Source organism: Callorhinus ursinus, unplaced genomic scaffold (assembly GCF_003265705.2).
Source record: "Callorhinus ursinus isolate GAN/ISIS: 27379988/994484 unplaced genomic scaffold, GSC_fseal_2.0 scaffold1, whole genome shotgun sequence".
NCBI classification, from domain to species: domain Eukaryota; kingdom Metazoa; phylum Chordata; class Mammalia; order Carnivora; family Otariidae; genus Callorhinus; species Callorhinus ursinus.
The window spans coordinates 18,794,291-18,866,379 of NW_027397063.1; the positions used below are offsets into that span (position 1 = coordinate 18,794,291).

The following is a 72,089-nucleotide window of genomic DNA, read 5'->3' on the forward strand; positions in this document are numbered from 1 at the left end:
TTCTCCGTATTCCAGGCACAAAGCACTGCGCAGAAGCTGCACCAATCCTTGCTGTCCCTGGCAGCAGAATGGTAGAAGGTGGGAGAGACCAGGAATCCTTCCAGGCTGAGCTGACTTTAGAAATGAGGATTGCACACGTTTGTCTCCTGAACCAAAAGGGTGAGAAGGCAGGGTGCCAGTTTGCTACACGGCTGCAATGATCTCATGCTCACTGCTGCGGCCGTCCTGTTTGCCCTGTTCAAATGCCTGTTCATTATAAACCAAAAAAAAAAAAAAAAGTACTTGGATTCTTCAGCAAGCAGAAAGGGTATTAACATTTAAAAAAATCAGCAGTAAGAAAAGCCAAAAAACAAAAAGCACATACAATTTTAGGATTCACTTGTTATGCCTCAATATTCTGTTTATATTTTTCTTTTTTTTTTTTTTCTATTTAGAGATAAGCAGCAGAATTTATCAGGCGTGAAAGGGACAGCCTCCTGGTGGCCTGCCAAAAACCCAGAATAAAGGCGAAGTTGTGCTTCAAAGCTCAGTCGCTTGCTGAGTCTGGCTAAAGTCAAGTATTAAGATCCACCATTTTCTGAGCCATGCTAGAAAAGAAGAAAAAAGTCAGGACGGTTGCTGCTTTCCAAGTCTCCGTTGGCACCATCACAAAATCTCAGTCGTAAGGTCACATGATTCTCTGCCAAATGTAGAGTGCATTCCCATCAACCATTCTGCTGATACTGCGAAGGCAGCTATTGTCTCGTTTAGACCCAAAGTTCAGCCCACTCTTCATTGAATTAGCTGAAAAACGCATCACCTTTGGGGGCTGGGAGTCATGGAAACGTCTACCTGGCAAGCTGCCCACTTTTTCTGCCCATCAACCAGAGATGGAATTGTGCTGCCTAATGCAATGATGACTTGGAATGTGAAGACTCGTCCAAAGTGAATCTGATTCTTGCAACGCCTGTTTCAGTTTGCACAGAAAACTCTGGCTTCTTTTATTTAAGGTGGGGGTGGGGGGGGGCATCTTTCCTACTAACTGTAGCAAAAAAAGGTCTGAACATGCCTACTCTGCAACTTGATTTCACAACACACCCAAACGGTTCTCAAATGAAAAGACCGAAGCCCTGCAAGTTTTCGGAGTTAAACGCATCCCTTCCTCTGTCTCCTTTTCCTAACTAGTAAATGCAACAAGCTCAGGACATTTGTCGTAGTCTCTCACATTAAGGTTTAAAATCTGTGAGATTCTTCTCGCTTTCTATTACTTTCTGATTTTATCTGGCACTGATTTTATACTCCGTGGCCACAAAATCCACCCGCAACAGTAGGGATGCATTATTGCTGCAACCTCCTTCAAAGTGGTCCCCTGAGAGAGGCAGTTGTCTCCTCGACCACACAAAATCTTGCAACTGGGTTCTGTGGTAATCCTCATCAGTACCTAGCACAGCTGCTGTGCAAGTTTGCTGAGAATGACTCATGTAAGAAGTGCTCTTTCTGTTCCTTCGCTAGCTAGTTTGCCTGTTTGGCATGAAAGATACCTTGGAAAGATTTAGGGCATATTATCAACACCTCTTAGGCAATAAATGAAATGCTCCCCCCCTTTCCAGTGAATTTCCATTCTAGCAGGCGACGAAAGTGTTCATGGACGAACATTTCCAGACTTTCTAACAAAAGTATAGTGAATTCAATCTTTCACTATTACTTTAAGCAGACTCGAAAGCCAAGCGGGAAAGCAAGTATTATGATTAGTATTTAAACCAAACACACTTGGGAGTACTAAGAAGAATCATGTTCTATTACCTTCATTTAAAAACGGTGCAATGACGGGAGATAATTATCTAAAGTACAGTTATGCTTGCAAAACATTTAAAATAAATTCAGGGCTTTACAAAATGATGGACTAACATTCCCCCTCCTCCATGTATGGATGCCCACATATCACACATTACAGGACAAAGATTTAAAAAAATCATCAAGGGGCACCTGGGTGGCTCAGTTGGTTAAGGGACTGCCGTCTGCTCAGGTCATGAACCTAGAATCCTGGAATCGAGTCCTGCATCCGGCTCCCTGCACAGCAGGGAGTTTGCTTCTCCCTCTGACCCTCTCCCCTCTCATGTGCTCACTCTCTCTCTCATTCTCTCTCTCTCAAATAAATAAAATCTTTATAAATAAATAAATAAATAAATAAATAAATAAATAAATCGATCATCAAACCATGATTTGCTTAAAAATTCATCATCCCCCCCCAAAAAAAAGATTCCGGGATCTAGGAAACAGACCCTAAAAATAGTCTGTGGTCTTTTTGGTTCCATGTTCTCTGGGTCACTTTCTTTAGAAGTGATAGGAGCAAATGTGCACGTGTGCACGCACATACACGGGAACTATTCTGGGGTGCTCCCCACTTGTAATTCGAAATACAAACAACTCTAAGCCAGAAAGCAAAAACTGACACGTGCTGAAATTAAAATTGCTTTATTCGAGATTGCAGAATTCTGGGCAAATTTTGCTAATGCCCTCAGCACATGCTTTGGGTGCCTGTTGGGACTCAAGCGCAGGTGGCAGACACATGTGTCCCATGCTTCGGCACAGCAAGATAAAAGGACGTAAGCTCTCGTAGAATGAGAAATTTAAGTTTTCAGCTCTCATTCTCTTATTCAGCAGATATTTATTAAGTATTCTTATGGGGGTTGGCCTTGTGACAGGCATAGGGGAACAGCAATGAATCAAGTGAACATGCCCCTATGCAGGAGTCAGTCAATGAGAACTTGCAAGTGGCAAAAGCTTACTTCTAAAGGTAAGTGTTGCCATAAAATGCTAAAGGAGCATTTATTGGTGATAAAGTAATCGAGAAACAAGCTGGTAGAAATTGGAAAGTAGAAGTGAAACGGATATCAAAAAATAAATTACAGATAGACATGGGTTCTTTGTCTCGAATTGTCTCTTTTTAATGGAAAATTTATTAGTAGCTTTTTCCTAATTCTGTTTAAGTTCCCTATAGAAACCAGGGCAAAAATTGTATGCTGCCCTGCCAATTAAAGAATAAAGAAAGAAAAAAGAACAAAAATGAAACAGGAGAAATTCACTTCCGGGAAGATGTAGTAGACAGTTTTTCCTGATCCTCCTGCCAGGTAAACCTAAAAACCCTGGACATCATACATAAAACAAATATCAGGAGACTCTGAGTGATGGAGAGAAGAGGACAGAACAGCCAGGGACCTCAGGACCCAAGGAACAACATTGTGGTGAGTTCCCTGGATTTTATTTTTGACTCATCTATCCAAAACTTGGAGCGGAAGAAGCTAGCAACCCAGAGACACCAACTGGTGCAGACCAGAGAAGCCTCAACAAAAGCCTGTTCTTTGCAGCCAAAGGACCAAGAAAGCAGCAGCCTAGGAGGACAGAAAGCACTGGGGCAATACTACTTTGCTCTAGTCAGACACCACACAAACAGCCACCCCTGTACCTAGGCCCAGTGGGGAGCTCCCGCAGACCCTTGGTAAGCTAGAACAAAGCATCCCCAACTTCCTCTCCCCAAACCCAGAGTGGCATAAGGAAGTCTAAATAGGAAACTGGGACTTTTATCCTTGTCAAGGGATAACGAGGTCCCTACCCTAACCCAATGTAATAATGTCAGTGGAGACTACATTGGGATCCTGGACTTCCACCCAAGCCCAACAATAATGAGGCACCATTCTGCCTCCCTACTAAGGTTGTTTTGGACAGAGGAGGCCTAGTGGAGGGTCAGGACATAAGAAACTGTCCAGCTCTAGAATTCCCTAACCTGTAAGGTGCCAGCAGAGGCCATGATGGGGGCAGTAACAAACCACTCACTTCCCTCCTAGCCAGGAAGGTATCAGTGGAGGCCTACTGGGGAATAGGAACTCTCACCCCACCCAGCAGGAACACAGAGCCCTCCCATTTAGGTGTCAGTGCTATAGCTGGCAATGACAAGGTGTGCCCCTTTCTCTGCTGGAGTAGTGTCAGAGGAAGCCAGCTAAAATAGAAGGTTTAATAATATCCAGAGTCTCATAATACCCAAAATGTCCAGGTTTCTTTCAACTGAAAATCATTTGTCATACAAAGAAGCAGAAACATCTCAAACTGAATGTAAAAAGACACCAATACTTGTGAACACCAAGATAACAGAGATATTAGAATTACCTCACCAAGATTTTAAAGCAGCCATCATGAAAATGCTTCAATGAGAAATTATGAAACATGGGTGAAACAAACAAATGTCTTATCAAAGAAATAGAAGCTTTCTAGAATAACCAGATAAAAATTTTAGAAACGAAAAATATGATAACTATGATAAATAAAAAAATGCAGGAAGCAAAGGAAAGAACCAGTGAATGAGGAGAGAGAACAATAAAAATGATCTAATCTGAACCACAGAGAGAAAATATACTTAAAAAAGTGAACAGAGACTCAGGCAACTGTGGAACTATAATAAAAGATAAAACATTTGTACCACTTGAATCCCAGAAAGAGAAGAGAAAGAGGGCAAGGCATAAAACATGCTAAAAAAATAATGGCCCCAAACTCCCCAAATTTAGTAAAAGGCATGCAGATTCAAAGCGGCTGGGCAAACCACAAGCAAGAAAAAAAGACATCCATCCCAAAACACATCATAGTCAAACTTCTGAAAACCAAAGACAAAGAGAAAATCTTGAAAGCAGCAAGAGAAAAACATAATCTTCCTTTAGAGGAAAAACAATTCTGATAAGTAAATTTCTCATCAGAAACCATGGAGATCAGAAGTAAGGGGTACAACATTTTTAATGGCTGAGAGAAAAGAAATGTCAATCCAGAATCCTATGTCCATGGAAAATATCCTTTAGGAATGAAGTGGAAATCAAGACATTATCAGATGAAGGAAAAATAATATAATTCTTCAATAGTAGACCCACCTTGAAAGAATAATTAAGGAAGTTGTCTAAACAGAAAGGAGATGATAAAAAACGAATTTTGGACCTTTAGAAAGGAATAAAGAATTCAGTAACAAAAATATGAGTAAAAATAATAGACTTTCCTTCACTGAGGTTTTCCAAATTATGTTTGATGGCAGAAACAAAAATTTAACAATGTCTTATGTGGTTCTAAATGTATGTAGAGGAAATACTTAAGACAATTATAAATGGGTATGGATAAAGGTACAAGAAGGGAGGTAAAGTTCCTGTACTTCACTTGGACAAGTAAAATGAAGACACCAGTACACTGTGACGTTATGTATATAAAATCTAATACATAAGACAACCTCTAAAAAACTACACAAAGAAATACACTGAAAAATACTAGGAAGTCAAAATTCTAAAAATTCTAAAAAGTGTTTAAATAACACACAGGCAGGCAGGTGATACGAAAAACAAAGAGAAAAAAAAACCACAAAGAATCAAATGGCAGGCTTAAGCCATAACATATCAATAATTAAATTGAGGGGCACCTGGATGGCTCTGTCGGTTAAGCCTCTGACTCTTGATTTCAGCTCAGGTCATGATCTCAGGGTCATGAAATTGGGCCCCATGTGGGGCTCTGAGCTGGGCATGGAGCCTGCTTAAGATTCTCTCTCTCCCTCTGCCCATCCCCCCACTCTCTCTCTCTCAAAAAAAAAATAAATAAAATAAATTGAATGTAAATTGTCTGAATACACCAATTAAATGGCAGAGATATGCTCAGTGGATTTAAAAAAAAAATGTGGCTTAATTATATACTGTCCAAAAGGAACTCAATTCAAATACAATGATATACACAGATTTAAAGTAAAAGCATGGAAACAACATATATATATATATATATATATATATATATATATATATATATATAATATATATGATATGTATTTGTATACATATATATGTATTACTATACATACACATTCTATCTATGTTTTATGCAAACATTAGTCAAATAAAGCAGGAATAGCAACATTAATATCAAATAAAAGATCTTCAAAGCAAAAAAATTACCAGAGATAGAAATAAACATCATAAAATGATAAAAAGGAATATCCAACAAGAAAACATAACAACCCTGAATGTATGTACATGAGAGAGCTACAAAATGTGTAGAATAAAAACTGGTAAAATAGAAAAAAAAAATAGACAAATCTATGATTATAGTTGTAAACTTCAACATACCTAGAACAACTGATAGAAAATTAGCAAGTATATAGAACTTAATATTATCAACAAACAGGGTCTAACTGATATTTTTAGAACATACACCCAACAATAAAAGAATACACATTCTTTTCAAGTGCCCACAAATATATTCCAAGATAGGCCATATCCTGGTCTATAAAGCAATTATCAACAAATCTGAAATCCTGCAGAATGCGTTTTCTGACCAAAATGGAATCAAACCAGAAACCGATAAGAGAAAGATAATGGGAGAATCTCTAAACATTTGGAAGCTAATTAACACACTTCTAAATAACCATAAGTCAAAGAGGAAATCAAGGAAAAAAATACACTGGAGTGAATGAAAAATGAAAATAGAACATAGCAAAATTGGTGGGACACAGCTACAGCAGTACTCAGAGGGAAATTGATAGTACTAATTGCATACATTAGAAAAGAGAAAAGTCTCAAACCAATAATCCAAACTCTAATCTCAAGAACCAAGAAAAAGAAGAGTAAAATCAACCTAAGGCATAATAATAATAATAATAATAATAATAACACAAATAAATGAAATTGAAAAACAGAAAAGCAGTAGAGAAAATCAATGAAGCCAAGAGTTTGTTCTTGGAAAAAATAGATAAACTTCTTGTCAAGCCTCCAGCATGACTGACAAATAAAAAAGAGAAAAGACACAAACTGCCAATCAGGAATGAAACAGGCATATCACTACAGACACCTAAAGACAATAATGGAAAACTACAAGCACTAAACACAGAACTTAGACAACTTAGATGGAGTTGACCAATTCTTCAATAATACAAATTACCCCACCACCAAATATGAATTAGATTATTTGAATAACCATGTAACTATTAAGGAAATTGAATTTGTAATTTAAAAACTCTCTCAAAAACAAAACTCCAAGCCTAGATGGTTTTGTTGGATAATTCTAACAAATATTTAAAGAAGACTTAACACACACATACTTACACAATTTTTTTTTTAGAAAATACAGGAGAGGACAATTTCCAATTTATTTTATGAGATGAATATTATCCTGATACTAAACACAGACAAACACAGTAGAAAAAGAGAAATACATAGACCAATATCCCTCACAAACATCGATTTAAAATCTTTAATATTGTACTAGCAAATAGAATTCAGCAATATACAAAAAAAATATATATACCATGGCCAGTTGAAGGTTATTCCATGGATGCAAGTCTGGTTCAATATTCTGAAATCAATCAATATAATCTACCATAAATAGGCTAAAGAAGAATTATCACATGATGATATTGATAGATGAAGAAAATTTCAGCACCCATTCATGATTGAAAACTCTGACAACTAGGAATAGAGGGAAACATCCTCAATTTGACAAAGATCTTCTTTAAAAAAGCAAACAAACACTATAGTTAGCATTCTACTTAATGGTGAAAAACTAAATGCTGTCCCCATAAGATCAGCAATAAGGTAAGGGTGTTCACTTTTACCATCTATTTGATTTAATGCTTCAAGTTCTATTCTAGCTGGTGTAATAAGGCGAAAAGAAAAAGGAAATAAAACATAGATATATAAATACAATATTAATTAAAATCACTCAAAATTTAAACACTTAGGTATAGGTCTAAAAAAATGTATAGAACTTGTATGATGAAAACTATGAAATGCTGATGAAAGAAACCTAAGAGATCTGGAAAAACATATCATGTTCATGGATTGCAAGTCTCAACATAGTAAAGATGTCAATTCTTCTCAAATTGATATAAAGGTTTAATGCAATTCCCATCAAAATTAAGGAAAATTTTTGGTAGAGATATGTAAAATTATTCTAAACTTTATGTTGAAATGCAAAGGAAGGAACTAGAACAGCTAAAACAATTTTGGAAAAAATATATTGGGAGGAATTGTCTAATTTCAAGACGTTATTAGATAATAGTATATTATTTAATATGCTAATATTAGGTATAATATTATCTATCTATATAATACTATGTTATTAATAACAAATATAACAATAGATTAGTTTGATTGTAATCAAGACTGAGGTATTGGCAGTGAAATAACCATGTCAATCAATGAAACAGAACAGGGAGGCTAGAAATAGACCCACAGAAATATGTCTAATTGATTTTTGAGAAAGATGCAAAACCAATTCAGTGGAGGAAAGGAGGAAAGGTAGTCTTTTCAACAAATGGTACTGGAGTGATTGATCATCCATAGGCACAAAAAGAGAGAGAGAGAGAACTTTGACTTATATCTGTACAAAATTTATACATCCTACACAAAAATTAACTCAGAGTGGATTACAGACTTAAATGTAAACATAAAAGTATAAAACTTCTAGGTAATAACCTCAAACAAAATCTTTGGGATCTGGGGCTAGGTAAAATATTCCTAGAATTGACACCAAAATCATAATCCATAAAAACTGATAAATTAGTTTTTGTCAAAGTTAAAAACTTTTGCTCCATTAAAAAAAATCCATTAAAAGAATAAAAAGACAAGTTGCAGATTGGAAGAAAATATCTTCAAACCACATACCTGACAAAGGACCAATATCTAGACAATATAAAGAACTCTCACAATTCAACAGTAAAAAAAAAAAAAAAAAATCAATCCAAATGGAAAATGGGCAAAAGATAAGAAGAGACATTTCATCCAAGAGGATACACAGATGGCAAATAAACACATTAAAAGATGTTGAACATCATCAACCATTAGGAAAACGCAGATTAAAACCATGTGATATCACTACACCCCTATTAGAAGAGCTAAAACAAAACAAAGCAAAATAGTGACACCCCCAAACATTGGTGAGGATATTGGATCACTCATGTTATTGATGATGAGAATGTAAAATGGTACAGTGACTCTGGAAAAGAGTCTGTCATTTTCTTTTTTCTTTCTTTTTTTTTTTCTGTCATTTTCTTTTAAAAACTAAACATAAGCTGGGGCTCCTGGGTGGCTCAGTTGGTTGTGTCCAACTCCTGATTTTGGCTCAGGTCATGATCTCAGGGTTGTGAGATGGAGCCCCGTGTCAGGTTCCACGTTTGGTGGGTGTGGAGCCTGCTTAAGATTCTCGCCCTCCCTCTCCCTCTCCTCCTTGGATCCCCCACACCACCCCCCAAAAAAGAAAAAAAAAACTAAACATATGCTTATTATATGACCCAGCAATTTGGCTCTTGGACATTTATCCCAAAGAAATGAATATTTATATTCATGTAAAAACCTGTACATTAATATTTACAGCAACTCTTTTCGTAATAGCTCCAAACTGGAAACAGCCCAGGTGTCCTTCAACTGAGGAGTAGTCAAACAAACTATGGTACATCCATAGGTTGTGATACTACTCAGCAATAAAGAAGAACCAAGTATTGATACACTCGGAAACCTGGATGATTTCAAGAGAATTATGCTGAGTGACCCCATATTGTGCTGGAACCCCAAAGTTTATATTCTATATAACTACATTTCTAAATTCTTGAAATGATAAAATTATAGAAATGAAAAACAGATTAGTGTGTAAGGGTTATTAAGGCAGGATTGGGAGTAGGATGGAAGTGGGGATGACTATAGAAGGGCAACAGGAGGAATCCTCACGGCGATGGAAATATTTTGGATCTTGAGTGTATTCATGTAAGTATCTAAGTTGTGATACTGTACTATAGTTTTCAAGATGTTACCACTGGAGAAAACCTAGTAAATAATACATGGTATTTCTCTGTTTTATGTCTTACAACCGCATGTGAGTTATCTCAAAATAATAAAATAAACACTTTAAATTTTTTTCTTTTAAAGATACACCAAGGCATCTGCTTTTACTGGCTGTGTGTACTCTTCTTGTGTGATTGTCAAGAAAACTCTCCTGGAAAAATCTGAGTGTACTAGCTGATTATTGGTTTATTTAGACTTGAAATCCCAGAGTACCAGTCAATGCGTAATGATTTGATCAGCTAGGAAAAAATAGCTTGGGGAAATGTTCTAAATCAGGGGTCAGCAGACTTTTCTGTAGAGGGTTAGATAAGAAATGTTTTAGGTGCTGTGTGTCATAGGCTCTTTGTTGCAATTGCTGGACTGTGCTATTGGAGTATGAAAGTAGTCACAGACAATGCATGAAATGAAAGAATATGGTAGTGTTTCAATACACTTTATTTCTGGACAACAAAATTGTAATTCATCAATTTTCACATACAAATAAGTTTGCTTGCTTTTCCAAACATATGTAAATATAAAAATCATTCTTAGCAAGTAGACTACAAAAACAGGTCCTGGATTTAGCCCAGGGGCTAAAGTTTGCTGACCTCCTAGCCAAATCACTTTTTTTGGACTCATCTATTGTCTCATGATTCAGTTTCATTTCCTTTTTCTTTTCTTCTTGAATATCTTCTACATTTCAGAAGCTGCTAACTGCTCCAATTTAGGAATTCCCCCATCACTGTATTTCCATCTATGTTTTCCTTGCTCATGGTATCAAGGGATAAAAACACAAGTTTTATTGTTAAAATGTGGAACATCGCACAAAGTAGGAAATTGAATAAACATCACTTTTTGTTTAAATTTCTTCATAATTTTAGTGAGAAATAATGCTGCCTTAAACTGTGCCTCTTTAAAAAGAAAAAGAAGAGGATGGCAGGAGGGGAAGAATGAAAGGGAGTAAGTCAGAGGGGGAGACGAACCATGAGAGACGATGGACTCTGAAGAGTAGACTGAGGGTTTTAGAGGGGAGGAAGGTAGGGGGCTGGGTTGGCCTGGTGATGGGTATTCAAGAGGGCACGTTCTGCATGGAGCACTGGGTGTTATGCACAAACAATGAATCATGGAACACTACATCAAAAACTAATGATGTAATGTAAGGTGATTAACATAACAATAAAAAATTTAAAAAGCAAAAACAACAACAACAAAAAAAAACACCTGTGCCTCTTTAATGATACATGCCCTGAGACTCTTTAAAAGAGGACACTGCATGAGCAAACTACTAGAAAGACTCGAACTTATTTGGACCATAAGTTGGAAAAAAAAAATACATAAAAAGGCAGATAGAAACAGGGTGGTGCTGAAAGATGGATAGGAGAGTTGTTCAGAGAGGAAATCCTAAGAGTTCTCATCGCAAGAAGAAACTTTTTCCCCCCTTTTATCTTTCTTTTCTTTTTATTGAACCCCTATGAGAAGATAGATATTAGCTGAACCAATTGTGGTAACCATTGTACAATATATGCAAATCAAACCATCATGAAAGATGCCTTCAGCTGAAAGAGAGATATATGCCAGTTGTTTCTCAATAAAAGTTGTAGTTGTAGGTGTTACTTGCACAGTGGTGGTTGGGGAGTGGGGTGGTAAGGAGAGATGGCATTAAAAAGCAGAAAAGAAAAGGAGCTCATGACAATAAAAAACAGATTGAAATTATTAAATTAATTAAACAAGGAAGCCATTAAACTGAGGTGGCTTAATGTCTTAGTAGCCTTTATAACCAAGCCCAAACCTAAGCTTGTAATACCTCAAGGCACCCAAGGACGACCACTCATAAGCAGACAACAAGGCTTTTCCAAATAAGGCAACTGCTTAAGCAATAGCCAGTCAAATAATTTCCTGCTTTGCTTCTGTGTCTTCTCTGTAAGTCTTTCCCCTAGTTCCTATTGGTGGAGCACTTTTGAGAGCTTCTAACAACTTTTGGTTTGGTGCTGCCTGATTTGAAACAATTTTTGCCCAAATAAATGATTAAAATTTTTAATATGCCTCAGTGTATCTTTTAACAAAATTAAACTTAAAGTCAGAAGAAGATAAAACCACATCAAGCACAAAGTGAAATTTAAAAGCAAGCCTACATGGGAGGAAGGATACTGTACAATAACTTGTATGTTCTTGAAGTCAAAATACTTCATTGAGGCCATGTGGGTGAAGGGGTAGGCTTCTAATGGAATTATTATATTCATAAAAAAATAGGATTTTTTCCCCACAAATTATCCTTAAAGATACTATAGAATGCAGTTATTAAATCATATAAATGAATAACATTTTGGAGTCCTTAGACAATATTGCCTACAATTTCTTTAGAGAATTAGAATGAATAAACAAAGAATAAAACCTTTTTTAGAATTAACTAACTTCAAATAATTACTAAAGAAAATTAAATTGATTATTATTTTTACCCTTATGATCAACTAAAAACCAAGGCACATTAAGAACTCAGGACCATTCATTATCTTTTTAATCAAATGGGAGCTGATGAAAACATTTCAATTGGAATGAGAGGTTTTAAATAAACATAATTTCTTAAAATACTAACCATAAAGTAAAATGAGGTATTATCATACTGATAAGAGTTAATATATATATATATATATATATATATATATACTTAAAAATCATGTTAAAACCCTTTAATAGGTAGATATGAATAGAGAAATATTAATATCTATTGAGCATTCTCAAATTATAGGTATGGTGCTAAGCAATTTATGTGAATCAGTTGATAACTTTAAGATTAATTTCTATAACTTTTATGAGCATGAAGAAGATCATACATGTATAGTTATCTTTGCTGGTAAAACACTACCCATCACACATTGGAGAAAAAAATGAGGTTTTTAAGTGTGTGGTAACACTGGTGTTTTAAGTGGCTTAGGGTTTTAACTGTTAATTTTGCAGTAACTATGGAATTATACATTTCAATTTTTATTTTTCCAAAATAGAGAACCTGAATAATATGCAATTTTCATATTGCATATTACCTAAGTAATCTTAAAATGCCTTTTTTGCTGCTTTTGTATACCTGGGCCTCAGATCTAGAAATCTGGCCCACAAATTCGAAGTGTACATTATAAATGCTCTACTTTCTTGGGTCTTTTAATAGATTCTAGTAACATATTAAGAGATTGAAAAGGTAAATAACATTGTTTAAATTAATAAATTTGGGTAGTTAAAAATGTGACAGACTGGGGCACCTGGGTGGCTCAGTTGGTTAAACGTCTGCCTTTGGCTCAGGTCATGATCCCAGGGTCCTGGCATAAAATCTCGCATCAGGCTCCTTGCTTAGCAGGGAGTCTGCTTCTCCCTCTCCCTCTGCCCCTCCCCCTGCTTGTGCTCTCTCTCTCTCCTCACACACTCTCTCAAATAAATAAATACAATCTTAAAAAAAAAAGTTACAGACTGGTAAAACTCTTGGTTATGTTATTAATCTTTGTTTAAGAAGAGCATTTATCTTAGGGGCTCCCGGGTGGCTCAGTCAGTTAAGCATCTGACTCTTGATTTCGGCTCAGGTCATGATCTCATAGTCCTGAGATGGAGCCCTGCATCAGGCTCTACACTCAGCTCAGAGTCTGCTTAGGATTCTCTCTCTCCCTCTCCCTCTGCCCCTCCCCTGCTCAAGCTTGCTTTCTCTCTCTCTCTCTCTCTCTCTCTCCCCCCCATAAATAAATAAATAAATAAATAAATAAATAAATAAATAAAATAAAAAAGAAGAGCATTTATCTTAAGTGGCATGATATTTTACTTCCTGGCTTACATACAAGTGAGGCTCACATACTAAGCAGTCTTAAAAGTCTGGCAGCTTCCTTGAGCACTTAGTAGCTATGCCTTATATATCAACTAATTTCAGGTTTCATGGGAAGGAAGAGCTACAAGAACTTCTGTTTAGCAAAATGGAAGTTTTTATTAGAGTTAAGCAACAAAGTCATAAAGCCAAGTTTCTACTTAATAGGAGGCACCACTGGGGCTTCCTTGACTTGACATTAAATGTTTATATAACTTCACCAATTGCATCTCCAGAAGTAAGTGGTAAAGCTTTTGGAAACAAGCAGAGTGTAAGCCAACGGTGTCCAATCAAGATCCAGTCCCAGATCTGAGGCAATATTGGGAGTACTGCTGGGAAGGGCATGACTTCATTATTCCCTTTTGGCCACTGGATTATTTGACAGGACTGTTTCTCTGCAATCAAGTGAATATGCCCAGCATAATGTAAGGATGCTTGGTGAATCAAAAACAGAGTAATTATTAATTAATGCCATCCCAGGAAGGGAGAGGCGCTTTATTCTACAATGTACAAGTGTCTCTGCGCCTCAGTTTTCTATTCACCACATCTCTCCAGACCTTTTTCCAGGGTCTGTTCTCAATTACAGATAGCACATTCTACTTTTGAAGTCACATATGACCTGACTTTACCCTCACACATGTACTGCCAATTACTGATACTTTAAAATAATTTTGATTTCAGATAAAATTACCCTCCACCTCCCCACTAACTTGTGGTTGTGCTGATGTAGTGCTATTCTTCAGGTCTGCATATCTTCTGTACGTGTGATGACAGATTCTCCTTAAAAGGGGTGTGGCTGAACCAAGAGTGGGCAGAATTAGCAAAACATGGATTATTCATATGCTGCCATCTGTAGCCAATTGTGTCAAATTTATTCCAGATCCATAATGGGAATTCTCCAGATTATTCCCATATTGGTGGCCTGAGTACAATCGGTTTTTACATCTCTCCAGGAGAACCAAATGAAAATTCCATGGGATGCTTACATTTGGAATCATGTCAGGGGCTCCAGAAAGAACTTACTGTTCATATTTTGCAAGCAATCTTTTTTCTATTATGATGTTAATATGAGGGACAACATTGTTTTTTTGTTTATCAACAACCTTCATTTTGTGAGTAACGCAAGGATAATTTTATTCATATTACCTTCATGAATTAAGACCTTTTTTATTTCCCAAAACACTATTTGTAACTAAAAAGAAATAGAATGGAAGTGATTTGTACATGAATTGAACCCACCTTAATCAGATCTTTTTTCTATTGTTCCCCAATTCTTTAACTAGAAGAAAGATATTACAGAACTATGGATTTTATATGACATTATGAGAGAATGGAATATTCCACATATTACTTTTCAAAATTGAAACTTTAATCCAGTAACAAAACACAAATATACATATATATATATATATATATATATATATTTCTAGAAAACATTGTATATTTTGACTTACCAAACAGAACATATTGTCATAAATTTTGTTTTATCGGTAGATTTAGTTTTCTAGGTGTCGTTAGTATGAGCTTTGGTTATTGAGTTTTGGTTGAACATAGTGTCCCAGTTCTATAATGGAGCAAGATAGGTTTTCACAAAAAAGGAAGGTGCATCAATGAAATGAAAAGACAAGCCACATACTGGGAGAAAATATTTGCAAAAGACTTATCTGACAGGGTTTTATATACATATATATATATATATATATGTTATCCAAGATATATGAAAAACTCTAAAATTCAACAGTAAGAAAACAAACAACCTAATTAAACAACAGGCCAAAGACCTTAACAGACACCTTACAAAGAAGAGGTACAGATAGTAAAGAGCCACATCATGTTATCAGAGAAATGCAAATTAAAACAACAATGAGACACCACTTACACCCTTATTAGAAGGGCCAAAATTTGAAACACTGATAATACCAAGTGCTGCCAAGGATGTGGAGCAACAGGAACTCTTGTTCATTGCTGGGGGGGAACGCAAAATGGTACAGCCACTTTGGAAGATATTTTTTCTTACAAAACTGAACATACTCTTACCATATGATCCAGCAACCGTGCTCCTTGGTATTCACTCAAAGGAGTTAAAAACATACATCCACACAAAAACCTGTACACATATGTTTACAGCAGCAGGTTGGAGTGAAGGACAGGGTGATCAGGCACAGCACAGTGAGACTACTCTCTATGCTCCAACGGTGGTAGATGTCATTATTTGTCCAAACCCAGAGAAAGTACAACATGAAGAGTGAATCCTAATGTAAACCTCGTGGATTTTGGGGATAATGATGTATCAATGTAGGTTCATCAACTGTAACAAATACACCACTCCGGTGGGGGATGTTGATAATGAGGGAGGCCGTGCATATGTGGGTGGGCAGGTGGTATACGGGAAATCTCCATATTTTCCTCTCCATGTTGCCCTGAACCGAAACCTGCTCTAAAAAAAATCTAAAAAAGAATGTGTTTCCTTAACTTGCCATAGCATCAAGTATTGTGCATAGTATAAATTCAATACAAGTTTTCAAAAATAGACGTGGTTATTTATCTATAAGCTACATGTTTTTATATATTTATGTTTTATACTGTATTACATGTTGTATTATATATATTTTATAATTTGGGTTTCAATAACTTCATTTATTTTTTTTTTCTTTGTCAGGATGTCAATCTTTTCCTGTCAGGGTCTATGCCAACTCCGTATTTACTGAATTTAATCTGCTGTGGCTCAGAAATAAAACATATAATCAGAACATTATAGTCATGTCAAGGTTGCTATCATTCCTTTAATAGCTAATAAATAATGAGTACGGCATATGGGTAAGGTGCTATGCAAGAAATAGGCCCATATCTTCAGAAAGCTTAAAATCTTGTAGAAATGATAAAACATGTCAAAAAGTTCTTATTTTTAAAGATTTATTTATTTATTTTGGAGAGAGAGAGAGCGGAGGAGGGGCAGAGGGAGAGGAAGAGAGAGAATTCTCAAGCAGACTCCCTGCTTCATCCCAGCACCCCGAGATCATGACATGAGTGGAAATCAGAGTCGGATGCTCAACTGACTGAGCCACCCAGGCACCTCACAAAAAGTTCTTTAACATAAGGCCAAATATTTTCCCTCCAGCAAGTTATGACCGTTAAGACGTAGGTACCTTTAAACATGGAATGTGATTGAGAATAGGTGTAAAGAGAAGGTTGGGTGCGAGGGGGTGAAAACAAAAACTAGATGAGCTTTATGTGGACCTAGACATTATAGCTAAGTTAAAATCTGGAAAGGAAGAATAATTCTGTGACATATTTCAAAATTCACTGTATGCTTTAAGCATTACAAAAAAATCATATAATTGATGGGATGTGTGCTGCAAAGGTTGTCTGATAGCATGATGGTATCTAGAAGGCACCAAAAAAAGTAAGTATTTGGTGTAATATCTGTTCTAGTGAATCAATACCAAACTTCAGGCCAAAGATAGAAAAAAAAAAGAGTTCAGATGCAATGCATATACATGAATAAAATCATTATTGCATATTTTGTTTGATTAGATAGTTCAAGTATGACACAAGGTGGACCTGAAACCCTTGACTGTTTTCAAAATAATTTTGACGTTGATTTCTAACGAACAAACTGCATGCATTGCTTGTCCAAATGTGTGTTTTCTTATTATTTGAAAATGGAAAATGATATGAAAGGAGAAGAATATGTGTGTGTGTAGTGTTATTTACTTACAGTTAAATAATTAAAAGTATTCCTTATGATGCTTTCAATTTTAAAGAAAAGGAACATCTTATTTGTTATTTTCATTTTAATGTAAGAAAGAAAAGAAACTAGATCCACAAAACTTAAAAGTAGTATTTACATATACTAAGTACATACTTTAGTTAAAATAATAATTTAAAACTTAAAATAGAATCTGTTTTAGAAAACAGCTCTTAGGATAGTCAGAATTGGGGTCAGAGTTGACTATTTAATTTCACTTGCTTTATTCACTTCACAAACAATGCATCAATGATCACTTCACAAACAGTGCATCAATGATCACTGTGTTTAACTGCACATATTTGATTTGGACAATGGTGGTTCCTGAAAGATAAATTTCCAGGGTGTGGAGAATAGATCTATTTAACTATTCAGTCTGAGTTTCTGAAATGTTAACATGTGCATGTGTATATACAAAAATTTCCTACATATGTTGATCAAACATGGTCAATATGTTTTATTTCAAAAGATTTATTGCTTAGATTATACTACAAAACTGTTTTTCCCCATATACATAATAAGCATCTAAGAACATATTTATACAGTCCTATCACTATATTTAAAAACTTATTCTATACTTGACCCTTCCTACTCCCTTCACTATCATTTGTCCAAATTATAGTGAAATCCCTTTCTTCAATAGAAATAGTGAACTGTTATTTTTCTTTCTATAGTTGCAGGTATTCATGCTTGCTAGTAATAGGGAAATAAGTACCAACTTAAGTCAAGGAAGTGCTTTTTATTTTTATTTTTTAAAGATTTATTTATTTCTTTTGGAGAGAGAGAGAGAGAGAATGAGAGGGAGGGGCAGAGGGAGAGAGGGAGAAAGGGAAACTCAAGCAGACTCCACGCTTATCGCAGAGCCCGATGAGAAGCTCAATCTCACAACACTGCGATCACGACCTGAGCCGAAATCAAGAGTTGGAAGCTCAAACGACTGCACCACCAAGGCACCCCAAGGAAGTGCTTTGTAAAGACTGGGGAGTTGCTACAGAAGGAAGTCTCACCACCATGAGCACACCCACATGTCCCTCTCATTTACTTAGATAGGTTTCAACAGAGGCAGAAAAACTGTGTAGGGGGATGCTATAAAAGAGACTGCCCTGCTGACACAGTCTTGACCAGATATTCGGATGTCATTTTTGCATTGTGACCCTGGGTAAGTCATTTAATCAGTGTATGCTGACTTTCCTCTCCTTTGCAACAGGAATAAAGATAATAATTACCCTATTTGGTTATTGAAAGAATTAAATAAATTAATTAACCTGAAAGAGTTAGAACATGTCTAGTACATAGTAAGCCTTAAATAGTTAGCTACTATATCATTTTTTAAGCCTCCAAACTTTATGCCCAACTAAAAAAAATAACAAAAATCTATCTAGCAGTATTTCCCAGCAACATTTCTTATGAACACCAATGGTACAACCATGATTGTACATTTATTTGATGCTATATTTTACAACTATCATTTGATAGTTATCACATCTTTTAAAAGTTAAGCAGAGCAGGTGTTATTATTCTCATCTACCAATCAGTGAACTGAAGGTCAGAGCGATTAACATATCTGCTTAAAGTGATATAACCAGGATAGAAATCCCAGCAACCCAGGCCATCTGATTCCTATCCAAGTGCTAATTTTCTTTCATTAGGCATGCTGTTTTTTTTAAAAAAGTAAATCTTTTAGCTTGTTGTATTTTTTCCTTTCTGTTTCTCTCTCTGTCTCTCCCCCTCTCTTTCCTCCCCTCCTCCCCGTACCACCTGTGGGGTAATGGGAATAGGCGGAGGCATAGACTATAACATTATTTCTTCTGTATAATTGTGCTAAATATTTTTTAGTATTGTTTCGACTACTATATGTTGGGATGTTTTTGTTTTGTTTTTTTTGGAGGAGGAAGGATAAAATTCGCTGAAAATAAGTAAAAGTAGGGGCAGCTGGGTGGCTTAGTCAGTTAAGTGTCAGATGGTTTCAGCTCAGGTCATGATCTCAGAGTCCTGAGATTGAGCCTCTGCGTGGGGCTCTGCACTCAGGGGCGGGGGAGTCTATTTGAGATTCTTTCCCTCTGCCTCCCACCCCCCCACTTGTCCTCTCTCTCTCTCTCTCTCAAATAAATAAATAAATCTTTTTTTAAAAAAGTAAAAGTAAATGATTTTGGGTTTGGTGAATTCTGATTCTCTGGACTGTTTGCTTTATGCAGAGAAGAACATGAGGAATGTGAGGAACGTTCAGAGTTCTGTTTTGAGATAACTGCTGAAAAAGCATTCAGTTAGGAATTCAAGTTGAATTATACTGTCATCCAGTTTTATCAACATAAACATATCAAAAGATGTCTTTGGTGATTATTTTCATCAACAAAAGGCCTACTTCTGTAAAAAGCATCTTTCTTATAGATTTTCCTATATAATCTTGAATCTTTGCAATTAAATTTTATTGCTTTCAAATATAGTTATTTTTGTTAACAACTTCTCCGAAGATCAAATTATAAGAATAGGACCACATGTATTATTAAAGAGATTGTACTAACTTAAATGTCTGTGAATCTTAGATATTACAAAACTCCGTGTATCATTCTTAAATGGAAACTTGAGGTTGAAACCTAAATCTAACCAATATTTATATATACACTCAGGTTAAACTTTCTTGCAAACCACAAATAACAGGTAGGATTCTTAGAGATTTTCAAACAAAACATCTATTTTATCATAATTAAATAAAATTTTATTTATTTAAAATATGTTTTCTGATATTTCATTTTTTTAAATATTCATTAACATGTAATACAGGTTCACTTAAGGCAAGTCAGAAATCCAGAAACTCCATAAGAAAACAAATACTTATCCTATTAGACTGCATTGCATACATCTAAAGAATAATTACAATTTAGAATAGTGATGGAGAATCATCAATCTGGGTTTATTATCAAATTTTTTCCTTACTAGGGGAATAATGTATTTTCTGTTCTAATCTATATTAAATCAGGATAGTTGAAAAAGTCTTGATTTAGACAGAAAGTGTACGTTCACACCTGATAGTTATCATGAAGACTCATATTTGGGCAAAATGTCACGTGTATTAAAAGTAAAATTATTATGACACGCAAAGGAGTTGGAGTTTGAATCATGAAATTCGGCATCACTACTTTAGTCTGTTGTTTTAATGACTGAAAATTCAGTTATATTCAGTCATACAATGCAGACGAATTAGATAAGAAAAGTGGCTAAGATACATTGATTACTATAAGTTTCCTCGAGATAGGGAAGAGAACAGAAGCAAAAAATGTTCCGAGAAGGATCAAAAGAGTAATATTTAATCACTTGTTTTCACCAGGAGAGCTTTCTGCAGGTTCTAAAATATGTAAACTGTACTGGTGTAATCTTATCATCCTTTGCCTCTCTGAAGAAGAGTACACAAATGTGTTTAACCAGCCCAGATCCTACCTCTTTGTTATTTACTTGGTTTAGGAACCCTCCTGAGGGCTTTTCATTCTATAATGACAAATATTTTTATTCATTTAAATTTGAAGGGGATTTACTTAAAAATATTTGAGAAGCTGAGGAGGGATGAGCTTCTCCCATTAGAATGTAAACTCCATGAGGGCAGAGATACTTGTCTGTTTTGTTGACTGCTCTATCCCCAGTGCTTTGAGGAGTGTAGGCACAAAAGAGATGCTTGAAACATTTGGCAAACCAATGAATATTGAGTTGTTCTCACTTGTATAACCAAGTTAAGTTCCTAAGGTGGTTTTTCTCGTTGGGAAAAAAAAATGCTGTTTTATGTCAAAGTTTAAGTTGAATGTCTTTACTGACCAAAGTAATACTCTGAAAAAATTAACATATGTAGTCAGCTTTACAAAAATCATTAGTGTATATATATGTATAGTCACTCATGCTCGAAATAACAGTTGCAGCAATATGAACATATTCCTAGCATCTTTCGCTATAGATTGCAATAGAGTATAAATGCGAAACAGCTTTTATTATTCTACAACATGAAAAAATGTTCTTTTCCATACTTACGGTATGCTGTGCATTTTTTTTAACAGACAAAATTTGAGAATAAATTCTCTGTCAGTAATAAACTAGGCAGTATATAATTTTACTACAAAAATTTTGGTTATACTGTGATTTTGATGAGTATTTCTGAATCTTAAATTTACCAAACACCAGCTATAATGGTATTCCTTACTAAAAGTATGGGAAACACTGTGATAAAGCCAAACATTCAAGAGCTAAAATGCATCATTGAATTGTGAATCCTCAAGAGCAAACATGGCATACACTGAAAAGATACATTTTCATGGGGGTATTTCATTAGAGTTATATTGTGGTTTTCACTAGTGATAATAAACCAGTAAAATGAATTATTTCAGCAAAATATTTGTCTTGCATTTGACTTTTCCATCATGGTATGTAGATATTTCCTATCTAAGCATTTCTTTATGAGCATGCTTATGGTCACAATGTGGCAGACATCATCCACCCTCAGAAATTTGGGAGACCAGAGGAAGGACCATCACACTACAGAGCTGCACTGTGTCTCTAAAAGTTTAAGAGTATTTATCTACTACAACGTTAACACATTTTAGTTTCTGGCATTTTCTCCCTTGTTCATCTTACACTGGCCATTTATTCAATTGAAAAGATTTTGTGTAGGTGACATTGGGGGTGGCAGGAATTCTTTTTCATTCCTGATGTTCTCTTCATATGGAACAATCCAGCCTCTCTCCTTCTCTTAGTCAGTCTTCGTAGTGACCCAATCTGATTGACAGGTCTGCAAGAAAAACAGTCCATGTATAAATCAATCCCCCTTGCTGCCCTATTTTCTTGGGGGATGACCCTCCTACAAAAAGAGCTATCAGGCAATAAAATGGGGCCTGTCCCACAAGGGAGACCTGGTTTTTCTAGGCTGAAGAGATGGGTAAGTTCTGATTCACCTGCAGAGCTAAGCTACATCCTCTAATCTAGTCTTTATCCACAATAAATGTGATATTTTGACCTTCTGTCTACCTCTTCTTTCCCATCCTTCGTCTTTTTTCATGGTTGGTTCAGAACTCAAGGGAGGCCAGCCTGTAGGGTATGTTTTCATCAGATATTTTAAATTAAGACACTTAGCCGTTGAAGAAAAATCAACATGTGGCATTTTGCCTCACTTGCAATTTGAGTAGATTCAGTTTGCGGTTATGAATTAGTCTATCTTCCATATGCTCTCTTTACATAATTCTTAGTTTTGTTTATTCCTTACTGTGTCACTTAGGCCACAGAAAATTTCCTGTGAATCCTTTTTAACAGTACTGAGTACATAACTGATGCTTCTCTTTATACATGAACATTACTGATCAATCATTAGCAAGCAGATAACAGTGTGTAGTTGTGGACTTTTTCCAGGCATGTTGTTGGAGTTACTTTCTCTTGTCCAATTTCCTTATGGTCAGTGGCATGCAACGATGAGAGAGTTGGCCTGAGTTTGAACTATAGTCTGTAACGCAGGAAGAGAGCAAACCTCACCAGCCCCCATAGGCATCAAATCCAGGCTTTGGCCTCATTAGCTCCATGATTCAACCAACTGAGCTAATCAACCACAGATGCACAATTATTATCAACTGCTGATTCCACTTCTTGAGGACTATGGGCTGACAAACTGTATCAAAATGTATGTAGGATAAACTCAGATGTGTTGTATGAAATATATTTGCAAAAGTAAAAAAAAAAATTCATTGTCTTTTCCTTTTCTTCAGAAATCTTAACAATTGTGGTAACCGTATCCAAATAGAATATTGATCCAGAATAAAAGAAATACCAACGCCTCCCTTCCCTTCATCCCCCCATTCCACACACACTCACACACGCACACAAATGTGCACAAATGTCCAGTGGCACCTAGAAGCTCTCCTGTGGATATCCAGTATTCTATGGCTACACCAACAAAATGGTTTTGGCAGTTCTCTTAGTCCTTACTACCCTTTTCTCTTCTATACAAAGGAGTTCCCTAATCTTTTGCCAAGGTCTTCACCCTCCTTGGCTCACTCATTCACTCCCTGTCTTTTATTTCTCTTCTCTGCTTTCTCTCTTCCTACTATACTGGACTGATGGGAAAAATTCTTTTTATGATGGCCGATATAATCTCTTGAAAAAAAAAAAAGCAGTAAACCCAAATAAATCTAGCAAAATATTTTTCCCAATTAAAAATGATTACCGATTGTGTCCTGAGAATACACAACCTGTGATTAGCAAATAAATTTTTATTATTAATTATATTATTAAACTATCTTAACAAACAAACAAATGAAAAACCCTAACTGCTAGCTTCATGATGATTAAGCTACTTGGAACATCCGTGCTGCATTATAAGTGGTTAATCACAGGCAAAAACCCCATGTACTCCCAGAAGTTCCTTTTTCCTATTTTGTTCTCTGCTGGTAAGACAAGGAAATACTTGTGCCTTTTAGAGCTTAAGAAACACATAAGATTCTTTTTTTCTGGCACTCTCCAAATGAAAACTGAATTATGATACAAGAAGTTCCAACCTGCCTATTTAAGTATACTTTCTCACAGACTTTTTTTATTTATATGATCTTTTCTCGTGGAAATAAATTATTTATCTAAGCAATTTTTAGATAAACTTCATGCTCATGTATTTTAGAGTAAGAATTTTAAGTCCTGGTTTGAATCTACCCCAACTTGACTTGTATTAATTCAGCATAGTTACAATTTTTAAAAATAGATCTACTTTAAGACTTTATCTAAAATAGCTACTTCATTTTTTTTTTTCCTTTGAGTATGGTGCAATCTGGTGCAATCAATTCTTGGTCTTTGCATTTTGATTTAATATCTTAAGTAGCTTTATACTTGTCTACTCAATAGTGTTCATTTCCTGAAGTAGTCATCAAAAATATCAAAACACTTATTAAATATTGTCAGACATTTTTTTTCATCATTTGCTATTTTTGGTATCATAAAGCTTGCGATGCCTTTCTGCTCCATGATTCTGCCACAATTTCCCTTTTGCCATCTTCATGTTACCATCGAAACTATTTACAATTTCTCTTCATCATAAACAAGGAAGTCTTGTCTTTTCTCTAAGTAGGTAATTACCACATTGATGTTTTAATTATCACTGTATCTCACTATATCTGCAAAAAAAAATTAGATAAATTGGCCCCAAACAGTAAACTATATAATTTAAATCTATTTTCCCCCTAAGTGTTTTAGGCATTTTAGGGCCAAGGATAATTAGGCTACCTGTCAGGATCCTACCAAAGCCCTAATTCAGACAAGTACAGCTTTAGAAAGTGAAATGTTATCCTCCCCCTTTAAAAATGAAAGGTCTGCATTTACCCGAGCAAATTCCTGGAGATTTTTCAAACATGGGTCACTAATGTCCAAAATAGAAGTTGCAACCACAGGGTTCAAAGAGCCCTAAAAAATACTCACTTCAGTAAATAAAATTCACACAATATTTTACTTACATCTCTATAACTCTTCCATGATTGACAATGTAGAAATAATATGTAGCAATATACATAGGTCATGAGCTATGAGTTACTACACTTTAACCTATAAATATGTAAATAACATTCTTTGAGGGGGGTACAAATGGCAAAAATAAACAAATAGATTCACCGGGACTTGGTATAAAGGTCTACAAATACCCAAGGGGAAAAGCATATTTAAAACAATCTTTTGAGCCATCAAAACAGCTTATTTGGATCACTTAATTGTCAATTTATTGATATGAAAAAATCAGTTGTTGAAGCAGCAGGGCAAATGGAACTGACCAGGCCATTGCTGATACAATATATACATAGAACATTGATATGTCAAAACCATCTTATATTGACCCCCTTAGTCAGGGTAGAGTCTACATAGCAAAAGCTAGTGTACATGGTTAAGGCTCTTTGGTCCTGTTCTAAAATCAAAGCAACAACAGCAGCAATGACAATGGCAAAACACTGTTTGTAGTGTTTATCCTCTCATTACAAAAATGGACCTTATGCCTCCAATGGGCAGGAAAGAAAATGTCCCATTTTGTGGAAAGAATCCTCATGCTTGTTTTGCAGAACTCCATCTTATAAATGACCTCTAAAATGGCATTCTAACTGACAAGCACTATATAAGTTACTAGTTTAAAATGGGAAATATATTCCTTTATGCCTTGTAAGATTCATATAAGCATCAAATTCATGGCTTCATCAAATATGCTATCAGTTTAATCTGGAGTGTGCATTCTGATAATTTATAGAATTAGTGAAAAGTGAAAAGGCCTTCTTGGCTCAAAAAGAAATTCTGTTGGTTTAACTTTTTACCATCTTTCTGGCAGCTAGCTTATGTTCCACGAAAGATTGGTTCAGCTGCTTAGTAGATGGCATTTATGAAACCATAGGGGGATGGTACCCATTATGTACCTGCTAGCTTTTATTCCATAGAGAGAGAGTCTTCAGTCCCGAGCCATTAAATGGCTCACTAACCCTTGCCAACAATCTCAAAAGTACTGGCTGTTGTTCAAACATACTGGCTGTATAGGGCATATGCCTGGTTCAGCAAATTCTACTGCCACTGTTGGAAAATACTTCAAAGTGCGTGCTCTTAGTGGATTCGTAATACTATGTAGTATTATCTTTGTACAGACAGGACAATGTGGATTTTTAATAATGCCTTTAACTGAGAGAGATAAGGAATGCATTAACAAAACTATATTTTGCTCACAAAACTAAACCAACAACCTTCAGACCAAACATACGAGGGTAGTTATAAGATTAAAATAGAGATATATAGTATATTAAATGCCTCAGGTGTCCTCTTTGTCTCACACTGTTCCTCATTGTCACCACTTGAAGCTAAAAGCTTATCACTCACTCCACACCTGCACTACAGTAACTTCTGACTCCAGGTTGCCTCTTGTCTTTCTTCCCACCCTTCAACTGTCACCCATATATCGCACACTCCTTCCAGACTCAACTGTTTTAAACACTACTCACATCATATTATGACCCTGCTTAAATATCAGTTATGGATTGCCCTGTCAAACCACACCAAACAAAGACTTTTCTCTCTAGACGTAAACACCATACATAAACTGTTTCCATCATCCTCATCTAAATTTATTTACTGTGATTCGCCAACAAATACTTCCAAATACCTCTCAGCGTCTCATTAAAGATCACGTCCACTGGAAACTGCATTTTCTCGTTTGGAAGATTCCCCTCACACAAAACGCATTCCACTGTTAACCTTGTCTCACTAACAAGTTCAGCATGGTCTTCAACATTATGATCCTGGTGTTTCCATGGAGCACTTTTTTTATTATTGCCACCATCATGAGGCCCCATCTCCTTTCAACTCCAACGCCCTTAATAACACTTCCTGGTAAAATGACTTTGTATTATTCAAAATTCTTTTGTGTGTTTTAGACACATTTGCATAATTATAACATATTTGAGAGAAGGTACTATGTTAATCACTTTGGTATCTTTTTCTATGACAAAAACTATACTAAAGTATTGCAAACACTTAAAAATTATTGATCAATTGTAGTGCATTTCCACAAGTAACAAAAAATTAGAGCACTGTATTCTTGCCCACTTCTGAATTCATAAAGCATTTTCTCTTTGCTTTTCTAGTAATGGAAGTGGTTTTTAAGATATAACAAAATTCCTTTTTGCTATGAAAGTTAGAATGTGTAACATAGTACCAACATTAAAAGGTAAAATTCTTGTATATGATAACATGAATTTCCATACATATATGGTAATTTCGGAACCATGAGAAGACATGTAAATAAATTTCTGTGTACTTAATTTCTGGTCAAAAATGGAGAAACTAAACCCCAAATACTACATACTATTTTGCCAGTTCCTGAAAAATCAGTACAACTATACTAATGGTATAAGAGAGCTTGGCAATAAATACCCCTTTAATAATTCTTTATTAAAATATTATTTTTGGATTTCTGAAGGAATTTCATTTTCTTTCCTTTTCCTTCTTCTAAACTAAATAAGCTAGCAATTAAAGTTTTTTAAGCTCTGTGATCAGTAACAGTGACATACCTCAGGGGTGATCGATTTTTGTTAAACTGCACTAATGAGTATTGGATAGATTTAACCATTTTGAAAGCTTTTTGTCCTTTTGTAAGAAATTCAGTTTATTATTTTGTCTTTGCATTCCTTTAAATGCCACTTATAATTATAGAGGTAAGCTCCCATTATAATACTTGTAGAATTTTTTACAGACATAAAGAAGTGACTTTCTAAAGTCAAAAGCTATGGCAATTCTTTTTTAATTTTTTTATTATTATGTTCAGTTAGCCAACATATAGTACATCCATTTGTTTTTGATGTAGTGTTCAATGATTCTTTAGTTGAGTATAATACCCAGTGCTCATCACAACACATGCCCTCCTTAATACCTATCACCTGGTTACCCCATCCCTCCACCCCCTCCCTTCTGTAACCCTCAGTTTGTTTCCTGGAGTCCAGAGTCTTTCATGGTTTGTCTCCCTCTCTTATTTCTTTCCATTCAGTTTTCCCTCCTTTCCCCTTTGGTCCCCCAAAGATACAGATGTAGTGAAAAGAAGGGGCACATGCACCCCAATGTTCATAGCAGTAACGTCCACAATAGCTAAACCGTGGAAGGAGCACAGATGTCCGTCAACAGATGAATGGATAAAGAAGATGTGGTTCATATACACAATGGGATATTACTCAGCCATCAGAAAGGATGAATACCCACCATTTGCATCAACATGGATAGAACTGGAGGGGATTAAGCTATGGCAATTCTATTTTGTAGTTACTACTTTAAAATGCAGGGATCACTGGTCACCTATCCCAACCAACCAAAATAGCAACAAGGGGTCCAGGAAAAGCTGTCCTAGATAAGATTTCTAATTTCTCTGAACCTCATTATTTCCTTGTATTCACACAGCTCTATCCTGTTCCTTCTTGCTTAATGATCTAATCTGCCCAGCCTAACACTTTAGTATATATATATAATCTGTGAAGAGTGGGACATAATGAATATTGTTTTTATATTGATAATATTAATATTGATAATATTTTGATAATACTGATAATAGATGGTTTATTAATATTTCAAATATTAATATGATAGAGAGATGCCTAGTGCTCTGGAAAGAAATGCAGCTTAAGAGATTGTTCAAAACACAGAGATGGGAACTGAAAAATATGATAGTCTGTAGGAAATATAATGGAAAGGTCAAAGTCATGGGATGGTCTGGGGAAACTAGTGTGCATGGTTTTTTTTTGTGGTTTGTTTTTGCTATAAGTAACATATATGTGCAAAGTAAAGAGAAGAACTTTGATAATCAATTTATTTCCATGTATGTGTTCATTTTAGCATTGTAGGACTATTCCCTGAAATATGATATTTTTCTCACTTCAAATTCAAATAAAGCAGTTTCTAAAAAAAATCCCAAAAAGATGTGTTGTCTGCTTCTTTGTAGAATTCATAGTTACCGTTCATCTTTTATACTATTTAACTGCATAAGAAAGGCGCAGAAAACAGAAATAAATCAAGAAAACTCCATAATCTAAAATACACTTTCTTTTTGCTTCTTCAAACTGCTTCAGTGTTAAATTTAAAATTATATTTCTATTTTTCCTGCTCTTAATTTTCTAAAATAGCTGCTATTTCTACGTTAACATTAAAAAAGAGGAGATGTTATACCAATACTTCTTTGTTTCATCTGCCCTGAGAAAAACAATCTCAATTAATGATGCAATACCTCACAGTCCCCTTTCTTAACCTGTATCCAGCTCAGTGGCCTTTTAACGAAAACCCAAGTTCAGTAATATGAAGGTATCCATTTCCATGGAATTGACTACACCCAAATTATCCCTTTAATAACTGAATATAGTGGTCCCTGAAACTCAGATCATTGACAGTAATGAGTCTGTTTTCATCCCCCAAAATATTGCACATAATTATATTCACGAATTTCATTTCATGAGCTCTATTTCATACTCTCTCACATTAAGGAGGGCAACGTTTCGTTTGTCTTGTGAACTCAGTTACCGTTTCCAAGCGTCAAAGCAGAGAGGATGGGGGCATCAGTCAAAGAACACTGTCCTTTGAGATTAGTAAGCCCCTTTGCCCCTGTATCTGCATGAATGCTCTGTTCATCTTGAGAATTTCTTAAAATTTATGTGCTCTAGTTAGTTGGCATCTTCTATCCCTCTATAAGAAAGGCATTTCTATGATTAAAGCATAGGTGTTGGATGCCAAAACTACCAACCCAAAAGTGAAAAATTAAAAAATTGTTGGTGGGTTGTATTTTCATTTGTTTTTGGCTACAGGATTAAAAAAATGGCCAGTTGAACTGAAGTGTTGATGAAGTACATTGCGTGGTCCCAAGTACTGTGGCTTGGTGCCACCTAACCAGATGACTTCCCAGTACACTCAGGCTCTCAGACGTCTCTATACTCCATGACACCAGAGATCATTTCCTACACAGTATCTCTTTTAAAAGTAATTCATAGTGGTATAAGATGAAAGCACTAGAAACACACAATTTAAAGATGGAAACTATTACTTTTGTGAGAAATAGGAAAGGATTCTAATAAAAAACATTTGTCAAAGGTAAGGTTATAGATAAACAACACTCCAGACTGGTACTGAGAATTACAAGAGATTGAATTTATATGGTGAACATTCACTCAAATTTCATCTATTAGAGCTTCATAAGTTAGGAATAGAGTGGAAGTGGGAAGAAGGTACTGAGAAACTTTCACAGTTTTGTCTATGCATGCTTATTTCATGCAAAGTTTTAGACTGCTATGAGGTCTAATCATTAGATTCAAGTGTGAGCTTTTAGAGGAGGGTGAAGGAAAAGCGTGATGGGAAAAACAGATTACACAGAAAAAGAGGAAAATTAAAAGAGAACAGAGATCAAAGGAAATAATAAAAGCAAGAGACAGGCTGATTAAAAAGGGAAATGCTGTTATACAGAAACCAAAAAAGCTAACAACACATAGCAGTTAGGTTTGGCAAATTTCATTTTGCTTCAAATGGGAGCTAAAGCAAAAAATTGAGGTTTGAACTGTTGAAAAGCCAGCTTATGAAGCTTAGGATTTAATTTCAAACTCAGCTTTTCCCCATTTTTCTAGCATGGAGGTTTTCCTTTTAAAAAAGAGTCTTTGATCTTTTGCCTTAACGAGTCTGGTCAATATGTAAAGAATCAAAATTGTGAGTGTTGATGCCTCTATTTTGTTAAATCAAGTATTAAACATTGCACTATTTGTGTGGTCTGAAGACTATTGGAATTGTACTTTGTTTGACTGAGGTGTTTGAAGATTCTGGAAACAAAGTGCCTAACCAGAAGGGCAAAGTAAACTTTTTTTTTTTTGCCAGAAAGACATTTTATTTATTTTGATGAATTAAGCTGGATAATAAATAATTCTCTATATCAGAGTTAATCAGCAATTACATCTGATAAGTCAAAGTCATTAAGAAATGTGGATCCTGGTAACCCAGTGTACAACCTAAGAATCTGTACTATTTTTCACTCTAAATTCAACTAAACCAGTAACTAAACTTTCATTTAGTCCACTATCATAAATTAATAAACACTTAAAGGAATTCAAACTCTATCTAGGCTAGAGAAATAGCAAGTCTACTTCAGAGAGTTATTTTAAAAAAAAAAAAAGGCAACCCTAAACAATTTAAACATTACTGATTGGTTTCCTATATATGGTTTTTATAACTGGACCTACCACTGATTATTAAAAGGACTACCAGTTTACTGATCACTAGCTGTAAATACTAGCTAAATAAGATATAAATATACATATAAATGCAAATGTAAATATAAATATATACCCAAATGAGACAGGTGATATTAACAGACGGAATAAAAAACTCATGATTTATTTTCTAGTTTTTAAAGTTACAGCTTTAAACACAAGCCAATAGAATTGATTATCAAATCAGTTGGTCTATTTTTCTAACAATAATTAACTTGTAAACTGAGTGCATATCTTGATTATTATGTTCTTAATTTTTTCTTTGGGAAGAAACATGTGTTTGGCTGAATGGAAGGCAGATTATCAAAAATGAGTTACACGTATCCCAAGAAAGCTACAAAAATAAATAGAGTTTAATAGCTACCATTTGGTGACAGTTACACAAAGTTACTTTGCATAATTTTTTAATTAAATTTAAATGTACACTCATACTTATATAGAACATAATCACCATGTGCAAATTATTTTAAATTATCTTAACTGCTTCAGATACATATTATTTATATATCTTAAAGCTCTTTTTTAAAGACTCAACAACAAAATAAGATAAACATTACTAAGAAGTTCTGGATAGATAGACCTGGGGTTATTATTTTTGCTTGTTTGTTTTTGTTTTTGTTTTGACCTGAGGTTTACAAAGGGTCTACTGTTTTGTAATTAAATCTTATAGCAATAGGACATGTTCTCGACGTCTATTGAAATGCCTGTATTGGACTTTTCAGGCAAAACTGAATTCTGAGAACAAGAAACAGAGAGCAAGATGCAAGATGAAATAAACAGGGATCTCAGGTAAATGTTAGGGCATATTTATCAAATGTTAAGCCACAGGGAGGATTTTAGTTCGTAGAAATGGGGGAAGGGTTTTATGGGGAAAAGGAATGATATATACCAGTTTGACACAATTATAGGGTATGTGAAGCAGAGTTAAGAAATTTTGTGAGGAAAAAGGAAGTTGAGACTGGACGGTAAAGGTGAGAGTCATCTGGACCACAAATGTGGAGTTTATTTTGTGGATGACTGTGACTTGTTGATATCCCCACACAGTGTGGTCAGGGTGTGCTCTGGGTATAGGTAGCATGGTGGTAGCAATAGATTAAAGGTAGTTGAGTGGGAAGACTGGAAGCTAGAAGACTCTTAAGGAATGGTGTTAAACATTTAAAAACTTTATCCACTAATTAGTATAAATGAAAAAAATCTAATTTAGAATGACAAACTGCAAATTTTTATGCTTATCTAATTAGCAAACATTAAACATCATAAGACTTTCCAATATTGGCAAGAGAGAGGTGAATTTGGAAGTCTTGCAAATTTCTCATGGTAATATAATTTGGTACAATCTTTCTGGAAAGAAATTTTGCACAGTGTATCGAAAGCTCTACATTGCAGGATTATAGTAATTCCATTTCTAGAAATATATCTAGAGGAAAAATTGAAATGCAAATCAGTGTTTCCATAAAATGGGAGTCAGATACATATGTGAAATAAGATATTGAGCTGCTGTAAAACTTTTACATACAAAGAAATTTTATTTCATGAGAAAGTACTTATTGACTTAATATTAAAACAGTGATAAAAGCAGGTAAAATGTGTTTAGAAATTAACTAAAAATACATATGTTTCATAAAAACCAAACCGTATCTGAAGGAAATAGCATAAAAATGAGAATAACTTTTTTTTCTGAATGAGGGGATTATTCATTTATTCATACAGTAAGCAGTTACTGAGCATCTAGAACATCCCTGTCATCATTTAATATGGTTCTGGGAATACAAAAACAATTCAGCTTATAAAATATTAGGGAGACTTAGATACTAAAGAAGTGCAGTGAATTGCTCTGTTTGATGTCTAATCTTATAGTGGGGTTTGCATAGGAGAGTGTGGACATGCTTAAGAGGAGCCCTGACCAGGAAATACACTGAGGCAAGAGTAGGGTCAGGCAGGGTAGGGACAGCATACAGAAAATAGCAGGAAGACTGATGAAAAAAGGCTACGTTGGAGAAGGTGGTGAGGCCAATTTTTGTAAGTTGTAGAGGTTAGGATATCGGGGAAAAAAATGAAGAATATCTTTTAGTTAAAATAGCGGAAACCTCACAAGAGTAAGGAGAAGCCAGCCATGAATCTGAGAAAGGCAGTCAGATCAAGCTGAATGGAATGAAAGTGTCTAAAAAGAAGGATGTGTATGTAAGTTGATAAATGAGAAAATAAACATCTCAAAAATGCTTCCTTCAAAAAAGTCAAGATCGGATTCATGTGGCTATAAGATGAAAAGTCTAGTTTCTACAAAGAAAACAGTTTTTTTCTTAATACAATTTATTGTCAAAAGTGTTCTTACCAATTTTCATCTCCTTTTATGAATACACGAATTTCATTTTTTAAGCCAAAAATGACAAAAAATTTTATATTCTAATGGATTATTGATGCTAAAAATATGAACTTTTTCTTTTTGCTCATGAAATTCTAAACTGGAAAAATATCTTAGTAGTTAAACTTAAGAAGTGATTTATTTTGGATACTAAATTAAAGATAAATCCCATAAAATTGGACACAAGCTTCTTGCTAAAAGTAGATGGGAGCAATATTAAAATAAGCAAACACTTACTTTAATTATATATTGCATCAAAAACTCATGAAAATACCAGTCGTGGATGACATAACTCAACATTCATTCAAATGACCGTACAGTCCCACCTCTGCCTCACCCCACTTTCCCCTCACTTCTACCCTGTCCTCTTGCAATCTTCAGTCATACTCCTGCAAACAACCTATGATAACTTCCGAACCTAGGAAGCGAAGGGAGTGTTTTTGTTTTGTTTTTAATCTCCGCCTTTAGAAAATTAAAAAAAAATTCTCTCTGAAAGTACTCCAAATTCTCTTGACATTTATTGACCCTACACAGGACAGAGCTATATGTGACTATGTGGTCAAGGAAATAGTCTACCAAAGAAAGAAGAAGGTTGGACAGGAAGGGAACGAGAGGATTTAGGTTGATAAAGGATCAAACCATCCAATGTATTCATGAGTAATGACTGATCTTCAAATTATCTCAAATGATAATATATTGTTTTTCATTTGCGATGCAAATTTCTAAAAAAATCATTTTTTATATGCCGGCAAATGGCTATTATAAAAGATAGGCTTTATCTGTTTATGACTTGGACATGGCTCAATATATATATTTTTAAATGACAATTATGATAACATAATGAAATAATGATATAAATTGTCTGACAACATAAATTAGAAAAAATCCATTATCAAATTAGGTAATTCAGTTTTATCTCTAGTTTTGATAAAAGTTTATTGATTCACTTGAATTATATCTTGATGATGATTAAATATAGTAAAATCTGAGTAATAACGAATCCTACAAAACTTCAAGACTATGGAATTGATTCAGCTATATGGCACTCCACCTTACATCATCTTACTAATATTGATCCCACAAAGATCTCACTAATATCTGTAGGTCTAATTAACAGTTGAATATAGCTTGACTAAAATGTTAGCCTAAAATATATTTTATATGATTTAATAGCCACCTAAAACCTATTTAATTCTCAAAGAAAAAAAATGCGTTCTCAAACCATGTTTCTTTCTGTGGTCACTTAACCTTTCTATACAGTGTTAGAAAATGAAATCATTTTTCTTGATTATGCTAATTCCCATGAAGGTGACATTAGACAAAATAGGAGTTGAGCAATATGTTATTAAGAACAAATATTTAATTTATTTTTACTCCCATTTATTTTTATGTTATTGGCATTCTTTCTGATGAGCTAATGCAGGAAAATATTGCCATGGTTAAGTGAGTTAGATTACTGAAAACTTCACACTTTGAGAAGTTTGTTCTTCTTTAAGTGAGTTGGGCGCCATAAAATTATATAACAAAAATATCTGATAGGGCAAGTAGGATCCTGAATGCTGAGTAAACTTTGGTCAAGTTTTTGTGCTCATATTTGAACAAGGAGGGTTTGAAAATTTATGAATCAAAATATAGAGTAGACAGTTGAAAAATAAAATTTGTAGAACTAGAACAAATACCAAGATTTGATTGTTCCTCCTTTTATTTTGGAAAGATTTTTCCTAGACTTTAGATCCTTGTCTTTCAAAATATTAGGCATCTATTAAATAAGTCATCCCATATTAATATTCAAAGATATTAAGCTTATGGCTGAGACTTTTGTCACATCAGTCCTAGATTTATACTTTCATGTAATCCACTAGCTAGCTTACCATGGTTTCAAGTTCTGTTCACTTCCTGCCATAAATATACGGCAGGACTACTTTATTTACATCAATGAATTAACTTGTACTTACATCTTTATACTGATTATACCTAAATCACTACTCTTTATTCTAGGTTTTCCTCTTAAGGGCCAGATTTACGTAGTCAATAGTCTACTTACATAACTAACTTAATGTACTCCAAACACATCAACCTCTCATCATGTTCATAATTGACCTCATCTTTCCCCCAGCCTGTTCTTTGTACTCAGTTAATGGCACCTTCATTTCCCAATCGTTCTTGCAAAACTTGAGAGTTAGCCAAGCTTTCCAGGTTATGTTAACCTTCCACACATGAATGATGAAGTCTTGTCAACTTGATAGCGAAAATATTTCCTGAATAACTCACACAACTATACCTTCTCCCATTTTTTTCTTTTTTGATAGCTCTTCTTTCTTGACCCTTTCTACTTGATCAATTTACTTAGCTTTCATGGTTGCCAAAACTTCCAGAGACCTTACTAAAATGTAAATTCATGCCCATTCTTAAATGTATTCATTTGCTCTCTACTATCTTCAGAACTTAATTCAAAGTCATTAGCATTGCATTCAAAGCTCTTGTGGTCTAGCACATGCCAGCTTTTCTTGCCCCTCCCTGACCTACTCTCTGCATTCCAAAGATGCCTGTGAGTCTAGTACACAGTATATGATATGCTCAATACCCACTGATAAATCCACAAATGAATAAACACTTAAATAGATGAAAATAAATGATGGGAAACTAACTGCATGCTTTATAAGTTTGAGCTGTTGAATATTTCTGAGTTTTAAAACATTTGTTTTAAAATCCAGAATACATTCTGGATTCTGTATATTTTAGATGGTTCAGTGAAAGTGACTACTAAAACTTAACATCTGTGCTCATCGTGTGCAGAGGAGATGGGGTGGCATCACATAAATTTTGTCCACCTCTTTCCTAAAAGATAATCCAAAAGCGTAATTGGAGAAAATCGTAATTTATTCATCTACTACTTTACCATTCTGGCTTCTCCATTAACTGCGATGAAAAAAAATTACCAAGTAGGTATTATGGTTGAAGTTTTAGGGACATAATAACAGCTGTGCTGTTAATGTCTCCATTTAGTTGAAATCCTTTGGTTTGGGACTGCTATATGGAAAAACTGAGTTTGTGGTTGGGAGCCTGAAGGAGAAGTATTCCCTTTCAACTGACTCTCCACTTTGAGTTTCACTGAAGGTGCTTGACTTGACTGGAGATCTAACCTTCACCACAGTGATTTGAATATATGGAGAGCTCCAGAATCTACTTGGTTTCTTTGGGCATCTTAAATCAGAAGATGCTCGAAGGTCACTGCTGATAAGACTGAGTCCCTGAGGTTTGTCGTGAAAAGGAGTTAAGAGGTAACAGAACTCTCCCATGAGGACAGTGAGGTACATACTGGTTAAAGTTTTCCCTTTTCTCACTATATTGCTCTCTAAACACAGAGGCTTTTAAACTGATAAGAACAGATACTACACTTGATCTTAGCCAAAAGGCCAAGAAGCAATAAACACAGAGGCTTTTAAATGCTAGTTCTCTGAATGGTAAAGTATATTTTAAACGTTTTCTCTGAAACCACCCAAACAGGAAGTGAATTTTTCCTTTCTAATAATAGAACATAAAAATACGCCCACAAGCCAGGCAAAGCAGAAAACTTAAGGCAATTATAAGGGTAAATTAGACACCGGGTTGTTTCTGCCTTGCTAATCCAGGTAACTGAAACTGAAACAAGTTCAGGCTTGCGATGGGCCCGGGTTTCCTCTTCGCTCTGGTGGTAGAGACCCAGGATGTTTTCACTAGTCTGGAACCAGGTTTCAGCTACAGCAGTTTTCTCTGTCTGTGGTACATTTTGAAATATGGAATGAATTACTGGAGTTTCAAGTGATAGATTCAAGCAATAAGTTAATTTGACAGCAATAAGTTAATGAGAAAATAAAGCTTTCATTGACAGAATTGACGCATAGATCCCTGGCTGTGTATGTATAACTGTAATACATATACATAAATACACACAAAAGTAGATATGTACTTTTCTCCGGTTTTGACCTTCTCTCTTCCTCAATGGGCACCTCAAATTTAACGTCTAAAACTGGATTCTTTTTGAGGTCTCTCCCTGCTTTCCAAATACTTACTTGTCCTCGGATATACCTTAGCTTAACTTAGGATATCACTGTTCATCCAGGAACCCAAGTCATGAATGGGGAATTTTCCAAGGTTTCATCCTTTCTCTTTGTGCTGTGAATGCTCCTCCCCCTTCCAGTACCCATTAACTGAGAGGTTCCACTGATTCTACTTCGCAAGGGACTCCTGAATCTCTGCACCATTGCCCCTCCTCCATGCTCCGTCCCTTCCTTTATTGCTCTCTGTTAGGTCTTTGTCTTTTCTTGCCAACCCTAGTGAAATGGACCCCTAGTTAGTATCACTGTGTCTGTCCTTCTCCCCTGCACTTAGTCATCTATAATCATACTATCATACAGCCTCACGATGTCATGTTCCTATTAAACACAGCTAAAGCCTGGGGCCTTAGTATTGCAGAGAAATGTCTCCATCACCTGGCTTCTACTTAATGTCTCCATTCTCCACACACACACCCCTCTGTCATATCATTTTTATTCCACTGCAGAAGACTGCAGATCTTCCCCTCCCCCTACTAAGCACTGCTATTTTATGCTTCTGTAACTTTGCCTAGTTCTTCTTCCTAGAGTTGTGTTTACCTCTGGTTGGTCAGCTAGTTCAAATTCATTAAATTTTTCGTTCACTCAACAAATATTTATTAAGCACCAACAATGTACCAGTTACTGAATTAAATGCTGAATATCAGACTATGTTCCTTCCCTATCCTGCTTTTTAAATTTAGTTTAGTTTTCATTAAGAACCTTCATGGGCATCATCTCCTCCAAGACACCTGAGAGGCTGGTCTATCACCTGGCTTCTGTACCTACAAATTTCCAATGAATGTCCCAATCACTACACTGGAAACATGTTTGCTTATCTGTCTTACCCAAAACACTGTGGTCATTGTAGGGCAAGTTCTTGTGTCTTCTTCTTCTTTTCATTTCCTGAGTCCACTGTCTGGTCTATGACTATTGCTTAATAAATATGTTTTAAACTGAGTTGAATGTTACTAAGATTGAAGATTGCCAATGTAAATTAAATTTAATGCAATCCTTTCAGGTCTCTCCCACCATCATTATTTTTTATTCTCGTGCTGTTCTTTCTCTCGTTGTTTTTCCTCTTTGCTGTCTACATCTCCTTTCTCTTTGCTTAAGTATTTGGAAAACTGTGTGTAGGCTCTGTCATCTAGAAGTGGTATTAGCACTGGCTACTTTTTTGGTCAGAGGAGCTTATTCGTGTTTTGCCGGCAATGGGAATTCTAGGTTTCAGGTGGCTGAGAGAGAAAATAAGTTCAGAAAGAAAAGGGAGAACAAGAAAACAGTTTATAGAGGGGAATGCTACTGGAACCAGTGCTCGTGATGCAATGAAATCAGATGTGGGAGTATTGTATCCAATACTGGGAGTATCCAACCCAGTATTGGAATCATGAGCTGTTACTGTCTTTTAAGGCATCTGTCTTTAGATACACACTCAACACACATGAAAATGCACTCAAGTGCACACATACACACAGGCACACACACACACTCACACATACATAGGCATACTCTTGCACTTTATTATGCCTGAATTGCCCATTTTTCTAAAAACTAGAAATATCCTACTTATTCTGCAGGTTCCAGGTCAAAACCCATTATAACCCAGGTCACATTTACCCCACTCTATTCTGATGGGAATGACCAAAAACTGTGGTAAATGACCACATATTTTAAAAATATTTATGTATTTGAGAGAGAGAGAATGAACGTGAGTGCAAGAGCACCATGAGTAGGGGGAGGGGCGGAGGGAGGGCATTTCAAGCAGACTGCCCACTAAGCATGGAGCTTGAGACAGCGCTCCATTCGAGACCCTGAGATCATGACCTGAGCCAAAATCAAGAGTTATATGCTTAGCTGACTGAGCCACCCAGGTGCCCCAAATGACCACATTTTTAATGCCTGGCCCATTGTGAATAAATATACAAATAAAATACAATGTAAGTTAACTATTAGATAAATCAAATAAAAAGGGCAAATAAAATATATCCAATATATTGCTTTAAAATTATTAGATTTAGCAGAAATAGAATCACTTTGTCAAAATGCTAAAAAGCTTTCTAAATGTTTATTCCCAATTTCTCTACTATGTCATCATGAACCAGAAACAGCATGTAAACTGGAAACAGTCCACAGACCATGCTTTGAGAAATACTGCTCTAGGGGAACTAGTATCAATTTACACAGTAGCCAGTGTACGCATGCTCACTAAGTAAATTAAAGAACAGAGGAAGACACCAGAGCTTGGGGGGTTGTTTTTTGTTTGTCTGTTTGTTTTCCTATTTTGGACATGTTTTATATTTTTCTCTTTAAAGTTTTGAAATATTTACTATTAGCATTACCCAAGTGATTCAGAGTCAGTTTCCCAGTAAACGTTTCCATACACTAATTCATTCCTCACTAGCATTTATTGAGCATAGGCTAGATACCAGACACTGTTCAAGATGCTAAGGTTCAAATTTATATAAGCTATGGTCCCTGCATCAGACAAATCCAAATTAAAGGTCATTCTAGAAAACAACTGGAATGTAATCATCAAAAATATCAGGGTCATGAAAGTTAAGGGGAAGTCTGTAGAACTTTTCTATACTTATGGAGACTAATAAAACATGATTATTGAATGAGGCACATCGTTCAGAAACAAATTCTTACATTCTAAAGGATAGCAGTTGTAATTTATTTGGACAACTGATAAAACTTGAATGGAATCTGAAGATTAGATGGTAGTAATATAACAATGTTAATTTCCTGTTGTATTAGTCAGCTCAGGCTGCCATAACAAAATATCATAGACTGAATGGCTTAAATGACAGGAATTTACTTCTCATAGGTTTGGAGGCTAGGAAGTCCAAGATTAAAATGCTAGCCAATTCCTTTCTTTGGTGAGAACTCTCTTCCTTGTTTGTGCCCTCAAATGGCAGAAAAAAAGAAAGGAAGCTAGCCCTTTGGTGTCTCTTCTTATAAGGGCACTAATCCTATCATGAGGGCCCCACCTTTATGATATCATCTAAACCTACTTAGGTCCCAAAGGCCTCTTCTTTAAATACCATTACGATGGGGAATAGGGCTTCAACATTTGAATCTGGTGGTGGGAGTGGGGATACCTGAGTCCTTAGCACCTGAGGTTGATGACTTTATTGTGGTTAGGTGAATAATGTCTTTGTTTATGAGCAGACACAGCCTAAAGTAATTTAGAGTAATGGGGCATCAGGTTGGAAATTTACTCTCAAATGGTTTTCTGTGCTTACTTAAAATTTTTCTATAAGTTTATGATTATTTCCAAAAAAAGTTTTAAAGATATTGTTTCTGGTCTCAAGATTCTTAATTCTATTTGGGAAGAGAGATATGTAAGCACCTGTAATTAGATACCACTAACTGTAGTGAAATGTGTGGTAGTATAAGAAAGTATTGAATTAGCAGAGGGAACGGTGAGTTTGTCTGGAAGGAAAGCAGAGAGACCTCAAAAACAATGTAAATCTTAAACAGGTCAGATTGGAAAACAAATGAGGGTCCATTGGATCCATGTTTACTTAGTAATAATTATGTGACAGGATTTGCATGTTTGATATATAATTTTGCCAAGAATTTGACTTCCTTTTGATCTATCATTTCTTTTCATTATTTCCTTTTTAAGACTTATAAAAGACAAAGGTTTGTAAAAAAACTTGAAAAAAAGGAAAGATAGTAATAAATTAGCAGTCGAAGGTAAATTGGGGGTCAGATAAAAGTGTCCAAGAAATGATGTTTCTTAGCCATCACATATCATAATACATTTTAACACCTTCTTAGCTTCCTTGGTTCACTCTTGTTCTCCCTCTTACAGTCTTTCTGGCCTCTGGAATCCAGAGACAGATTGAAAAGACTTATCTGGTAGGTCTCCATATTTGTCACTATGACTATGGCCCTCCTTAAAATATTATATTAAATTTCTAATGGACAAGGAAGAACAGGATTAGAGTGTTCCTTAATTTCTCTATTTCTTATAGAGAGCTATGGCTCATTTATTGATTGGTCAAATATTTACACTTTATCTATGCAAAGGTAGAAAATTGCCTATGTAAGGCACATCTTGACTCATTGTATGGTTTCCTTTTTTTTCCAATTAAAAAAAATTTGATCTAACACTCAAAAACTGTAAGATTTTACATAAAAATTCCAATGTTCAACTCTCTATACCTTTAGAAGTTATGGCCACTAGAACAAACAACTGACTAGAAATTTGGACTGGAATGAGTTGAGGTAGCCCGTGTATGTTGAAGATATGATCATCTGTTCCCCAGTTCACACCACTCCCTATTGTCTGATATTGGTTTGTTATATTCACTTTTTTTTTTTTAAGGAGCCTGATGTGGGGCTCGATCCCAGGACCCTGGGATCATGACCTGAGCCCAAGCAGACGCTTAACGACTGAGACACTCAGGCACCCTTGTTGTATGTGTGAGTCCTGAAGGTACTTGCATATTCAACCCTGGCCGAATAGATAACAACGACTGGGAGAGCTTTGATGACAAAGAGAGCAAAAGTATGCATTTGAAATACTGTTTCAAGCTCCAGATTTAAAAAGGTCAGCAATGAGCTCAAAAGAAATTTTTTGTAGAAAAGACTAACCGTGATCTTTCCTCCTTCCTAACTTGACCAGTAAAAAAGTATGTGAAATCAAAGTTGGGGCTAGTCAGATGAGGAGAAAAACTATTGTGCACTCGGCATTACAATCAGTTTCAAAAGAGACTTTTATACCCACTAATTCTTTTTTTTTTTAATTTTTATTGTTATGTTAATCACCATATATTACATCATTTGTTTTGGTGTAGTGTTCCATGATTCATTGTTTGTTCATAACACCCAGTACTCCATGCAGAATGTGCCCTCTTTAATACCCATCACCAGGCTAACCCATCCCCCTACCCTCCTCCCCTCTAGAAACCTCAGTTTGTTTTTCAGAGTCCATCATCTCTCCTGGTTTGTCTCCCCCTCTGACTTACTCCCCTTCATTCTTCCTCTCCTGCTATCTTCTTCTTTTTCTTTTTTCTTAAAATATGTTGCGTTATTTGTTTCAGAAGTACAGATCTGTGATTCAACAGTCTTACACAATTCACAGCACTTACCGTAGCACATACCCTCCCCAATGTCTATCACCCAGCCACCTCATCCCTCCCACCCCCAACCACTCCAGCAACCCTCAGTTTGTTCCTGAGATTAAGAATTCCTCATATCAGTGAGGTCATATGATACATGTCTTTCTCTGATTGACTTATTTCACTCAGCATAACACCCTCCAGTTCCATCCATGTCGTTGCAAATGGCAAGATCTCATTCCTTTTGATGGCTGCATAATATTCCATTGTGTATATATACCACCTCTTCTTTATCCATTCATCTGTCGATGGACATCTTGGCTCTTTCCACAGTTTGGCTATTGTGGACATGGCTGCTATAAACATTGGGGTGCACGTACCCCTTTGGGTCCCTACATTTGTATCTTTGGGGTAAATACCCAGTAGTGCAATTGCTGGATCGAATGGTAGCTCTAATTTCAACTGTTTGAGGAACCTCCATACTGTTTTCCAGAGGGGTTGCACCAGCTTGCATTCCCACCAACAGTGTAGGAGGGTTCCCCTTTCTCCACATCCCTGCCAACATCTGTTGTTCCCTGACTTGTTAATTTTAGCCATTCTGACGGGTGTGAGGTGGTATCTCATGGAGGTTTTCATTTGGATTTCCCTGATGCCGAGCGATGTTGAGCATTTTTTCATGTGCCTGTTGGCCATTTGGATGTCTTCTTTGGAAAAACGTTTGTTCATGTCTTCTGCCCATTTCTTGATTGGATTATTTGTTCTTTGGGTGTTGAGTTTGATAAGTTCTTTATAGATTTTGGATACTAGCCCTTTATCTGATATGTCATTTGCAAATATTTTCTCCCATTCTGTCGGTTTTCTTTTGGTTTTGTGGACTGTTTCTTTTGCTGTGCAAAAGCTTTTTATCTTGATGAAATCCCAATAGTTCATTTTTGCCCTGGCTTCCCGTGCCTTTGGTGCTGTTTCTAGGAAGAAGTTGCTGCGGCTGAGGTCGAAGAGGTTGCTACCTGTGTTCTCCTTTAGGATTTTGATGGACTCCTGTCTCACGTTTAGGTCTTTCAACCATTTGGAGTCTATTTTTGTGTGTGGTGTAAGGAAATGGTCCAGTTTCATTCTTCTGCATGTGGCTGTCCAATTTTCCCAACACCATTTGTGGAAGAGACTGTCTTTTTTCCATTGGACATTCTTTCCTGCTTTGTCAAAGATGAGTTGACCATAGAGTTGAGGTATACCCACTAATTCTTAATTTTTCTATTAATGGAAATTGTTCTTGGTAAATCTGTTCAGATATTTGAAATTTACATTACCATTGAGTTCAGACTAATATGGAATCGGAGATTCCTTCGAGCACAGTTCCAACTATGAATAACTCTACTTTTGCTGGTTGAGACCATGTTAAAGATTCATTTAAATGGCATGAGTAGCAACTTGCATTATACAAAGTACTGAAAACAGTACTCCCTTTCTTCTAACAGACTTCACATAAAGAATTCTTTTACATATTATTTTGATTTTGCAAATAACCATCCATATTAGTAATCCAGAGTCAACTTTATTACTATCTTAATGATAATAATGGTTTACATGTATATAATGTTTTAAAGCTGACAAGCTGTTTTTAAGTTCATGTGTGGTAATGTATAAGTGCACCATACAAATATTTTTTTCATACATTCATAACTATTTTTCTGAGATATTTGGCTTGTAGGTATGCTTTGATCATGAATACCACAGAAAAAATCATTAAAATTTGATTTTAAATAATTTTTATATTATATCAAAAGCCATGTGTTTATATTATTTCATCTCATTCACCAGAAGCACTGTTTATTATTAACTTGAGATAATACAAAGGCAGATAGTGGCACCTTATAAAATTTTGGTAAAATTAAACATTTCTGCCCGATTCCTCCCCTTTCTCATACTTCAATCCAATTTAACAGAAAGGCCATATATTCAGCAACTACTAGGTTCAAAGGTAAATAACACACAGTCATTACCTCCTATGGCTTAACAGCCTAGTAGGGGAAAAGGACACATGCAAGATGAATTTTTATATGTGACATAATGTGATGAGATCTCCTTTTCGCCAGTTTTATGGAGTTGTAAACTAACGGGTAAGAATGAGGATGAAGGGAGGATTCTCTTTGAATGCATATGGAAGGAGGTGTCATTTGGGGTGAACCTTGGAAACACGAAGAGAATTTTAGTTTTACATACCTATGGCATAGTTGCATGAACATTGCTATTATTAGCTTTTCTTTCCCCTGACCTTTTATGTCCACTTACCTAATAATATTTCTTATGCTTCTTTACTGTAACACTTTTTCTGCACTCCTTAATTTCATGATTCAATGTACAAATGGGAATTATTCTTTTGTATGCCTGCCAAAAGTGTTATTAAGAAAGGCTTTCCCTCATTCTATTTTAAGTTCTACTTAAAAAAAATAAAAAGGTTAAATAAGAAATAAAATACCTAGGAGTAAACCTAACTGAAGAGGTGAAAGACCTGTACTCTGAAAACTATAAAACACTGATGAAAGAAATTAAAGATGACACAAAGAAATGAAAAGACATTCCATGCTCATGGATTGGAAGAACAAATATTAAAATATGTATAGCACTCAAAGCAATCCACACATTTATTGGAATCCCTATCAAAATACCAACAGCATTTTTCCCAGGACTAGAATAAACAATCCTAAAATTTGTATGGAACCACAGAAGACCCCAAATAGCCAAAGCAACCTTGAAAAAGAAAAGCAAAGCTGGAGGCATTACAATTCCAGACTTCAAGTTATATTACAAAGCTATAACAATCAAAATATTATGGTACTGGCACACACACACAAAAAAAGACACATAGATCAATAGAACAGAATAGAAAACCCAGAAATGAACCCATGACTACATTGTCAATTAATCTTTGACAAAGCAAGAAAGAATATCCAATGGGAAAAAGGCAGTCTCTTCAACAAATGGTGTTGGGAAATCTGCATAGCACCATGCAAAAGAATGAAATTGGACCACTTTCTTACACCATACACAAAAATAAATTTTACATGGATTAAAGACCCAAATGTGAAACCTGAAATCACAAAAATCCCAGAAGAGAGCACATGCAGTAACTGCTCTGACATCAGCCATAGCAACATTTTTCTAGTTATGTCTCCAGAGGCAAAGGAAACAAAAGCAAAAATAAACTATTGGGACTATATCAAAATAAAAAGCTTCTGCACAGTGAAGGAAAAAAAAAATCAAAAAAACTAAAAGGCAACCGATGGAATGGGAGAAGATATTTGCAAATGACATATCTGATAAAGTGTTAGTATCTAAAATATATAAAGAACTTATAAAACTCAACACCCCAAAAATAAATAATCCATTTAAAAAATAGGCAGAGGACTGGGATGCCTGGGTGGCTCAATCGGTTAAGTATCTGCCTTCGGCTCAGGTCATGATCCCAGGGTCCTGGGATTGAGTCCTGCATCAGGCTCCTTGCTCAGTGGGGAGCCTGCTTCTCCCCCTGCCTGTGCACTCTCTCTCTCTCCCTCTATCTTTCCCTCTCTGACAAATACATAAATAAAATCTTAAAAATAAATAAATAAAAATTAAAAATGGGCAGAAGACATTAATAGACATTTTTCCAAAGAAGACATACTGATGGCCAACAGGCACATGAAAAGATGTTCATCATCACTCATCATCAGGGAAATGCAAATCAAAACTGCAATGAGATACCATCTCACACCTGTCAGAATGCCTAAAACCAACAACAAACAACAGGTGTTGGCAAGGATGTGGAGAGAAGGGAATCCTCTTACACTGTTAGTGGGAAGGCAAACTGGTATAGCCCCTCTGGAAAACAGTATGGAGGCTCCTCAAAAAGTTAAAAATACAACTATCCTATGATCCAGCAATTGCACTAGTGGATATTTACCCAAAGAATACAAAAACACTAATTCAAAGAGATATATGCACCCTTATATTTATAACAGCATTATTTACAATAGCTAAGATATGGAAGTAGCCCCAGTGTCACTGATAGATGTGATATATACAATGGAATATTACTCAGCCATAAAAAGAATGAACTCTTGCCATTTGCCACAACACGGATTGAGCTCTAAAGCATTAAGCTAAGTGAAAATAGGTCAGTCAGAGAAAGACAAACACCATATGATTTCCCACATATACGGAATTTAAGAAACAAAACAAATGAGCAAAAGGGAAAAAAGAGAGAGAGAAAGAGATAGGCCAAGAAACAGAATGTTAAGTATAGAGAACAAACTGATGGTTACCAGAAGAGAAGTGGATGGGGGATGGATGAAATAGGTGATGGGGATTAGGGAGCTCACTTGTCGTGATGAGCACCAGGTGATTAAAATAAAAACTTAAAAAAAAGGTTAGAGGGCCCATTAAATAAATCATGATACATCAGAAAAAGTTGTGTAACATCAGGCCTTTAAAAAGGATGAAATGGATAACATACAGTGACTTAGAAGCATGTTTACCATGAAAATGTTAAAAAACAGAATCATACATATGGTATGAAAATGAGATAGGGAAGCTGAAGGGGCTCCATTGTAGAAAGGCTCCATCTCTGCTGTTTTTCTGTGAGGCACCATTTACTCATGTTCCATATTTTGCCTCTGAATAAACCAAAGAAACACTGTTCCCACTTCAAGGGGGAAGCAAGAAAGTTAATCATTCCCGGAGTTTTTGTCTTAGGGCCCAAACACCTGACAACACTTAACAAGAGCCAGATCCCAAACATGTTCCAGGATATTAGCTTCCAACAAACCTCGGCTGATGATGGCATCAATATCCCTACCTTCGGTCATTTATGGAATAACACCTATTGTTCACCTGTGACTTCCTTTGATTGGACCAACCCTGCATTCTTGGAGGAACACATACCCTAGACCTTTTTCTAGTAGAAATCTCTAGTCCCAAGCAATGATAAGACTTACTGCTTTCCTTTCTGAGTCTCCTAGACACTCCATCTACTGTATTCTCTTCCTGTCACTCAACACTGTTCAATAAGCTCTGTTTCTACTTCTCTGGCTCACATCTGATTTTTATCCTGTGTGTAGCCAAGGACCCTCTTGATTGGTCCTGTGGAATGATGCCTCTCTGGGTCCTCAGACCCAGCCTGTCTGTATCAAAAGCACTATGTGCACTTATTGATATTGATATTTATATATATAAAGAAGAATGTTATCCATATAAAGGAAGAATTTGGTGGATACAATGCTTCACCAAAACTTTTAGCACTAGCTAACTTTGAGGGATATAGCATTTTCTGTTTAGTATAATTCTTAATTTTTTTAATTTTAAATAATTCAAACAAAAATATTTATATTGAAAGAAATACAAGGTATAGACCACCCATTTCCCCATTTTATAAATTAGAAAAATTGCTGCCACTTTTTAACTCAGTTAATTTAATTCAATAATTCTTCAATAATTTCATGAATGAATAATTTAATTCAGAATAAACTATAGAAAATATTTAAATGATATATTACATAAAATATAAATTCAAATTATTGAACAATCAATTCCAGTGAAGAATGATAATTCTAAAAATAATTTTATATTAAGGCAGAAATCTAATTTTGTTAGAATTAAAGCCAAAATAGTTTTTCATCAATAACCAGCAAGGCTCACTATTTTCTGTCAATATATCAAAACACTGACAATAATTGCCTAAAGATAAAAAAACAACAAATGTAACAAATTCATGAATCTACTTTATAACTTTTCAATGCTTTAGTAACTGGAAATAATTTTTTCTTTGAACATACAGTAGACAACACATGAAAATTCAATAGAATCATAAAACCTGGACCATTTACAGAAAAGGATACAATGCTCCATCACAAAGGCAACTGTAGATTAGAACATAATATAACGGCTGGGAAAATAAAGAATTTCTTTAGCTACTACAACTGCAGGATATCTCAGTTGGTCTCACCCAGAACTACACAAGATACTTTTGCCCATCAGTGGGCCTGGCACTCTTCACTCAACCAGACCACCAAAAATAACATGCTCTTTCCATGTGGGATTAGAGCAGGCACACACTTATTTTACATTCCTTGTCCTACTGGATCCTCATTTCAGTTCAATAAGTGGACAGGAAAGATATTAATGAATGTATTTACAGATAAGGAAACTTAGTATCCTAGAGCCACCAAGGTTTGCCAGCCACAAATCTCATAAACAGTGAGCAAACTATTGTGTACAAACCCACGGCAGGCATAAGAGATCATTAACTAAGGTATAAATAAATGCAACCTGCCTTGTCATTTTTAGGAGAACTTTCTGACTCCTGGCCCACTGTTGGTTTTTATGTTATTGTTGTTTTGGTTTTTGTCTTATGTCTTTAATTTGCACTGTTCTGTCTCTTTTAGGCATTGAGCAATTTGTCCTGAATTTAGAAAAGAGGTGCTAGAATGTGGGAGTTGGAGGTTGACCTACATCTGAACAATTTGCATATGATTCACCACAATTAAACAATTTGGTTTGAAATAGCTACAATTAAACTATTATCAGAGAAGTATTTACTAGGGGAGAAATTCTAAATTTATCTTCACATAGGTCTTAGCCAAGAAAGGGGCCACATTTTCTGACACTCTTATTAAGTAAAGCAAATAATGAAGTAAATTCTTCCAAATTAATACTTATATTACTAAGTCACTGAGGGCTAATTATACTTATGTTTCCTTTGGCTGTTTCTTTAAAAATTACAGGTTTAAAATACCAAGAAAAATGTGAAATTAGGGTAGACAAGAGAATCTCAGTTTCTGGTAATATATTACATATATTAATACACATAAAGGTAAATATTAAAAAATTGCCTTCTTGATATATGGAAATTGTATATGGTATGTCAAACCACCCTAAAATTATGGAGAGAGTAATATAAAAATGTAAAAGAAAGAGTAAATTCTGTCTACTGTAAAACATAAACTATAATATCTAATAAACTCTAGTAGTATATAATAGTATGGAAGAAAAATCCAAATTGATGATTAAATACTATGAGTTGGATGGTATCAAGTTTAGTGAATAAGCAGATGTAAGAAACTTTTCAGTTATTCAGAATAAGCAACATCAGTTCCAGCTATGTGTGACTCAATGAATACACTATTGAAAAAAATACAACATATTTTATCACCAGAAGGGTTCTTTTTCTTACCTTTATAGGTGCGTGGAAAGGTCTCTCATTAATCATCAAGGATATCCTAAAAAAGAAATGGAAAATAGATGAGATAGAAAGCAATAAAACAGTAGGCTTGTTTTAACATTATTATCAACACTGAGGGTCAGTGGTCTCCTTGCTGGGGGACAGTCTATTTACTGTGGCAAGATGCTGTTCCATCCACAACATACACAAGTCTAGCAATGCTGAAGGTGACACAGGGCACACAAACATTAGAATAAAAACATTATGTGTGGATTGAGCATTTTTGCCATCTCTAGAGCATGGATGTAGTGATTAAGACTCGTTCATAACTATTAGCCACTTTAGTAACTTTACTATTGACAGTTGGTAAAGGTGACAAGGAAAAAGTAAAATTACACCATATTGCTAAAATGAACAAAGACAATAACTATAAAACAACAAAAAAAAATTACAGACTTTCAGATTTAATAACATATTTTTTTTTTGTCATTAAAAATATAGGTACTGGGGCACCTGGGGTGGCTCAGTTGGTTAAACGTCCAATGCTTGATTTTGGCTCAGATCATGATCTCAGGGTCATGGATCCAGTGCTCCCCACCCTCAGCACGTCCACCCTGTGCCCCATCTCATCATGCTCTGCTCTCAGCAGGGAGAGTCGGCTTGAGATTCCCTATCTCCTCCTGCCCCTCCTCCTTCTCATGCTCCCTTTCTCTCTCTCCCTCAATTAAATAAAATTAATCTTTAAAAAAATAATACATATACACTCACATAAATGATCATGTGAGTGTATATATATATATGTGCATATATATATATAGGTACTAATAATATACATACACTATATAGTATATATATACTAAGATTATAGTCCATTTTGTGGATATGATCACATTTCAGCGTGGAGTAAAATCAAGTCCTACATTTTAGACATTTCAGAGAGCTATTACCTGGCATAGGAAATTGCTGTAAAGAAATTCTGATGCCCTTCATTAGAATAGAATTGGTCTTAGAACTAGAGGGCAATTTAAAAATCAACTGATCCAACACCCTCACTTTACAAAGCAAATCAAGGCTGCACAGCTAGCTCAGGGCAGGACTAAGGGTTCTCCACGCCTCCTACCCCTACTCATCCCCCAGCATTACATTATTTAATTCTCTGTAACTTCCAGAATTGGAAAGAAGTAGAGAGAGTGGAATCCTGTATTCTGCTCTTGGTAAGTCCCATCTTCTTGATGAAGATTCATAGTCCTGCCTGAATAAATGACCTATTGTCATCAACATTATTGCATCTACTTCATTCAAAACTCCCTTCCTTGGTGAAGGGAGATACCAAAGAATTAGATGACAGGATTCTCTTCTTATGCTGCTTACAAATCAGGGGGAGAAAGCAGGAAAAACAATCAAAGGAAAAAGCACATGAGCCATGAAGCTGACACAACCAGTCAGTAACACTACTAGCTGGATATGAGGGAAGCCCCCCAATCGTCCTTCACATAAAATCTGTTTTCTGAGCAGCCTTCAAAGAAAATCTACCACTGCTCTTGAACAAATGCTTTCCTTTTCTGCACTGATCTGTACTATTATAAGTAGTAATGAAATCATCCTCCTTTGCTTTCTGGCTAGACTTCTTTTGTCTTAAACATACAATCACATGTGATTCTTAATTAATAAAATGCAACTTTGGTAACAATAACAAGGGCTTATTAAACCATTTCTTGTAAATGCTTCCAAAGACAATAACCCGTGGCCCAGTTTGTTTTGATGTTAACAGTAACCTCTATATTTTCAGAACGTGCAAGAACAGAATCAACATTACATGCACATAGAATCCTCCTCTGTTCTATCAGGACCTAGAATTTTAAGAGACTGGGGACCAAGCAAGCAGGAATGAATTAGCGATGGGGATGTTTTCTTGTGCTGGAATTGCAGAAGCAGCTTGTGTGTGCCACAATGGAAGCTCACGGTATCAGTAAGATACCTCTCCCCTTGCTGGACAAACTCAATGATTAATTCATGTTCCCTTGCAGAATGTCAAAGGATAAGTGTCATATCTTTAGAAGTTACATCAGATATAAGAAAAAAAATTGGATAAAAAATGTTTCCAAAATGAGAGATTGAAATTACTTGAGAGTTTGCAGTAAATCTAGCTAAAGTAGCTATTGACTCTAGGAAGACAAAGCATTATTTAGTAATAAGATGTATTTGCTGGATTTTATTACTCCAAGTTTACAATACAGCTTAAATCATGAAGAAGGAATGCTGAGACAATTTTTTTTGTGCCAGTTTGAGCAACTTAATCCAACCATATTTAAGAGAAATAAAGTCACAGAATGAATTACCAAGAAATATGTTCTTTGAAATTTCAGTCATCAGTCAAGTATAAAGTGGTTCTACATTTTTCTGCAAGAAGCCATATGACTACAGTTCAGCCCTCTTATTTTATAGACATATAAATACACACACACATGTACACACCATAGTGGGTGGGCACAATTATGTTGTATATAAGCAAATATGGTTAAATACTGAAATACACACTTCTACGCATTATGTATTTTATGTTCTCAAATATGCTTGACTAGGGACTAGAGATTTGGCTTTTTAATATCTCTAAAATCAGGTAATTATGGTAAACAAACATGTCTACAAGTTTCAAAGTGACACATACACGGTACAAGTGACTGCCAATTTAAGACAAATTACCATAATGTAGAAGGCAAGATTTTGTAGACAGTTGGAGAAGGACAAAGAATTAAATGTCAAGCTACTATTTTTAATATAACATTAATTAGAAATTCTTCCTGCTCTCTGCTCTCCTTCTCTTCTACTGGAAAGACTATTTCTTATTAAGATGCTACCAAAAACACTTAAAAAGATCTCCTGTTTTAGAAAAATGCAGTTTAAACAACCAAGGGAATTTAAAATATTGTATAAATGTGTTTAAGCTTTCATCGCTAGAGGATTTAGTTCTTCCATCAAAATAAGAGGTCACAGCAAGCGTATATTCCACAAAGAGAGCAAGTTATTCAGTGCATTTGAAGAAGAGGAGCAAAATTAGACCTTGGCATTTCTACAAAACTATATAGGAGATACCAACTTTATAATGTCTACACTATACATCTCTAACATAAAATAAGAATGATCTTTATAATGAACATTAGAGAATTATACTTAACATTTACTAAAATAAAATTTAAAAATATAGCTAAAAGCTTTTTAAAAAAGATTTTTTGAGAGAGAGAGAGAAAAAAAGAGAGAGGGTATGCATGCACCAGTTGGGGGAGGAGTAGAGGGAAAGTGAGAGAGAATATCAAGCAGACTCCCTGCTGAACATGGAGCCCCAGACCCTGAGAGCATGAACTGAGCCGAAATCAAGAGTTGAATGCTTAACCAACTGAGCCACTCAGGCACCGCTAGTTAAAAGCTTTCTGAAGGTCTAGATAAGTCCTCTTATTTTATGGATCTATAAATGAATTAAGATATATGCTATAATATAATATTTATGAGTAAAGCCTAATTTTATTATCACAGCATATGTTTTATTTTGATTTCATTAAGCTTAGTATAGCCACTTTAGGAAGAGTGAGCATTAAAAATGTCACATTTTTAGCTTTGAGGTTCACTTACAGTTCCTCTACAGGATTCACATTTAATATATTTTAGTATATTTAAATACATTTACTTAAATATTTAAATTCACATTAAATATACTAGTATATTTTTCCTTGAAATCCTATATTCTTCTGTTTGGTCAACGAAGAAAAATAAATCCAAGATTAAAATATAAACCTGAATCTTATAATACTAAATTTTTTGACATTAACTATTAGCCAAGCATAGATATTTGTTCATAGGAGATAAATGTATTGTTTCCACCTGGCCTTTTACACACTCCATTTTCTCTTCTATACCCACAGTCTGAATGACCCAGTTCTATACTTTGAATCTAAGTCCAGGGAAGGGTGTGTGTTGTGTTAGTCTCTCAGTCTTGGTCAGTTTAATAATTACATCAGGAAGTTGTGGTTTAGTTAACGGCACACAGATTCTTCTCACAAAAAGGCATATAAGACCCAAAGCTTTTGTAGTATTATAACCCTCTTCACTTCCTAACAATCATGAGATGATCTAAATCATTAGAAGGCCACTCCTGACCTTCTAAAGCAGAACTTCCTTACGTGGTGCTACATAGCATGGTTTGAGAATAGTTCCAACAGTAACTTCATGTCCAAGGAATTTGATAAAGCCTTTTTCCCCACAAAGGCTCAATTGGAGAGAATGATATGACTGGTTTTCTGCCAGAAGACCGCTGTAGAGATTGATCTTTAGTGATCTTTTTTTTTTTTTTGCCAAGTGACAGTTGGAACATGCCCATTAGATGGTTCTAGAAGTGTTCTTAAGCAACTTGTAGAGGCCCAGCTGAGGTCTTGTCAGTTGATCTGAGAAAAACAGTGACGGCATCCCAATGACAGATTGTCAGATTGTCATGTTTGATACCTTTCTGGAATAAAAATCTCCATTCAAGTAAAATGTGCTGTATTTTAAAATCTCACAGATCCAGGAAGTGGAATCTTTAGCTATGTTTATAATATATATGACAGAGTAAGTTTCATGTCATTTATTAAAAACACACATGCACATACCCTCTTTAAATGTACTTTCTTTTGGAATAAATGAAATTCACAGTATTTTATTCCCAAAAATATCTCAACATTTGTTTTGAAAAATACAAAAGAACTGATAATTTCCATTAAGGGATGGTTACATCTAAAATAAGAAATTCTTCTTCTTACAGAGTTTGTTTACCACCACAAGTAATTAACTTGTAAATAAATACATACCATGACAAATGGTGGTAAGTGCTATGAAAAGAAATAAAGCAGGGAAGTGGAGAAGTGAGGAGCTGGTATTGTGATTTTAGATAAGGTGGGAAGATTAAAAAACCCTGGAAGGAAAAGAACACAAAGAAAAGATCACACTGATTCGTAGAGGCTATATCATCAATCACCTTGGTTTTGCCAATTATGGATGGTTTGAGCCTGAGATTTTCCCTCATGTCACCATGTGATTTTTCTGTAAAATGGGATAACAACCTACACTTTGTAAATTTTTGAAACATACAGTTGATTGCAAAAATATTATAGGTAAATATCTGAAAAGAAAACACAGTGATTAAAGAGAATGCAACAGAATGGAACTTGATCAGTTTCATATAGAATACCATCTTAGGCCACTTCCACATATGAGTGAAAACTCATAATTAGTATTTCCCTTTTATAGATAAGAAACAGATACTTAAGAGGAATAAGTAAATTCCTAATGTCAGAAAGAACGTAGGGGTAAAGATAGGGTTTTGATCTGGGTTTCTGTTGCTCTGAAACTCAGTTCCTGCAGCGCCACCTTAATGACCCTCTGAAGGCCAAAATACAGGGCTCCTTCTGCCCTCATGTCAATTCTCTCCATCCTTAATATCTTGTGTAATAACTGCAATACTTTATGTTTCTGCCATATCTTAAAAGTCTTCAAAGCATGTTCCTTAATTACTTACTGTCACTCTTATAAAAGTTCTGAAGTAGGTATTATTCAATAATGTGAAGGCAAAAATGGTTATATTATCATTATGTAACTTCATCTAATTGTTAGTGAGAAAGGTGGCACTAAATCTTAAATTAGCATACTATGAATACATTTGATTTTCTACTATATGGTACTGCTTTAAATCTGAGTTAGAAAAGTAAGGCAAAAGCTCTCCAAATCAGAAATACAATTCTGTTTTTTCTTTGGGCATGAACCCATGTGGTAACAAATAAAAGAATTAAAAATCAAGTTCCCCCATTTTCTGATTTTAGCCTTCTCATACTTTATCTCTCATAAACTTGTTTTTACTCATCATTTTGTTCCCTGGCCCCCCAAAAACTAATTTAATCAATTCTACTTCGGGGACATATAAGGTTATACTTAATTAGAATTGATAAATTCCTCCAATGTTTTAGCACTTGCATAAAAATATATATGATTCAGTTAATTATTTATATAACCCATGATTATTTAAAAGCAAATGTCAATATTTGTCAATATTAGCTGTATATTTTTTTCTTTCTCAGAATTCATCTATAGGTATTATAGGCTGGACAAAATAATTTGTTTTCGTAGTATGAAGACAGAGTTTTAGATGCTCCAAAGATTAAGATTTAATAGTCTACCATGATCCAGAAAGATAATTGCTCTTGTTTTATGATGAATATAAGGTGGTTTATTGTATACAGCATCAACTTGACTTACTTAAATTAAATCTAAGTTCCTCTGAAATTTATGCCTAGGTCAATAAATCACTTGAGACACTGAGGTAAGTTGGTAGCTCCATTTTCTACAATTAAAGAGAAAGGGTCAATAACTACATTTGACTAATACCCACATTCTCTATATGACAAACAATGAACCTCATTAGTCTAAGAGGTAGATCAATTAAGTTTTGTGGAAGATGATAAAACACCAGGGGAATAATATCAAATCAATGAAAAATTTCCAAGTCAGAAAAAAGTGCTCAAAAGAAGATTCTAAGCCAGTCTATCTTTTGAATGGCTTGGCATCCTTTTATATACTCATATACTCTCATCAAGAGTTCATCTTTATCACTTTTCCAGGTCCTCAACATTTAGCAAATCACTTAGAATATGTTTCTTGGACAGAAGACACATACTACCTCCAAAATCTTAAGTTTACTTATCACTGATACTTGAATTTTAAATCCCCTTGTTGGCAAATATATAAATTTCCAATTCTCAAATGACACTCCAAAGAGTGTCAATTTTTGTTTTGTTTTGCTTTGTTTCATTAATGAACATGCCCTCACATTGTTCTTCTGCCCTTTACCTAGGACTTCTTGACCTTGAAATATTAGAAGCCTCAAAGTTGGAGAAAAATCATAAATATTGCATGGCTACAATAGGAAACTGGAAAATGGCAGCTACTCAATTGAACAGAAACCATTTTTTCTCCCCAGTTAATGAAATAATGAGTTACCAACATTTTCAAAGCCATTAAAATCAAGGTGATTTCCCAATCTTTATCAAAGATATATGCAGGTTGCTGAAGGTGCAGAACAAACAACTGATAGAGAGATCTCAAAATATCTAGCCAGTGAACTCATCCATAGATGATTGCAAAAATTTCTTCCACCCCTAGATTTCAAGTTCTCCATGTGTAAAGACCTGTCACTCCCATGTCTCCCTGTACCTAGCACAGAGTCTGGCAAATGGTAGATGCTAACTTAAAATTTCTTAAATATAAATTCTTAAATTCTTCAAAATGTAGACTCAATCCTATACTCCTACTCATGCTTAAAATCCTCAATGCCTTCCCGTTACTGTTAGAATAAAGACTAAAATCCTTCAGAGAGTCTACAAAGACCTGCTGGTTTAGCACCTACCCACTTCCCGAGGCTTGTCTCACATGAAACTCCTACTTTACTGTTGGTGCTAACCTGGATTTTTCTAAGACTTTGTAGACACCAGCCTCTTTCCCACTGACTAAAGACATACTTTAGATAATTATTTTTAAAATACTTCACAATACAAATGTATAGAATTATCAAAACTTATAAAACAGACTGCAAATATCCAACCCAGATGAAACAGGCATTACCATTTTGTTATGCTTCCTTCAGTTATCCTTTCTCCTCTAGTTCTGTCTGCCCAGAAAAGACTTCTCTTACCACCAAACCCGAAATGACATCCCTTCCTAACATTTCCATCTTGTTTTGCTTTATTTTTCAGAGGAGTAATGACCACCAAAAATATAATATATTTATTTGCTAAATGCTTCTTGTCTGTCTCCCTTTCTAGAATGTAAGCCTCATGCTAAATAAATACCTTATTGTAGCCCAGGCTCAACCCAACACATTTCCTTTCCCTTCCACTGCACCCCATATACCCAGAACAGTCTGAAGTTGGCATGTGTGTTTGCTTGGTAGTTTTTACTCTTCCTAAGAGTGTGTGTCTCCATAACAAAGACACTACATAGGTCCTTTCCCTTTCTCTTTGCCTGGTTAACGTCTATCCATCCTCCAAATTTTGACTGTTGTGCTACTTCTTCAGACAAGCTTTCCTCTATTCGCTTGCTTATTCCTTTGCACTCCTTCTTTCCAGCAATTGTGACAGTTAACATTTTCTTTTTGTTTGGGTGCATAGTGAATAATGGAACTCTCTTAGCCACTAGACTACAAGCTCCATGAAGGTGGGGTCAGTTCTGTGTTTATCAATCTTGGTTGTAAGCACACAGGAGACACTAGGGAATAAATGAATTGAGCTGTGACATTATTCAGAGGAAATGATTCCTCACTTACTAAGGCCAGAAGTCAGTCATTTCCTCGGCCAGATTTTCCTTCTGCATTTTCCTACAAATGAAATTGCTGGCCTGACTAACATGAAACAAGGATAACAGGGTACTATTTCTCTTTGTCATAAAGACATTTTCTCCCCACAACATTTTATTATGCTGCTGGAGAGCCTGCCATTTGTCTCTATGAATTGGTCAGTGCACATATTGTTTCATATTTTAAGATAAACAACTTTATTTCAACACATTCCAAAGCTAGGAGTCACCAAATTATATTTAGGCACCAAAGAGAAAGCTACTTTGTGGTATTTGCTGGTGTTTCAGTCAATCAAGTAGAAATATTTCAAACTGTTGTCTCATTATTCTCAAAAACATTCCATGTAAAATGTGAGATCCAATTCACCTAAGTTCCTGCTCAAAAGCTCATGTAGTATTGGATCAAATTACACAGGATTTGTATTTTGAAACTGAGCCCTTTTTCCTCTGGCCTTTTATTTTTTCCCTCACATTCTTTGCAAACAATGTATATAAACACACACACACCCCTTAAGAATTAAGACTCACAGACAATATGGAAATATCTATATTAGCATACAATCATTTCTGGTTAGTTTTACAAAAACCAGACAAGTAAAATTTCAAGAAAACTTAAAAAAAATTCTTTTTTGATTGTGTGCTCTAAAAATAGATTTATATAAGACTGGATTTTAATAGCAAATTTCTCCAGGCCACATAGAACTCTTATACCCACTCTCACATCAGCAAAGTTATTTCTTCAGTTTATGGCTAAGAAGAGAAAAGTAGTATGAATTATGTTATAAAGGTATCTTGAAACAATTTTATTAGATATTCTGCAACCATATAAAAACAAATCATGTCTCTGGGGTAAATAAATAATACTTATGTTGCACGAACAATCAAGTCAATATGTATTCTTTTCAACATGGGCAAAGACAAATAAATATTTTATATATATATGCACACACACACACACACATATAAACTTTGATATATGATGTAAAATAATAATTCCTGACATCTTTCCCTCCAATCCCAAATTTAGTATTTAGGAGCAATTTCAAAAAATAAGTTTGCTTTCTCTGAAGTCATCAACTCAATCATTATTTAAAAATTTTTTTTTCAGAAAATGTATTTAGTGTTTCTATTATTTACACAGATGTCTAAAACTCAAATTCCTGGGGTGCCTGGGTGGCTCAGGTTGTTAAGCATCTGCCTTCGGCTTGGGTCGTGATCCCAAGGTCCTGGGATCGAGCCCCACGTCTGGCTCCTGGCTCCTGGCTCCTGGCTCCTGGCTCCTGGCTCAGTGGGGAGCTTGCTTCTCCCTGGCCCTCTGCCTCTCCCCTGTTCATGCTCTCTCTCTCTCTGTATCTCTCTGTCTCAAATGAATAAATAAAATCTTTAAAAAAATAAAAAATAAAAAAATAAAACTCAAATTCCTATAGCAGGTTGGCAACATAAACTAATTACGTGAACTGGGGTGAACTGTATTTGGCTGGAGAGTTCGTGTTAAGTAATTTGTGACTTTTGCTTTAAAGAAAGATGAAAACTTCTACATATACCTATTTTTCCCCAATATGGCATTGATGCTATATTTCCTATTCTTGTGATACACAGTTGATGTCTTTCAATGTATGTGTTGAGTAGTATGTTAAGATTTCTCTTTAATTGTAGAATACTCAGGAAAGATTTGGAATGGAGAAACAAATTAAGAGGGTTTTGTGGTAATTCAGAAGAGAGATGATGAGAGTTCTAAACCAGGGCAGTAGGAATACACAGGGAGAAGGTGGAAAGTTTCAAGAACTATTTAGGAGGCCATATTGGAAGGAGTCAGATGTGGGTGATGGATGTTGAAGGAGGAGTCACAGATGACTCTCCAATTTCAGCTTCGAAAACTGGCTCATTCTGATGCCACCACCTAAGATAGAAGGTATAAGAGTAAAAATAATTTTGAAGAGAAAAATGCTGAGATGTGACTTTGAGATTTGAGATACCAGAAGAGCCATCCAGATGGTACTCAATATGTGGCTCAGATAAGAGGTCATTCTGTTGGGGATAAAAAATTGGGGGAACTATCAGCATACTAGTAAGAGTTGAAATTTTGAGAATCAATTTGCTCACCTAGAAACAGTGTTTAGATTTTGGGGAGAAGAATCCAAGAATGATATGGGGCAACTGGGTGGCTTAGTCAGTTAAGTGTCTGCCTTTTGGCTCAGGTCATGATCCCAGGGTCAGGGACTGAGCCCCATGTCAGGCTCCCTGCTCAGCGGGGAGCCTGTTTCTCCCTCTCCCTCTGCCACTCCCCCCTGCTTGTGCTGTCTCTCAAATAAATAAATAAAATCTCAAAAAAAAAAGAATCCAAGAATGATAAATAATAGTGTTTGTAGTAGAAAGGAGCCCCTGAAGGAGACAGAGAGGAGAAATGGTGAAAGATTAGAAAAAAAAAGAATGGGGAGAAGTCAGCAGCATTTCAAACAGAGTGGCTGACCAAGTCAAATGTATCAGAGAAGTCTAATAAAGTCAAGACTACATATGACCCTTGCATTTGGCAATTAAGAGCTATTAGGTGATCATAGGATAACAGAGTAGTTTTAATATCTTTATAAGGGCATAAATTGTATTTAAAAATTACCTGATAAGGTTTTTCTTATGCTTATTGAATAAATAAAAGCAAGGCTATGATTTCTTCCTTGTACATATGAAGTACAAATAAAATATTAATTTGAAAATAGACTATTTCTATACTATTTTAAATATACAGAAAGATGAATCACATTTTAATTAAAATATGTATAAGTTTCAAGGTGCTTAGAGTTTAATGGGTGAGACCTAGATATAAAGGTGCTCTATAAGGGCTAACTATAATTATTATGCATTTATTTATTACTTATTTATACCTATTGTTATTTCATTATCATTGCCTTTTGTAAATATTTATCTAAATTATTACTCTTTCTTAAAGAAGCATACAAGATATATTATTTCATATCACTTAAAAAGCATTTTTTAAGATAAATTAATAGTTGGAGATATTTTATATTATAAGAAATCCTCTTTGAAATGTTATTTATTTATTTATACGAGAGAGATAGAGAAGGGGCAGAGGGAGAGGGAGAGAAGCAGACTCCCCACTGAGTGGGGAGGCCGAGGCAGGGTTTGATCTCAGGACCCTGAGATCATGACCTGAGTTGAAACCAAGAGTCAGACATTTAACCAACTGAGCCAACCAGGCGCCCCTGAAATGTTATTTAAACATGGGCAAAAAAAAAAAAAAATTAAGCCTTTGATTTTGTATAAGGTGTAAATCATAGGTAAAAGCGTGAGCAGAAAGGCAGGGCACATTAGGTTAGTCTACATTCAAAGCTCATGGGGTGGCAGGTCACTGTTCTAAATAATGGAATCCCTTTACATGGTGTCCAACAGTGATCTCTCCAAATATCAGGGACCCTCATAGCATGACTGTGAGAAGAAAATCCTATATCTGTGATTTCTCACCCAGAAAGCACTTTGGGCTTACCCTAGAGTCTTTTCAAAATATGCATGTCGAGGGCCCACTCTAGACCCACTGAAGTAGAATATACAGGAATGGGTCCAAGGTATGTGCATTCTGAACAGGCCCCCGAGATGATGCTGATGTTCATGTGTAGATAAAAATCACTATCCTACATGGGAGGGAGGATTGCTCAAACCCCAGATAATGGCCTCTATTTTTAATTTAGTCTGCTTCAATCAAACGTCATGATGAACACAGAATTATTCATAAAGTTCCTCCATCAACCAGAGGGATGAAACTTCTCACCTGTACCAGGAAAGTTACAAGGTGGGCAAAAGATTGATAGGGGGTTTCCACTTCTCTATTAGGAAATAGAAAGAGATCCTAGGAGTGTCTCTGCTAGGTTTCAGCTACTTTTTCTAAAATTTCAGGTTGTGACCCGCCAGATTTTCCAATTAAACCAGGGGCAAAGGGGAGACCCAACTCATCTGGACCCTTATCTGAATGTACAAATGCCTTCAAATGCGGCCACCTACTATTGTGTTCTTGAGAGCAGTGATTGGCAAAATCTCTGTGTGTGTGTGTGTGTGTGTGTGTGTGTGTGCATGCCCGCACATGTTCATATGCACGAGTGCGCACGGTAGGGCGTATTTCCCTTCTTGACGAAAGAAAGCTGCAGTTCCAGGAGTCACAGACCAACTAAACTGCTTACAATATAATTATTAAAGGGAGGCAGGGAAGGAGGAAAGGAGGGAAGGAGGGAGGGGGAGAGAGAGAGAAAGAAAGAGAGAGAATTTCTAATACATTGGTATTTCTGCTGATCGATAATAGGTTTTAAGATTTTCACAAATGTAATCACTATTGGTATTATTTTTACCACGTTGAATTCACACACCATGTAATTCTTCCCCCACTGGTGAAGGAGAATGGAAAATATAATGTAGGCATCACTGAGAAACGATAAAAGGAGACCTGAGAGAACTGGTAAAGGGGGAGACATCTTCTAGTCTAGGAAGACAGAGCACATCGCCTGAGAAAGTAACGTTCCTTTTTGCTTGGATGCAAATGCCAGGTACAGACCTTTGCATTGCTTTTTTGAAATATCCATCCTCTTTCTGCCCACATCCTCAAGAACTACTGCTCTAAGGAGTCCAATTCATTCCTGAATTATCTGTTCTTACATACAAATTTTATCTAAGTCATTTCATGATTCTTCCCTAGTGCTCCTGATCTAGATCACCATTCTGGGAAGGTGGAAAACAAAAATCAGCAAAGACAAAAATGATAGTCTGAATACACTTTACACTTCTTGGACCAAAAAAAGAAAAGGGTTGGATTTACTTAAACGTGTATAACGTGTTCCCCAATGAGAACAGAATAAAAAGAAACTAGGAAATTTTTGGAGGAACAATTTAGGTCTCACATATCCAGTGACTGAGACTTGCAAATTGACTTTAAATGTCTGTAAGCCCATTCTCATTGGTTTTTCTCAATGGAATCGTTCCCTTGTTTGTTACTATTCCAGACTACCAGCCTCTTTTCAGCTCCTTCACATAACTTACTTCCTCTAAGCCCAGACCTTTGAACATGCTCTTGTCTTTTCCTGGCAGTCACTCACAAACAATTCACTTACCTTGCATATATTTACTGAACACCTATTATCTGACAGGCACATTTCCAGGCATTGGGGCTATGTCAGTGAAACAAGAGAGGTACCCCCGCCATCATGGACTTATTTACCACAACTAGTGGTAGAATTCTTTCAGGATGTCTCAACCTCAGCACTATGGACATTTTGATCTAGATAATTCTTTGTCATGGGGTCCTATCCTGTGCAATGTAGGATGTTGAACAGTATCTAGCCTCTACCCATTAGATGCTGGTAACACTCCTCCAGTTGTAGCAACTCAGAATGTCTCCAGACATTGCCAATAGTCTCCTGGGAGGAGCAAAATCACCCCCAGTTGAGAAGCACTGGGTAACTTACTAGCAACTGTTACATTTGTGATTTTATATTTATTGTAGTAATTATTAGAAGACTGTCTTCTCCCACAAGATATACCTGTTCCCAAAGAACACATAATATGTGTTTTTCTTCTCCCCTTAATATTCCTAGCTCCTAGGACAATAACTAGTATATGGTAGACACTAAATAAATACATTTTAAGGGACTGAATGATTAAACCGATTGGCAAACAGCTTCCTTCTCTAAAATCTGTTAGAGGTTTTTATGTGCTCCATTAGCTCTTCCTGCTTACCCTTCAGCATACTTATAATACTGGATTATAATTGCCCACTGTTTGGTCTGTCTCATCCCTCTCTCACCCACCAGACTGAACATTCCTTAAGGGCAAAGAATGTGTCAGATCCATCTTCATATTCTCACTTTCTAGCACAGTACCTGACAGATAAATACCTAATGAATGGATGGATGAGCAGCAACACTAATAATCACTAAGCATTCAACATGGGGCAGGCATCACGCTAGCTGATTTGTGCTATACATATCCCATTTCATTTTTACAAAAAATTTGGATGGAAATTATATAATTTCCATAATAATTATATAATCCATTTTCACAGAGCAGGAGCCTGAAACTTAGATATTAAGAAACATGCTCCAGGCATGACAAGGTGCAGTTAGAATCTGAACTTTTCGAGGTCTGATGCAAAAACCTGAAGCATTGCTCTGACTACATAGGTGGAAATTTCTTGGCTATGTCTATGAGAACCAGTAAATGAGTGAGTCAGGCACATGGAAAGCAACCTGTTCTTTTTTTTTTCTTCTTCTTCAAATCAGATTTGACAGCATTTCAAATTACTATCTAAACCAAGTATTTCAGAAGAAACGAGCAAATCAACGTGTGAATGAGATGGTTTCCTGTTATCTAAGTTTTTTGGGTGGGCAAAATTTCACTTGAAAACTAAATAGACAGTTAATAAACACTAACCATAGAATCCTAATTTAGTCAAAATTAATTTTTTTAAGTCAAATTTCTGTTTCTCTAGCTAATAGTATTTCTGCCATGGGGTACTTTATTACAGAATCAACAGTAAGTTTCAAATATAAAAGTAGCTTTTAAATTTTAAAACATTTGTTCTTCAAGCACTTTGACAGACTTAAATTTTAAGAAATGACATGGTTTTGAAATCTAGTGGCTTAATAAACCATTAAAAAGTTCACACATTACATTCTAATAATGAATTTATATTATTTTCTCATTTTTAATTTTTACATGGTATAAGATTACCAATTTTATTTCACAATTACATTTTTTCTAGTGACTGATTTTATATTTTTAATATGCCTTTACTTCTCTCCCAGCCACAGATTAAAATGATACAGGTATATATTGGACAAGATTTTTATCAGTTTTATAAGAGAACTAAAGACTAAAGAATGAAAATAATTTCTGCCTACAGAAAATTTATTAAAAGGTAGACTTGAAAACATACTCTTGATTTTTTTAATATTAGCAGGAAAATATCATAGCATAAAGCAGGTAATATAATAACAATGACAATGTCTCAAGTATGGGCTTCACTATTTTTAGAGCATACTCAAGCATACTTACAGTGTCCTTACAGTTCTGGAAGGTAGTTTTGGTAGTAATCATTACTTTCCACGTTATTGCTGAGAAATCTGAGATTTCTATGATGTGAAACACATTTCCAAGTTCACTGAGAGGGTAAATGGACTTACTTGAAGCAATTCACATTCTCTGAATCTTGGTTCCCACCTAATGTTTAACTACACTTGCTGCTTATTCAAATCGATGATTACATAGATAGTACCTAAGAAAAATGGGAAGACTTAAGGGCCATTAGGTTAATATTCTAACCAAGTTCCAGTCTGAAGATGCTGTACTTTCTTGGTATTTATTCATTTTCTCTTTTCTTAAAACATAAGCATTCAGTTCTATGACTGGTTTTGAAATTACTAAATAACGTTTGTTTTTAATTTTTACATGGTGTAAGTTTACCAATTTTATTTCACAAAAATCAATGACCCGATTTAAAAGTAACTCAAGCTTCCCACCAGAAGTGCCTCTATAAAACTGAAGTTCTCCTAACTTGAGATCATACCTATAAGTACTTGTATCTTCTGAAGGGAGGTTTTGTTTTTTTTTTCTGTTGTGATAGTTAAATTTATTGCAATCTACCCATTGCTCCAGTTTCATCTTCTTTTTATTAAGTGATTATCTGCTCAAATTGTTTCAATTACTTTCATCCCCTGGAGCAGTGGTTTTCGACTTGCATCTGCTCAGAATGCACTCGAGGGCAAATTCATCTTCAGAGTTTTCTCGCATTAAAGCAAGTGGTACTTGTACTGCCTGCCGAATTACAAAGCCAGGACTTATGTAAATTCCTGGTCTCTGAACTTCCAAAGGACTTTGTATACGTTATCACTCATTTAGCATTTATGTATGTAACACCTTATATTTATTAACTTTTCGAAAATTTGATGTTATTTCTCCACATACATGTAAACCACCAAGGTTAGAAACCTCGTTATATTTCCTTTCATCTTAACAAGACTCTGCACTAATGAACATAGTTGGTGCTCAGTAAATATTTGTTAAGAAGATTAGCTAATTTGACCATAAACTGATTTAACCAAAATGAGCTTAAACTCTCCCCACTTAAGATCTGAATCAGAATTTAAATGATCAAAGCATCACATTGTTTGCTATGAGTGCGGTTCAGTTTCATTCACATCATTAAAACAAACCTAATAAATTCAGCTCAATTCCAAATAGACTAGAATCCAAATAAGCGTTTACCAAAACATACGGTTTTAGGACATATGAGAAAGTGTAAGATGCCAAATAAAAGAGTCTGGGACTCTCATAACATCCAGTTACCCCTGAATGTACTTGGCAGCAACAATGGCAGGATGGAATTCCATCCAGGGCAATTCTATTCAAGGAAGAGCTCCCCACTCATATCCCTTCAGTAGCCTTTGCAAAAATTATGAAAAAAATGATGTTTGATTTTCTTCTCACCCTAAATTCAAACAAAATACTTCTTTCTCTTTGTTCTCTTTTCTTGTTTGGAAAAAAAATTAGGGGGGAAATGTTGACAGGAAAGAAAAAGATTTGAAGTCAGGAAAAAGTAAGTATTGTATCATTCTTTTAAGTTCTCATGTTCCCTCAACTTGTTTACAAGCATGCATGCGTGTGTCCACATACACTACATATTCATTTCACATAGATATACCACTGTTACATGTTTAATAAATATTGCCAAAATCTTGCTTTCAATACTATCTGAGTTATATATAGGTTAGAAAGGTTGAAAATATGTGAATCTACTCAAAAGTGTTTGAATACCACAAAAATGCCTTTTTATTGATGAGTTAATATCTAATATTCAGTCTTTATATCTTCTCCAATAGTTGAAATACAGAAACAGCTACAGCAAGAATGCATAATTCCTAAAACTTGTATTTACCACGTGCTTAACATATGTTAATTAAATTATTATAAAAATCAGTTTGATTGAAACACTAATGGGAAGCAAAATGTGGAAAAACATGGCAAAAAAATGAGAGTTTGAGCTCAGATTAGCCATTCAAATGCAAATAACTAGTTTATATATAGATATAGATGTCTAGATATAGACTAGGTATATCTAAATACCTAGATATACTTTGTGTTCTGAGAATGATTACTTACACACAGGTTATATCACTGCTATACGTTGAATTGGCTACTTCTAGTATTTTTTTTTAATACTCTCAAAAAAAACGAAAATGAAAGCACTGCAAAACAGACTTCCTTAGAAGAGTCTCCCTTGGTTATTTGGCTCAAGCCCTTACTTTAGAAATGAAGAAACTTGGATCCAAAACAGTTTAACTGACTTTCATTTGAAACCTGAAATACAAATCCATTTGTGGATTCCATTTCTAATAAGTGAGTAGCCTGGTTGGCAATTCTTTAAATAGTGGTGTTATTTACAGCATCCATTTCACTGAAAGAGATGTCCTTCATCTGCCTGGCAACTTGTTTGCCAGAGTCCTAAGGTTTCACCAATGTTAACTCCTGTCTGCAGTCTTTGCTTTGTTCCTGTGCCCATTCTTCAAAGGCTTGCTCAAATGCTACTCCTTAATGATGTCTTCTTTGGTCATCCCAGCTGGAAGTGATCTTTCTTTCCTCTGATCCTCTAGAGCAATTATCACATTCTGTCTTGTAATTCAACATGACTTAGTAGGAGTGAATGGATGCATTCTGAAGTTAAGCAGATAGGGGTTTGAATTTTGGTTTTGCTGCTCACAAGCAAATAGAAGGTAGGCATGTCAGCCTTTCTGAGCTATAATTATGGATAATTATAACAACTTTATTTGTTTTTACCCTGCCTGCAATATGTAAGAAAACATATTAAACTGCTAGAGAAGTTTTAAATCAATATGTCACATACACTTAGGAACTATTTCCTATGTATCTTCAACATACCACATCCTGGACTAGACTTTGTCAAAATATGAAAGTCACATGGTCATGTATATAACTGTATTTCCTATCTCCCCAACCAGAAGATTCACATCTTCAAAACAGGGACTATAGAGATTATCATATTTTATGTTCCATAGTGCTACAGTAGGTATTTGACAAATAGCTGAAAAAAATGAGTAAGTGAATCAATGAATGGCAAATCAAATTGATTATTATTCTTATTGGAAACTTGATCAGCAAGTTGTCAGAAAGCATTACAAACTGTTTAATAGCTAAGTATTCATTCTACACAAGAATGAACTATTTTTTGTTGCTCATGTTAAACCACCTAAAATGAAAAATAGACTTGTTCTATAGGCGTAATGAATTTAGCTCTTTTCACCAAGGGATATACATATTTGATTCATTAATGATTTCATATGGAAGTTGTTAAATGAAATTAACCTTTTATTAAAATGTGTACATGGACTGAATGTTTGAATTTATAAATATAAATATACCTGCAAAATTGTTTGATCGATGGGAGAAAATGCGATTTCTACTATTAAATACATTTATGATTTATTTTTCTCATATCAGCATATCATAGCTCCTCAATATCCAAAGCCATCTAATAACTATGGATAAATTACAAATGTCTGCCATGGGCATGACACAATGCTTTGCATATTTAAATGCTTCAACACTCAAACCCTACAACCATAAAGCAGTATAGTCAACATAGGCAGATTCATCTTTATGATGGGTTTTTATCCTCTAAAAGGGTTAATGCTCAAAGAATCCTTTGTTTTGTGACAAGTATAATGTGAGGACCCTCAAAACCCTGATTTATCATTGCTCCTTTTTTTTCCTCTTTCTTTCCTAGTGCTGTTTTTTAAGTGCTCGCGATCCACATTGGATAAAAAAAAGACATTTGAGGTCGAGAGCTGTGGAGGTTCAGGGTGGGAGCGGGACGGCTATTTTGAATCTTGTGACAGTGAGGTTTCGTTCACTAAGGAGCTCTCTGTGGGCTTCTGGCATTGTAAGTGTTTTGTCTGCTTGCAAGCGAGCAGCTGATGGATGGGGAAAATGTTCATTGATTTGTCGTGCCTGCACTGCAGCCAACCAGCACTAGAATGAGGTGGCACCATCATGAATCTCTCAACTATGCATATTTATATGCAGCTGCTGTACTTCTAAACCTCCAGTGAATACAAAGTACTTGTGTGGCCACCAGTTCACACAATGCCGTCCTGCCGCATGCTCTGATTTAACTACTGTATGGAAGAATAGACTTGGGGGGCTCGGTGGGATAGAGAAAGGAGAGGTAAGCATGGAGGGAGAAAAGACTCTTGCACAATTCCTTTTTCTTAGATAGTCAAGAGAATGAAATGAATGTGGGAACAAGTAGGGAACATTCTAATCAATGCTTGACGTGCTTGAATCTCAAGTTCTAAAATTGATTAATGGAAAAGAAATCCTTTTAGAGATGGTGTTTTCAGGGAGCCAAGCTTTGGGACTACATGATAATGATGTGGTTAAAATATGCTGGCATCACTGAAATCATCATAGCACTGAGCTGTGTGTATGAGAAAGTCCCTCCCCTGGGTAAACCACAGCTTTGGGATAGAGAAATAGATGAGATGCTATACTTGACGGAGCTGGGGCGGGGCGGGGGGGGCGGTGCGCAGCGGAGAAGGGGAGAGGGAGACGGAAGGAGAAATAAAGAATCTTTAGTAGCACTGGAAAGAAAATTTAAGTGAAGTGAAAATACAAGGTATTTTTTTTAATATTTATTTTAAATTTAAAAAAATACAAATGAAAGAGAATTCATTTTAGAATGGAAAATGGAGCAGAAGGAGTGGTTTGGAAATATGAAAGCTATAGGGCAAGATTTGAGTGAGAGCTTAGAAGAAATGAAGGGATATACTGTGAGCTAGGAAATGAAATTCAAGGGATACAAGAAACAAAGGGAAAAGAAAAGTCAAAATGAGAAACCTCTCTTTCCAACAGCACAAAAACATTTACTTGAGACACGTAGATACATACTTAGAATTATAAAGTCTAAATAGTTTTATAAAAATGTAGTTTTATTGGGCTGTAACATTTGTGGCACAATAAATCTGTAAGGTGGGAGATTTTAGACTTGATCAGTAAATTTCATTTTCCCAGCATTTAAGGAAAAGGAATTAAAGAGACAAGAAAGGAATTGGGGAAAATTGAAAATCACATAAAACTAACAGCTACTATGAAATTTTTCTCGTTCAGAAAGTTCTGGAGGCCAAATTCAGGTAAAAGCTATTGACAACAATAGTCCCACAGTGCCTCTGACAGAAGTTCATTTTATTATAAGATTAGGGCTCAGCTCCAATATAAGCTGTACCAAAGCAACATCAAACGAAAAGTCAAATTCAATATCTGGGTACAGTTTGATTCCATTATCAAAAATAAGCTTTATGCTTTTCCATGTAGAGTTAAAGCACTAATTCAGCCCAAATTGCAGCTGCTCTTTTGACCAGAACATAAAATGGCCTTTTTCTGAATTTTCCAGGCAGGGTGTCAAACCTTATCTCCCATAGGTCTAGGGAAGATGGATTGAATCTTGAAAGTTATAATGCCAGGGCATATTCAATGTTGCTATTATATCCTAGCCATTTAGCCTTCATTAAACATGTTCAGATTTTTAAAACAATACACAAAACCTCAAAATTGATTAGGAGTTTCTCTCTTTGGGCACAGAAACACCCTTATAATACAGTAATATTAGACACTGGGCTAGCAATGTACTCCACCCAGTGGTGTGTCAGAGTAAAAATGCCTTTTATAAAAGCGAACCCCGACCGAATTTCTTTCTATTTTTCAGCCCTTAGAGCGGTAAAATGTTAGATAAACATGTGAAATGTAACGTGAACTTTACTCCTCATAATGACAAAATAGGAAAGGCACATTAACCATTTTTGAAAGATCATGTCTTCCAATTTTTCAATTAAAAATAAGTAAAATCTTTAATACAGCTCTCATATAAGGATTATGAATAACCCAATCATCTTCATGTATATATGTGCATATATATACACACACACACACATACATTGATAAAAGTGAGTTTCTGAGGTCACTAAGTTGCTGTCCTTTAAACTGATGCATGATAAACACCATTTTCCTGATATAGAGAAACCAAACTTGAAGGCTAAGCAAACAAACAAATAAAAAGGCAAGCCAAACCACTGATGAGTACTAGAATGCTAAGGAGAATGGGCTCCTCCCACTAACTACCTTACCTGGTTTACTGGTCTAACCAGAACATCTTGCCCAATCCTGTTGAAATATCTCAAGCTCTGTTTGTTTATGCCCTTGTTGCAGTTGGCAGAGAATAGAGGAAATACAATGGAATCTTTCTTTTGTGATTTATCTTTATGACGATCAAAGACCATTAGACATCAAAGATACTATGACTTGGATAAACAGTGTTCTGAGATTAGGTCCCCACCCCCACCCCCCAGGAAAGTACACTTTAAAAATTCTGGTTATCAGTTGTTTCTTACAAAAATTGAGCAAAAATAAAAACTGAATGAGTTTGGACATCTAATGCTTGATTGGAGTTTTCCCATTTTAAACATGGAGGCATATAAAAGCCCATGTTTCCATTTAACAGACAAAGAGAATGTAGTTTGAACAAAAACTGAGATAATATTAATGAGATAAATACATGGTGGAAAGCAACTTTGGACTATGTCAAATGGCAACTCATTATTGTTATTCTAAATCTGCCATTAAACAGATATTTAATATGAAGTTAGTCACAATATTTTTGAACCAAAATTTCTTCTTAAAAAATGTACTGCTAAAACCAATTTATTTCCACTGCCAAGAAAGAAGAGGATTAGTAATTCCTAATTCTGTTTGTATTACGAACCTCTGGAGAATCTGATGAAACCCAGGAACCCCTTCCCTAGCAAAAT

The 72,089-nt window shown here is 35.4% G+C and overlaps 1 pseudogene; it reads right to left on the minus strand.

The window, feature by feature from the left end:
* Positions 1-36,831: 36,831 nt before the first annotated feature.
* Positions 36,832-36,936, minus strand: LOC112834797 (U2 spliceosomal RNA; annotated as a pseudogene).
* Positions 36,937-72,089: the final 35,153 nt, after the last annotated feature.